This window comes from Hypanus sabinus, chromosome 3, assembly GCF_030144855.1.
Source record: "Hypanus sabinus isolate sHypSab1 chromosome 3, sHypSab1.hap1, whole genome shotgun sequence".
Taxonomy (NCBI): Eukaryota; Metazoa; Chordata; class Chondrichthyes; order Myliobatiformes; family Dasyatidae; genus Hypanus; species Hypanus sabinus.
This window is the reverse complement of record NC_082708.1, coordinates 164,526,269-164,598,357: the sequence shown is the minus strand read 5'-3', so window position 1 is coordinate 164,598,357 and position 72,089 is coordinate 164,526,269. Positions and strand designations below refer to the sequence as shown.

The following is a 72,089-nucleotide window of genomic DNA, read 5'->3' as shown; positions in this document are numbered from 1 at the left end:
TATGTGAGCCTCTACCAAGAGATATCTCCAGAATGATGCCTACTTGTTGCATTGAATGGACTTTCATATCACCAGCATCAGTGCCTCTCTGGTGACCTAGATCACAGTTACAACATTTAGGGGCTTGTCCAGGACGCATTCATGACTCACTGTGTGGCCAGCGATTTAAACAGTCTAGGGCAGTGAGTATTTTCAAGAGTAGCACCCATGCTTAGATCAGTCACAATATAAAGTTTGGATCATGGGATGTCAGGACCTGCATTGGCAATCCCACCAGTTACTGATCTAAATATCACTCTGTTATCATAGATTGGGACTTCATTAATTCCAGAAAGTTTGATCGATCATTAGGGAAAAAGAGATAGGTCACAAGCATTAATCTCTGGTGATGAGACTAGGCAGGAGAATAACACTGGAGAGATAGGACAAGGTAGTCACCTTCTCCTCCAGGCCTCCTCCATAGGACCTCCAATTCCCCATCTAAATGGTTGACCTAGCTTGGTCCTTGAGTCATCTTGCTCTGTGCGTCTGCACAACAGCTTCAATGGACACTGGTGCCAGAACCTACATCTACTATTCATTCCATATCTAATTAGTTTTGTTAGTAAATACCCGAGTGTATCTGAATTAACCAATCGAGAGAAGTACATCTTGCAAGATCAGCAACTGGTTCAAAAATTCAGGCCGGAATCAATTCTTTCAAATAGACTAAAAGTAAAATATTGCAGATACTGGACATTTGTAGCATAAAATCAGAGCATACTGCAAAGAGTGGGCTCCCTGACCTCCACCCCTCTGGCTCTCAACACAGGAGCCCCTCAGGGCTGTGTACTAAGTCCCTTCCTTTGTTCCCTGTACCCATGACTGTTTATCTAATCTGTTAATTAAGTTTGCTGACAACACTACATTGATTGGCCTAATCTCAAACAATAATGAAGTGGTCTACAGGGAAGAAGTCATCACACTGACACAGTGGTGTCAAGCAAACAACCTCTCCCTCAATGTCACAAAAACAAAGGAGCTGGTTGTGGATCACAGGAGAAATGGAGACGGGCTAGCCCCTATTGACATCAATGGATCTGGGATTGAGAGGGTGAACAGCTTTAAGTTCCTCAGCATCCACATCACTGCAGATCTCACATGGTCTGTACACACCAGCCGTGTGGTGAAAAAGGCACAACAGCACCTCTTTCACCTCAAAGGGTTAAGGAAGCTTGGTATAGACCCCCAAATCCTAAGAACTTTCTACAAGGGCACAATTGAGAGCATCCTGACTGGCTGCATCACTGCCTGGTATGGGAACTGTACTTCCCTTAATTGCAGGATATTGCAGAGAGTGGTGTGGACAGCCCAGTGCATCTGTAGTTGTGAACTTCCTGCTATTCAGGACATTTACAAAGTCCGCTGTAAGAAGAGGGCCTGAAGGATCATTGGGGACCTGAGTCAACCCAATCACAAACTGTTCCAGCTGCTACCATCTGGGAAATGGTACAGTACCGCAGCATAAAAGCCAGGACCACAGACTCTGGGACAGCTTCTTCCACCAGGCCATCAGACTGATTAACTCATGCTGATCTGAGTGTATTTCTATATTACATTGACTGTTCTATTTATTATAAATTATTATAAATGATCATGATTGCACTTTGCACATTTAGATGGAGACTAACTTAAAGATTTTTACTCCTCGCGTATGTGAAGGATGTAAGAAAGTCAATTCAATTCAAAGAATCAGACTTACATATCAGTCAACAGCTGCAGAGCATAAGAGATTTTAAACTTAAGTGTTTAAACAAGTAGAGTCTGGTAAAGGCAAGGCTAGAACTAAACTGAAGGGAGGGTCTGAGTTAATATAGTACTTAGGGGAAACTAAACCTGCTTCTTTCATTTCATTTTCTTCTATTTACTGCTCACAATGCATGAATGAAATGCATTTTCATAGAATCAAAGAGTCATCATGGGCTGTTCTAAATAGCACCGAATCAGTCCCTTTGGTCCAACTGGTCCTTGTTGACTGAGACACCCAGCTAAGGATCTGCACTAGACCACACTCCCTCTAAACCTCTCTTATCCATGTATCTGTCCAAATGTAGCAACATACCTTCCTCTGACAACTCATTCCATAAGAGGACAATCTGGGTGCTCCCAAATCGGAAACCACGGATGAACTAGGAGATCCACTCAATAATGAAGTATAGGACATCAGGATTCAGACCTTTCTGAACCCAGACCCTAAGCCTAATCTATTATTGGCAGAAGTCCTGCCCACTTGGAAACTGGACCAGCTCTTTCTGTTGCAATTTACCTAATGGTGCTGTCAATCCCTCACTGTATTGCACACAGTTTCTGAGTTTATCAAGTATGCTGGGCAATTCTCTGACTCACAGGGATAAATTGGATCAATAGGTCATGACCTATGACCTTCTGTTATTGCTCGCAATAAAGCCACATGTGGAAAGTTGAAAAGCACACATGGATAAATAGCTTCCAATGGAGCATTGGTTGGACTTCACTGACTGTCTACTCCATGGTCTACAAGTACTGTCTTTTTAGAGACAAGGCAGTGCTGATAAAGCTCGCAGAACAAGTGCACTATGCACTGCAGGTTGATCCAAAACCATTGTGACAGTGCTTGATCATACCGTAGACGCATAGAATAGAGCCTCTGATCCACTATGTCCATGCCAACCACTTACCACATTCCAATCCTATTTGCCTGTATTATGTACATAGCTTTCTATGCCATTGCTATTCAAGTACTTGTCTAGATACATCCTAAATGCTGTGAAGGTATCTGCCTATAGCACCTCTTCAGCAAGCACATTCCCAACTCCAATCTCTCTCTACAAGAAAAAAAATTCCCCCTCAGGTATCCTCTAAACTTTCTGTCTCCTACCTCATATTGATGTCATTTTAATTTGGACAACCTTACTGTGGAAAAATCATTCTTGCTATCGACCCCATCTATTCCCCTTATACTTTTGTATACCACTATATATTATGCCTCTGCCTCCTCCACTCCAGGGAAAACAAATCCAATCTATCCAGTCTCTCTGTATGACTGAAATTTTCCAACTGAGGCAGCATCCTGGTGAATTCCCTCTGCAACTTTTCCAATCACAATCTTTCTATAGTATGCTGTTTTATGGTGCAATGAGGTTGGACCATTCCTTGTTATCTAAACAGGATGCTTTATCCTGTTGTGATCCCCCCCCCCTCCATTTCCCCCACCCTATGATTTTCTCCAATTTTCTTCCTGCCCCTATTTGCCAATGGCTACTTTGAAGGCACCTGTCCATGGGCATGTTTACTGCGGTCACTTCTATGTGGGAGAATACTACAACAGCAGTTTCCTCACATGACAATATTTAAAATTGGAAGTTTATTTTAGTGATAATTAAGTCTGTGTTAGGGCAAAAGGTAGTACCCATTTATCACACTAAAATGAGAAAAATCTTGTTTTTTTATTTGTTCATTAACACCCATTCTGCCTTGCTGTGCCATCCTGTTATTCAATCTGTTCTGCTGGTCATGGACCTTCTCCTTTGTTCTCCTGATCTTTCCCAGTTCTGCCCTTGCTTGAAATCTGCTACATCTGCAACATTTTCCAGATCTGACAATTCTAATCTGGATTTTAATGCACAGATGTCACTATACTGCCCATTTTGCACAAGGATCAGAGAATGGTGCCCATTCTTAGTGATATGCAAGCACAAACGATCTGGCAAAGCTCTCAATCCAATTCCCAGTCCAGTTGTATCTGTATTCTTCTCTAACTAGTTGTCATTTATTTTTTCATATTCCACATTTTTCTCATGATGCTAAAAGGGGACTACTTGGTCCATCAAGTCTATGCTGGCTCTTTGAGCATTCCTCTTAATATCAAACCCCCACTATTTCTCTGATACTGGTCCTATATCTCCACATCTTGAAGCCACCCAACAATATCAGCAGGCAGGCATTAAAATGGACTTCCCAAGGAAAGAGGGAAAAGGGACGTTCGAAGAACACATGGAGGAGAGATGTCAAGGCTGAAATTAGATGATAGAGGCTCGCCCAGTCTACCCTCAAGAAACTGGCTCAGATCAGAGGATGAAGGAGATGGGTGGTCATTGATGACCTGTGCTCCACTAGGAGCAGGAGCTCAAGAAGAAAAAGATGAAGCTACTTAGCATGAGGCGAATTTACAGCACAAATTAAAAAGTAAACTGTATAACGCTACTGATGTTGCATATATGATGAGACCTGGGTGCCAGTAGGGAGTTCAGTAGTCTCACAGCCTGAGGGCAGAAGCTGTTTCCATCCTAACGGCGCTTGTATTAATGCTATGGTAGCTTCTGCCTGGTCGAGGTCAAAGAGACCTTGGGATAGGTGGGAGCGAATCTTGACAATGCTAAGGGCTCAGTGTGGCTGTTGATAAATAAGAGAGGCTCCTCCTCTCAGTAGTTCTCACAATCCTTTGTAGGGTCTTGTGCCATATTGTTACCAAGGATTTTACCTCTTTCCTGATATATATCAGTATATCATCTCCTAGACCAAACCCAATGAGTGGTATATAAAGCCCAGGCATGATCTGATTCCTTAATTTACAAACTTTCATAATCCACAACTTATAAATCCATGTCTTTCAACCACTTTTCAATTCATTTGGCCCTCTTCATGGAATTGTGAACATGGGCATTAAAATCACTCTGTGGAGCTGCACTGTGGAACAAAGAAAGAGGGATTACATACATAACACGATTTTTATTGCATACTCTCAGTCTATATTAGTTATTTCAATCTCTATCACTTAATATTTATCTACAAGGATCTCCACACTTTTTCCAATAACTTGCATTATTTTGAATCCCACACTGGTGTCATTACTATTTTCACAATATTTGCAAAACGTCTCATCTTCTGCAGGTAAACTCTTTCAGTGATTATGCAGAAAGTTTGAAGTTAATAACTCATCTCCTACCTTAGGCCACAAACTTATCAATCACCCCTGCTGTGACCCACTTCTGGAGGTCCAAGATCCGTATGCTCCATGACAGCTGGACTAAGTGTGTAAATGTAGGAGGGGACAATGTTGAAAAATAAATATGCTAGGTTTTCTAAAATTGACTCCTTCTACCCTGGGCCACGACTATATCAATCACCCCTTATAGAGTAAATGCAAACAGGCTTTTTCCACTGAGGTTGGGTGAGACTAGAGCTAGAGGTCATAGATTAAGGGTGGAAGGTGAAATGTTTAAGGGGAACATGAGAGGGATCTTTTTCGCTCGGAGGGTGGTGAGAGTGAGGAAAGAATTGCCAGCAGATGTATTGGATATGGGCTTGATTTTAACATTTAAGAGAAATTTGGATAGGTACATGGATTGGGGCTTTGGAGTACTATAATCCAGGTCCAAGCTGATAGAACTTGACAGATTAATAGATCAGCACAGACTAAATTCTGTGTGATAGACTCTATTTCCATGTTAAGCAACAATTACCCATCAATTTTAATCTATTTACCAGCACTTACACTCTGCAGTCTCATAAGTCTAAATGTACTCACTTAGATATTGTGAAACATTATGAGAAAACCTTAACCATTACCCACTCAGACAGTATTCCAGATTGCCACCAGTCTGGGTGTAAAGAAAATCTTTCAGAGATCCCCTTTAACTATTGGATATATTGGGAAAAGTATTCACTAACTTTTCTACCTATATTCCTAATAATTCAGTATAACTTAATCAGGTCCCCTTCTAGCCTTCAAGGACAATCAAACCAAATTTCTCTAGTCTCTCCTTTTAACTGAAATGCTCCATCCCAGGAAACATCCTTGTGAATATTTTCTGCACTCTTGCCAGTGCAATAATATCCTTCTGAAGTACAGTAACCAGAACTATACCTAGTACTTCAGCTGTCACTTAGACAATTTTTCATAAAGTTTCACTGAGGCATCCTTGATCTTATATGCTAGACCTCTTCTAAAGCAAGTAGGACCCCTTATTACCTTTATAGTCTTATTCATTTGCCATCTTCAAGGATCTTTGGACTTATGCACCAGGATCCCTCTGTTCCTAAATATTCTTTGCCATTCTTTGTATGTGCAAGTCCTACCCTTACTGGTCTTTTCAAAATGCACCTCTTCTCAAGCCAATGATGGATAGAACCTACTTCATGTCAATGATAATCTTCCTCTATTATCTTGTACAATAATTTAATCAAGATAGTCACTCATGATTTGTCTTTACTAAATCCATGTTGGCAATCTTTGATTAATCTATTTTTCTCCAAATGAAAGCTCATATTATCCCTGAAATTGATTCACGATGATGCCCGCTCTCCTTCTGTGAGTGGTGTGCCTCTCGAGTATAATCTCACTGGCTTTCTTTGATCAATCTGTGTATGTTGTGGAGTGGTGTGTGTATGGGATAATTGTTGGTGTGTACAGAACAATGCAGGCCCTTGTTATGCTGTGGCCTCTTGGATCTTGGTGATAAAATACTTCTTTCTTGTCAAACATGTGTGACCATCTGTCAGATACATTTCAACCCAAACTGATCTTATGTTCCTTGAAATATGAAGGAGAAACTTTGCCATATCTTGTTTGCTGGAAGTTCAGTGCACGCATTTAGCAAAACAGTTTTTAACAGCAATTTGCACACATTCCATGCTCCCTTTCCTCCTCTATAGCTCCTGCATAATCTCACTCAGATCTCTTATCGTTCTGGCATTATAAGGATACTTTCCCTCATCTAATTTTACTCTATAAGATTCCAAAATAGTGCTTCATGCAACAGAAATAAATTTGTTTTTACCAATGTCACTTTCTTCTCTTGTACCCTAAATAAGGCAAATGGTAGATTCAGTCTCTGGTATTCCTTCTTTTTGTGTGTAGAATTGGCTATTCTGTTTAGTGATCTATCTGGTACAGCCTTGATATGATCTCTAGTTGGGGTGTCTAGGACCAGTGATCACAAAGTATGTAGTATTCAGGTCTGAATTAAGAAGGGAGTTCCTCACCCAGATAAAAGTGGTCCATTGAAATTCTCTACCCAAGAATGGTGTGGAAGCTCTGTCACTGAGTATGTTCAAGGCAGAAATTGTAGATTTTTACGTGAATAGGGTTTTTTGAGTTATTTGTGAAAGTCAAGGTCAGTCATATAGCAAGGGGCTATGTGGCCGATTCCTGCTGTTATTTCTTTATAGAGTTCATTGGGTTATATAGTAGGGAAAGAGGCCCTTCAGCCCATTGGGTCCATACCAACCAAGATGCCCCATCCAATCCATTTGCCAGCATTTCATCCATAGCCTTCTGAACTTTCCAATCCACGTACCTGTCTAATAGTCTTTTAAAAATTGTTATTGTACCAGCCCCAACCACCTCCTCTGGAAGCTTATTCCACATACATACCAGATTCTGTGAAAAAAAGTCAAGTTCCCATTAAATCTTTCTCCTCTCACCTTAATTATACACTTCCTTTTTCTTCATTCCCCAAACCTGATTGAAGTCTGAGTGTATTTAATCTATCCAAGCCCCTCATATTTTTATACACCTCTGAAAATATGCTCGCTTTTTAGTCTCCTGCATTCCAAGGAATAAAGTTCTTGATTACTAAGGACATACATGCTGCATGCATACATACTTTGAGAATAAATGTACTTTAAATAAAAGGTTACAGGGAGAAGGGAACAGAATGGGGTTGGAAGGGATAATAAATCAGCTATGATGGAATGGCAGAGCAGACTCAATGGGCTGAATCATTTAATTCTGCTCCTATCTCTTAGGGTTTTATGGTCTAACTCTGTCCACTTTCTCTCTAAAGCTCAGTCTCTCAAGTCCTAGCAACAACTTTATGAATCTTTTATGCACCTTGATAGCATTCTTCCCATCGCAGTGTGACCAAAACTGAACACAATATTCCAATTGTGGCTTTACCAGTATCCTAGTATAACCTCAAAATAGAAACATAGAAAATATGCAGCACAATGCAGGCCCTTCGGCGCACAAACATGTCCTTACCTTACAACTACCTAGGCTTTACCCATAGCCCTCTATTTTTCTAAGCTCCATGTACCCATCCAGGAGTCTCTTAAAAGACCCTATAGTTTCCGCCTCCACCACCGCTGCCGGCAGCCCATTCCACGCACTCACCACTCTCTGAGTAAAAAAGCTTACCACAGACATCTCCTCTGTACCTACTTCCAAGCACCTTAAAACTATGCCCTCTCGTGCTAGCCACTTCAGCCCTGGGGAAAAGCCTCTGACTATCCACATGATCAATGCTTCTCATTATCTTGTACACCTCTGTCAGGTCACCTCTCATCCTCCGTCGCTCCAAGGAGAAAAAGCCGAGTTCACTCAATCTGCTCTCATAAGGCATGCTCCCCAATCCAGGCAACATCCTTGTAAATCTCCTCAGCACCCTTTCTATGGTTTCCACGTCCTTCCTATAGTGAGGTGACCAGAATCTTTATATAGTTTTATACTCAGTGCCCTGACTTGTGAAGGTCAGTCTTCCAAAAGCCTTCTTCAGTACACTTTACACCTGTGACTCCACTTTCAGGGGCCCTCCACGGTCACTCTGTTCTTTCACACTCCACAGGGCCCAGCCTTGTGTTAAATTTGCTGGCTGCCTCCTATCGGGCCACTCAGCTGAGAAGAAGGAAAAAAAACCATAAGGAAACAAATAAGGGGTGGCACGGTAGCATAGTGGTTAGCACAATGCATTACAGTACAAGGGACCAGAGTTCAATTCCCGCCACTGCCTGTTAGGAGCTTTTAGGTGTGCGTGCTCTGGTTTCCTCCCACAGTCCGAGACATATCAGTTAGATTGGACATAGTACATTGTCCCATGACTAGGCTAGCATTAAATTGGGGGATTGATGGTCAGTATTCTTCGAAGGCCCAGAAGGACCCGCTCCACGCTGTATCTTAATAAATAAATGATGTATACAAAACCTTTCTAATTCTCAAATCATCCAGTGATTGTACTTTAAAAATGTCATCCCAACAGTAATGAAGGTGACTTGACAATTTATACAACATTTTTAACACAATTTGCCAACTCTCCCTGTAAACATTAACCCAGTGAAAGCCCGTGAGTGCTCAAGGAAATATCTTTCTTCACAGATCCGCATTTAAAACTTGTCCTGTCCAAAACAGTCAGGAAGGTAAACACTGAAAACCAGAATGTCTATCCTTTAACTTAAACATATGTTCACAATTATAAACTCCCAGTGAGTGTATAAATGGATTCAATATCAAGTTATTTTGACATCAGGACTAAAGTAGAAACTATACCTTCAGACGTAGGACAACAGTCTTTTACCAACTTTTAAATCAAATGTTTTTCTTAAATGATACATATCAGTTTTTAAAATCATGTCAGTTGAGCAATAAATTTGGAATGTGTACGGCCTGTGTGGTTTGTAATGTTTCATTCAATCATGAGTTATATGTTTTATTCTGTGGGAGGCTTGGTCACATAATAGACTTTCTCAGCTTCTAATTTCCATTGTTGGTAATCACAACATAATATTTAATATAAATGTCATTAGGTCCGCCTGTCTGACAAGAGAAAGTAAAATTGGTGTCAGTTTTCCAGAATATGTTTTAAAAGAGACACATCAGATGAAAAGTGTTAGCTGTGGAAGCTAATGGATAGTGTCTCCCTTAAACATCTCTAAGTCAAACTATCTTTGTTGACTGCAAGTGACAAGGGCAACTCTAATGTACAGTCAGTGCATATTAGGGAGTAAAGTTCCTATGAAGTAGCCCAAAGTGAAACGCTTTTCCAAATAAGGCTGTAATTTTAACTCCAAACATGTTGGAGCTTTATTACTTACTGTTTAGAGTCAGAAACACCTCAACTAGAAAGGAAGATGCAAAGACAGAAAGTGAAATAAAGTAAAATATACGATTAAAGTTAAGTGCACCAGCATCAGATATAGTAAAAGTACATTGCTATTTTTGTGTGCTTTTTTTATCTGATCCATATATTTTAAAACAATATCTGAAACAGAACTATTAAGATTTGGCCTTAATGGTGCCAGTACTCTGAAACCATACTTGTTATTGGGCTTACAGCTTCTGAGAAATCAGATTATTCGGAATGGTTGTGTAGCACCAACTGTAAGATCAGAATTTGATTCCTGCCGCTGTTTGTAAAGAGTTTGTACACTTCCCCCATGATTGCATGCATTTCCTCCGACTGCTGCAATTCCATCCCACATTCCAAAGTCACACAGTTAGGTTTAGCTAGCTGTGGTCATGCTACGTCAGTGCCAGAGGTGTCCGCAACGTTGATGTCTAAGTGAAACTGGCTTTGGGCAGGTCTCTGTTTACATGCCTGATGCTAGAGTACTGAAACAGACACTCTATTCCAAGGTCTGTCACAGGAAAATATTACCAACGGAGCAGCAGAAACGTGCTCAAAGTTTGCTTGAAATTAATACAATACCTCCACTGACTCTTGGAAAACCCTGGCCCATGATGGTTCAAAATTAAGAAGGACTGTTCAGGATATAGAAAAATAGAAACATAGAAAATAGGTGCAGGAGTAGGCCATTTGGCCCTTCGAGCCTGCACCACCATTCAGTATGATCATGGCTGATCATCCAACTCAAACCTGCTTTCTCTCGATACCCCCTGATCCCTTTAGCCACAAGGGCCATATCTAACTTCCTCTTAAATATAGCCAATGAACTGGCCTCAATTGTTTCCTGTGGCAGAGAATTCCACAGATTCACCACTCCCTGTGTGAAGAAGTTTTTCCTCCTCTCGGTCCTAAAAGGCTTCCCCTTTATCCTTAATTTTAAAATTAAATATTATTGGGAACTGAGAATCCATGCATCAAAATGCACAGGAGCCCAGTGTAAGCAGCAGAATGCATTACCTCACAAGTCAATCGCCCTCTGACCATCTGTTGAAGAGCCTGCAGTTCCTACTCTGGCTTCACCACTTACCTCAAAAAAAACCCACAATACAAGCAATTTGATATTGTTCCTAAAGAAATTCTTGAGAAGAAGAGATAAGGCATTTATATGGTGTTGTTAGATAGAGAGTTCCATAGCCTGGAACTATATCACATTGTACAATGTGCTGTGGCTTTGAAGCTCAGCCTGAAAGCACTCACCACCAGGCCCAAGAACAGCTTCCATCCTGATGTTGTAAGACTATTAAATGGACTTCTTGCATGATAAGATAGACTCCTAACCTCACAAACTATATCCTCATGGCCTTGTATCCGACTGTCTGCTTGCATGTCACTTTCACTGTAGCAGTTAAGGTATATTCTGCATCATTTGATTACTTTTACCTTGTAATACTTTGTTATATAATCTGTGTGGATGGCAAGCAAAACAAAACTTTTCACTGTACCTCAGTACAACTAGCAATAATATACCAATCACACCTGAATGTAATTGTGTGGCATGGGCTTGCTAGGCCAGAATGGCCTGTTACTGTGCGGTAGCTCTAAATTAAATAAATGAAACGAGTGGAAGTTTCTAAGATATTCTCAGACTAGCAGGGATCTACAGGTAGTGGTGAACCATGTTCCCACTTGTCCTTCTAAGCGTGGAACAGTACAGATTTGGGAGGTGCTCCCAAGAAAACCAGGACAAGTTGCTGCAGGGTATCTGGCAGATGCTGTAAGTCCTATAAAATAGACTGGCTGCTGTTATGTAATTTTGTGGATTCTAAATTCTGGGGATTGTGAAAGTTGCTATCTGATAGCAAATTATCTTGGTTCTTTCTGCTGATCTCACTCATTTTGATCAGCTTTATACCTGCTTCATTCATTGGTGATTACAAATGCAGTCTGCAAACTGATTATTAAGACAAAACAACATGTCAACTTGTTCACCACAGGTGTGAACGTATGCTGTCATCACCTGTGATCTTGCCAGCCAGTTTAATGTTAGTGTTGTCAGATTGGCCCAAATGCTTGTGGTTCTGGCCTGACTCTGAAGTGACATTCCAAGGTGCAGGAGTACTGTACGTGATGAGAGAAATAAGATTTTGTCATCACTGGACATTGAGGGAATGGGCCATAGGCAAAGGCCCCTCATGTATTTCAGTGCTATGCTGTTTAAGTAGGAAAGTGTTTAGAATTTTTGTACGATGAATGTGAAGAAGGAGTGTACCAATTGTATTTATTGTATATATTATGAATAAAGCATATACTTGAAACTAAAAATAACGTGAAATGAGCCCGCCCATCAGACCCGTGATCTGTTTAGCATTGCTGCATTTAGCACAGGAGTGACACACTTCCTGCTCCCCCGCAGAAGACGAACTCCAGAGCCAGCTTCCAAATGGGACTTGTCCACAGCAACTCAATGCACAAACTTCCAGAGAAACACAAAATGGAGCTGATCCTGGTGGCTAGCTTAGGAAAAGAAAGAAGGGCATGGATCCTGCAGGATGGTTCTTTAGCAGAATAACTCATCGTTAAAACTCACAATCAAGTTCTAAACTTGTGTTGCTAATGTTGAGAAGGGCCATCCTGTTCAGATGCTTTATGCACAGCCATGGTCTCAGCACCACTGCACTCTGCCCTTGAAGCTGTTTCACCGGGGATGGGACTGTCCTCCATTTCCTGCTGGAAGGTGGGTTTGCCAAGAAGATCTGGAAAGGGATGCAATGCTTTTGTCAGAATTCATCCCAAACAGCTGCATTTCACACAACTCTGTGCTGTCCCCAGGGACACCTACTGAACCGGACATCACTTGCTGCCGGACGCCCGTCAACTGGGCGAAAGATGCCTCCAGTCTTGCTGCAGTTTGCTGGTCTTGCAGCACGAGGAGCTGTCCATCCCGGAATGTTGCAGACAGACACATTCCCAAAGTTCGGAACACACTGAAGCTCAGTGCAGCTGCAGCACTGACTCTCAGTTGCTGCTGACATTGTTCACTGGGCTGGAATGCATATGAAGTCACTCTATACAGTACTAAGCAAAAGTCTTAGACATATATATAGATAGATATATAGCGAGGAGGTCTAAGACTTTTGCACAGTACTATAGTAATTTTATGAACTGCACTGTACTGCTACTGCAAAAACAAATTGTGACATATGTGGGTGATGATAAACCTGAGTCTGATATGGGTGTTTATTGTGGACTGAGAGTGGGAAGGGGGCAGGAAAAGGGGAATTATGGTTTGGAAAAGGGGAATGGAGAGGAGAGAGAGTGGGAAACAACAGAGAGACATCCTGTGATGATTAATAAGCTAATTGTTTGGAATCAAATGACCTTGGCTGATGTCTCAGGGCTGGGTGTGCCTGCAACCGTGCCACTCTCTGTCCCTGGCACTCCTTCTCTGCCACCTGTAGCACACCCCTCCCATGATGTTCTACCCTTGCCATTCCCAACATCCGTTTCTCTCACCAGATTTACAAACTCACTCACTCTCTGCTTCACGTTGACAAATACAGTAACGTGCAATGTCCTAGGTCTCTATATGTGCCTAAGACTTTTGCAAAGTACTGTAACTTTATGATCATCCTTGGACTTTTTGTCATAAATTGCATGAAAAGAAAAATATACTAACTTAATGTAATTATCATAAAAAGGTTCCAAGTTCAAAGTAAATTTATTATCTAAGTACATATATGTCACCACATACAACCCTGAGATTCATTTTCTTGCTGGCATCCTCAATAAGTCCAACAACCTTAACTGAGTCAATGAAAGATGCAAAATGGCACTGTTGAACCACGGAGACATTCTGCAGGCTACGTAAATAAAACAACATGTAAATGGCGACATACACATTGGCAATTTTATGAATAATGCGTGATTTTGGAGAACTTTCCCTAAAATACAGAGCAATAATGAGCAAAAAGTATTGAAAAAGATCAAACCATGATCATGTTGCTTAAATCCCAAGCATTACAGGTTTGAGTGAGAAAGATCACTCTGCTAGTGTATAATAACTGTTCTCATCTACGCAATTTCCCAATGGGCACTCCTGGAATATGGTGCATAGTTTTTGTCAGCCTGTTGTAGGAAAGACATAATTGAACTGGAAAAAGTGCAGAGAAAATTTACAAAGATGATGAATAAGCACAGAGATAAGAGAGGTTTAGAAGGGCACAGGCTAAATACAGGCAAATAGGAGTCGGTTGTTGAGCACCATGACTGGCATGAACAAAATGGTCTGAGAGGCCTGTTTGCCCGCAGTGGCTCTCCCACTCTATGACAGGTAACCAGATGAACCTGTTATCGGAGAGCTGCGCAGAAGGCTGCTGGCCACTCTAAAGCCTCGAATGGAGTTGGGTGGTGAGGGAGAAGGTGGTTAAGAACTGGGATTGTTGATTGTAAATTCAATGCTAATATCTTGTCGGCCTGTTTTCTCACTAGCCCTCTCTTACTATTAAATTAGTGCCTTTAAGAAAATAAAAGTAGAGCATGAAATTCTTGTGGAAGTACTACATTATGTTTTTGTTAGGTGGTGCCATATTGTCCTTGCCTGGAAACCTTATAGCCACATTGCTGAAGCTTAAATTCCAGATACCAGTGTAGCCACAACATCTCGAGTGTTACACTGACCTGAGATCATATTAGTAATTCTTGTATAGAACCCAGACTATACAAATCACCGACTAAAGCTTTTTATCTGCGTCAGTCCTTTAAAAGTAACCTGGCTGGGGGAGGGTGTCATCATCTGGGTTGACTGGGTTGTATAAATTATTATCAAATAATGTCCTCCTGACATGCAGAAATTAGAGCTTTACAGGGGGCCTCAATTTCTCTGGACCAAAGAGCAAAAATTAGCAGTCTGTGCTGTTTATCATCATCAAAAGGGGCACAACTGTGAGCATCCTGACTGGCTACATCACTGTCTGGTATGGGAACTGTACCTCCCTCAATCACAGGACTCTGCAGAGAGTGGTGCGGACAGCCCAGCACATCTGTAGTTATAAACTTTCCATGCTTCAGGACATTTACATAGACAGGTGTATAAAAAGGGCCCGAAGGAACACTGGGGACCCAAGTCACCCCAACCACAAACTGTTCCAGCTATTACCTTCTGGGAAGCAGTACCACAGCATAAAAGCCAGGATCAACAGGCTCTGGGAGAACCTCTTCCACCAGGCCATCAGACTGATTAATTCAAACTGATACAATTGTATCTCTATGGTATATTGACTGTCCTGTTGTACATAATATTTATTATAAATTGCACATTGCACATTTAGACAGAAGAAGAAGATCAGCCTTTAACTCAGCAGTGGAGTTATCGGGGCACCGTCATGACGGTGCTTCCATAGCAAGCTAATCTTGTTTTTACGAGGCTGAGTTGCTAGCTCGACGCTCAGCCCGACTTGGATTCAAACTTGGGAACCTTCGCTCTGGAGTCTGGTGCTGATATTATTGCGCCACCAAGCGGGACACATTTAGACAGACATAACGTAAACATTTTTACTCCCCCTATATATGAAGGATGTAAGTAATAAAGTCAATTCAATTCAATTCAACAACTTGCAAAGTATCCAGTTCCCTGGTCCTAACCATCTTTTTTCACTGAAGTATGTAATCCTTGAACAACTCCACCCACACCAGAAGAAGCTGAGGATCCTAAATTTCTTCCTTAAATTGCTGCCCAAACACAGCCACAATACACAACACGAATGAATGAACTCTTCATGTTAAGAAGTGTCTTTTCTCAGTCTACTCAATTCTCCAGGTTGAAGAAGACTCTTTTAAATTAATTTTTCAGCAAAGAAGTCTTATCAATGGCATGTACTAAACATTCCAAAATGGCCCTGAGAAGATGGTGGAACCCTTGAATCCTGTGTTCTTGAATCCTGCAATCCTTTCAAAGAGCTACTGACTCTGAAAATCCTTGATTCAGACTCTGTCAGAAAGATGGCAGAACAGCAACAGCTGGAATTTCTGGGAGCAACTTGAAAGGGATAGGATAGATACAATTCCAAAAGTAAAGAAGTGTTCTAGAGGAATTCATGGCTGACAAAGAAGGTCAAAGACAGCATGAGAACAAAAGAGCAGGCTTATAATATGATAAAAATTAGTGGGAAGTTAGAGGATTGGGAAGCTTTCAAAACTAACAGCAGGAAACTAGAAAAGCCTTAAGGAGAGAAAAGATGAAATATCCAATAATATAAAACAGGATACCAAAAGATCTTTTCAAATATATAAAGAGTAAAAGAGGTGCAAGAGTGGATATTGGTGCGTTGGAAAATGAAGCTGGAGCAGCAGTCATGGGGGGGGGGGGGAGACAAAGAAATGGCAAATGTACTTAATAAGTATTTTGCATCAATCCCCACTGTGGAAGACACTAGCAGTATGCCAGAAATTAGAGCATCAGGAGGCAGAAGTGAGGGCACTTGCTATTATTAAAGAGATTGTGTTTGGGAGGATGAAATGTCTGAATGTAGATAAGTCATTTGGTTTCAGAAAGAGGTCACTGAAGGCATTGGGGAGCCATTAGCAGAAATCTTTCAAGAATCAATAGATTCTGGAATGGCTCCAGGAGACTGGAAAATTGCAAATGTCACTCCTATCTTTAAGAATAGAGGGAGGCAGAAGAAAGGAGATTATAGCCCAGTTAGCCCAACATCAGTGACTGGGAAGATATTGGAGTCTATTATTAAGGATGATGTTTTGGTGTACTTGGAGGCACATGATAAAATAAGCCAGAGTCAGCATATTTTCCTTAAGGGGAAATCTTGCTGGACAAACCTGTTGGAACTCTTTGAAGAAATAACAAGCAGGATAGACAAAGGAGAGGTAGTGGATGCTGTCTACTTGCGTTTTTAGAAGGCCTTTGACAAGGTGCTTCAGACAAGGCTGCTTAACAAGGCAAAAGCCCATGGTATTACTAGAAAGATACTAGCATGGATGGAAGATTGGCAAGAGGTAAAGGGTGTGATTAAAGAATGCTTTACCTGGTTGGTTGTCTGTGACTAGTGGTGATCCACTGGAGCTGATGTTTGGAACACTTCTTTTCAGATTTTATGTCAATGCTTTGTATGATAGAATTGATAGCCTTATTGCAAGGTTTGCAGATGATACAAGGAGGAGCAGGTAGTGTTGAGGAAGCAGGGAGGCTGCTGAAGGACTCAGACAGATTAGGAGAGTGGCAGATGGAATATGGTGTATGGTAGGAGTAAAGGGGTACTCCATTATAAGGCATACTCCATTTTCTAAACGGGTAGCAAATTCAAAAGCCAGAGGTGCAAAGGGACCTGGGAGTCCTTGTGTAGGATTCCCTAAAGGTTAACTTGCAGGTTGAGACGGTGTTTAGGAAGACAAATGCAATGTTTGCATTCATTACGAATGGCCTAAAATATAAAAGCAAAGATATAATACTGAGGCTTTATAAGGCATTAGTCAGACTCCATTTGGAGTATTGTGATCAGTTTTGGGCTGCTTATCCTAAAAAAAGTTGAGCTGGCATTGAGGAGGGTCCAGATGAGGTTCACGAGGATGATTCTTGGAATTAAAGTGTTAAATTATGAGGAATGTTTGATGGCTCTGAGCATGTATTCACTGGAGTTAGAAGAAATATCGGGCACCTTATTGAAACCTATCAAATATTAAAAGGCTTAGAGTGGATGTGGAGAGGATGTTTCCTATTGTGGGTGAGTCTAGAATCAGAGGCACAGCCTCAAAATAGAGGGACATCCATTTAGAACAGGGATAAAGAGAAATTACTTTGACCCGAGGGTAGTGAATCTGTGGAATTCGTTGCCACAGATGGCTATAGAAGCCAAGTTATAGAGTACATTTAAAGTGGAAGTTAATCATCACCATAATCATTATGTGTTGTGTATATGACTGTTCTTGGCTAATTTTTCTACAGAAGTGGTTTGCCACTGCTTTCTTCTGGACAGTGTCTTTACAAGACGGGTGACCGCAGCCAATATCAATACTCTTCAGAGATTGTCTATTTGGCATCAGTGGTTGCAAAACCAGGACTTGTGATATGCACCAGCTGCTCGTACGACCATCCACCAGCTGCTCCCATGGCTTCACGTGACCCCCGAAAAGGGGGGGCTAAGTAGGTTCTACACCTTGCCTAAGGGAGACCTGCAGGCTAGTGGAGGGAAGTGGTGCCTGATATCTCCTTTGATAAAGACATACCTCCACCCCACTTCCCGGGGAGGTTAATAGCTTCTTGATTAGTCAGGACATCAAGGGTTAGGTGCAGAAGAAAGAAGAATGAGGTTGAGAGGGATAATAAATCAGCCATGATGGAATGGCAGAGCAGACTTGATTGGTCAAATGGCCTAATTCTGCTTCTATGTGTTATGCCCTTATGGTCTTATGATCAAGATCGATAGACAGATAATACTTTTCCATATCCAGGGTAGGTGGTGATATATTTCCAAACACAAAAGATTTTTCAGGTGCTGGAAATGCAGAATAACACACAAAAAATTGATGAAGGAATTCAGCAGACCAGGCAGCATCAATGGAGAGGAACAAATAGTAGATGTTTTAGGCTGAGACCTTCCATCAGGACAGAAAAGGAAGGGAGAAGAAGCCAGAATAAGATGGGGGGGGGAGAGAGAAAGACTGCAAGTGACGGGTGAAGTTAGGTAAGGGAGAAGGTGGGAGGGTGGGGGAGAGGGAAATGAAGTAAGAACCTTGGCGGTGATGGGTGGAAGAGCTAAAGGATTGAAGAAGAAGAAATCTGATAAAAGAGGAGAGTGGGCTATAGGAGAAAAGGAAGGAGGAGGTGTACCAGAGGGAAGTGATGGGCCCATGAGGAGAAGAGAAGCAATGAGCGGAGAGCCATAATAAGAAAAGGCAGAAGAGAGAAGGAGGAGTGGGGCGAAACTGCTGGAAGTTGGAGAAATCGATGCTCATGATGTCATGTCAGAGGCCACCCAGAAGGAACGAGAAGTATTGCTCATCATGGCAGTGGAAGATGCCTTGAACTGACCTGTTGGAGTGGGACTGGGAAATTGAATTAAAATGGATATATTTCCAAGTCAGGATGCTGTTTTCCTAATGTGATGTACCCACCTTATCCTCCTTGTAGGTGGACACTATGGATTAGCTGAAATGTGTAATTACAGTGCCTTTTGTAAATGATACTTTGTGAATCCATGTTACAGCTGCGCTGGAGGGGATGATAGATTAAAGAGAGGGATTGGGTGCCGGTTAAGTAGACAGATTTTTCCTGAATGGCATAGAGCCTCTTCAGTGTTTTGGGATCTGAACTCTGGACCAGAGATGAACTAATGTTCCTGACTCTCCATTGTTGATGACACCTCTGTGGTGTGAAAGTCACTTGCCTTTTTCAGTATATGTTAGAGTGTTGTCTGGGTTTGCTGCAGACAGGCTTGTGCTGCCTTGTTTGTTTTGGTATGATCTTTAGCGTATTGAAGAATTCGGTCTATGCAGTTTTGTGAGATAGAGAACTCAAAGGCCCGGTTACCTTCAACAGGCAAAATATGCTCTCAGAACCTTCTCCCAAAAAAGAACTGCAGATAATGGGAATACTCATCAGGCCAGGCCACATCGGTGGGCGAAAAAACAGATATCATGCTTTAGGGCAAAGACTCTTTGTCAGAATGGGCCACCCATTCAGAAATTTATAAACACAGGAGGTTCTGCAGATGCTGGAAATCCAGAGCAACACGCACAAAAGGCTGGAGGAACTCAGCAGGCCAGGTAGCATCTACAGAGGGGAATGAAGGGCCTCTGCCCGAAATGTCAACTGTTTATTCCTTTCCATAGATGTCACCTGATAGACCTAAATCTTATGCATTCTAGTTCTTCAGAACTCACCAAGTATCGGCCCAGCATGCTCAACCACCCTTCAGAAAACAAACCCGGAACTGATGTGGTGAACCTTCTCAGCACTGCCTTCAGTTCCAGTATATTCCTCCTTCAAGATGAAAATATAAACGAGACGTAGTACTGCAGGGGCAGTCTCACTAGTGCTCTGTAAAGCTTCATCAAAACTTCTCAATTTTACCCCCCCCCCCCCCCCATAAAGGCATAAAGGCCAACATTCCAGTTTCTTCTCAAATAATTTGCTGCAACTGCACACCAACTTTTAATGTTACAGATTAAAAAAAAAACTTCAACAAAACATGTATGTACTGGAAAATAATTAGCATTATGCAAAATTCAAGAAAACGTTCCAAGGTTCATTTTACTATCAAAGTATTTGCAGAATAGATCTGTCTTCTCCAGATAGCCATAAAATACAGAAAACCAAAGAAGGAGTTGAATGAAAGACATCAATCACCCCCTCACCCTCCGGTTGTAGTCCCTCCCCCACATGTAAAGAAAAAGAAACAGAAGCTCGATAAGAAGCTGAACAAGATACACAATTTCACCGATCAATCACCTCAACCACATCTCCTTCCATTTAAAGACACTACTCCTTTCTCTGTTTCTTTATCTCTACTGCCTCTACCTTCAATGAGAAGTTTTCCATTCTTCCTTTCTCAAAAACAGTGGCTTACTTTCACTGTAGTTGATGAAACCCTTAATCATGTTTTCTCCAATTTCCGGATCTGCTCTCCTTCCCTCCTTTCCCACAAGATGGAACAGAGTTAGAATCCCCTTGGCCCTTGCTTTTCACCCTCCACATCCAGCTTATCATTCTTCCCCATTTCCACAAGCTGCGACAGGATCCCACCACTTGTCACAGCCTCCCTCTTCCCTAGTTCTGCTTTCAGTGGGGACCATCCTCTACATGACTCCCTCTATTCCCTTCGTCCCCTCAGAATCAGGTTTATTGTCACTTCGTGAAATCTGTTGTTTTGCTGTAGCGATACATAAAATATACTACAAATTACAGCAGGAAATACTGTGTGTATAAAATAAATAAGAAATACATATTTAAAAATCAATGCTCTCTCCTGAAAACTGCAGGTCAGGCAGTATCTATGGAGAGGAATGAACATTCAACATTTTGGGCTGAGGCTCTTCATCAGGATTGGAAAGGAAGGGGGAAGATGCCTGAATAAAAAGGAGGGGAGGGAAGGAGGATAGCTCGAAGATGATAGGTGAAGCCAGGTGGGTAGGAAAGGTAAAGGGCTGGAGAGTAAGGAATCTGATAGGAGAGGAGAAAGGGAAAGAGGCGCTCATATTCCACACAGCTCAATGGTATGAGCATTAACATATACATTTTCAATTAAACCACCCCCTATGTTCATTTCCTGCTACTCCTGATCTATTGAAGTTCATTCTCCCTTTGTTTATATTTTCTATTCCCTTCTCTGCCCCTTTATCTGTGTAGATTCATCACCCTCCCACAATTCCCATACCCACATGCACATCCATCTGGATTTCATCTTCTCTCTCTACCCTTTCCTATGTCCTTCTCCCATCTAGTTCCATTGGTCCATCATCCCTTCCTTATCTGTTCCAAGTCACTTCCATTCTCTATCACTACCATCCCCTTCCCTCTGCCCAACCGTCTCTATCTGCATACTTAGTTTTCCTTATCCATTTCCACTGATCACCTACTAGTCTCCGTCTCCGCCCTCCCTCTCACTTGTTATATGGGCTACCTATCCACACTTAACAGTTCTGAAGTAGGGGGGGTCTTGAGCCGAAATTTCAGCCATGCCTCTCCCTCCAGGTATGTTTCTTGAATGAGTTCCATCAGCAGATTCATTTTTTTTAACATAGTGTCCATGTTCAGCACGGTTCTTTTTGCTTTTACTTGATGAATTAAGTTTTATGCCTGACTGTAATGGGAGGTAGATTCTGATTTGCAGCTGATTAAGTTTTATGCCTTCAATAACTCTCGGAGACATGAGGCGAGATATAGGCTTTTATTGGCTGGAAGAAAGAACAAGCAGCAATTGACCACCACACTACGTCCTGGAGACTGAGGAAGGGGCTGTGCCTCCAATCGCCTTTATACAGGGGTCTGTGGGAGGAGCCACAGGAGCAGTCAGCAGGGGCCGTGTCCAGACAGGTGTCTGTAGTTCACCACAAAGCCTGACTGTAATGGGAGGTAGATTCTGATTTGTAGCTCACTTTCCTGTTAAGATCTACTGGCAACCATCTAGTTCAGATTGTAAGATTTGGGATTGGATTGAATTGGAGTCACCCAAATGGTGTCAATCCAAACCACTAATATACCACTATGTTGCAGTAATTGACCTGAGGAGGCAGTCCAATTCTTGCTAGTCTCTCAATAAAGAACAGCTAAATAAATCAGAAATGTTACTCTGGTACAGTATGAGCAAGGTGCACTTCTGAAAAACAGATCTGAACTTTGTGGAGGAAATTAAAAAAACATAGAAACATAGAAAACCTACAGCACAATACAGGCCTTTCGGCCCACAAAGCTATGCCGAACATGTCCTTACCTTAGAACTACCTAGGCTTTACCCATAGCCCTCCATTTTTCTAAGCTCCATGTAGCCATCCAGGAGTCTCTTAAAAGACCCTACTGTTTCCGCCTCCACCACCGCCGCCGGCAGCCCATTCCACGCACTTACCCCTGACATCTCCTCTGTACCTACTTCCAAGGACCTTAAACTATGCCCTCTCGTGCTAGCCATTTCAGCCCTGGGGAAAAGACTCTCACTATCCACATGATCATTATCTCTCATTATCTTGTACACCTCTATCAGTCACCTTTCATCCTCCGTCGCTCCAAGGAGAAAAGGCCGAGTTCAGTCAACCTATTCTCATAAGCCATGCTCCCCAATCCAGGCCACATCCTTGTAAATCGCCTCTGCACCCTTTCTATGGTTTCCACATCCGTCCTGTAGTGAGGTGACCAGAACTGAGCACAGTACTCCAGGTGGGGTCTGAGCAGTGTCCAACATAGCTGTAACATTACCTCTTGGCTCTTAAATTCAATCTCACGATTGATGAAGGCCAATACACCATATTCTTAACCACAGTGTCAACCTGGGCAGCAGCTTTGAATGTCCTATGGACTCGGACCCCAAGATCTCTCTGATCCTCCACACTGCCAAGAGTCTTGCCATTAATACTATATTCTGCCATCATATTTGACCTAGCAAAATGAACCACCTCACACTTAACTGGGTTGAACTCCATCTGCCACTTCTCAGCCCAGTTTTGCATCCTATCAATGTCCCGCTGTAACCTCTGACAGCCCTCAACACTATCCACAACACAAAGATTAGAAAAGGTGCGAAAGTAGGTGTCTATTCACTACCATGGCATCTCCATCCATTTATCGCAGCAGTAAATGCTTATTTAAAATTACTTTACTATTGTGATACACACTACACATGCAGGGAGCAGCACAGCAGCATACTGGTGGGCGCAACGCTTTACAGGCAACCTGGGTTCAATTCCCACCACCGCCTGTAAGCAGGTTGTACGTTTTCCCCATGACCGTGTGGGTTTCCTCCAGGTGCTCTGGTTTCTTCTCACAGTCCAAAGATCTGCTGGTTGCTAGGTTAATCGGTCATTGTAAAATTGTCCCATGATTAGGCCAGGATTAAATTGGGGTGGGGGTGGGGTGGGGTTGAAGGGCGGTCCAGCTCAGAGTGCCGGAAAGGGCTTGCTCCAAGTTGCATCTCAACAAATAAACATACATTTTTGAAAGGTGTTAGCAATTTTGAAAAATGCAAATGCTGCCCAGATGAAGGGTTTCAACCTGAAACAAGAACAGTTCATTTTCCTCTGTAGATGCTGCCTAAGGTGCTAAATTCCTCCAGCACGTTGTATGCTGCTCCAGATATCTGTAGTCCCTTGTGTCTGCAGATACTACAGAACCATTGACCAGAGGAAATCATTGCAGCTTATTTCCATAACAACTCTAGCTCCACACTATCAGAGTTATTCTCTTTGTCCATCACTCCCCATCCTGCCTGCAAATTGAAATTAATTTACTAACGTACTAACTTAGATTGAACACGTCACCCACTTCCCCTCATCCCAATTCTGATGAATGGGATGGGTCTTTGACCTAAAGGGTTAACTCTGACACCATTTCCACAGATAATGCCTGACCTGCTGAGTGTTTTCAGCATCTGTCTTAATTCCAGGTTAATTTCATGTTACACTTGGTCAGCAGTTACTCAGCTCCCCCCATTGAGTAAGGAGTTTGTACGTTCTCCCTGTGACCATATGGGATTTCCTCCCACAGTCCAAAAACATGCTGGTTGGTAGGTTAATTGGCCATAGTAAATTGCCCCATGATTGGGCCAGGGGTAAATCAGGGGTCACTGGGCGGCGCGGTTTGAAGGGCTAGAAGGGCCTATTCCTCGCTGTATCTCAATAAACAAATAAATAAATGGCATTTGCAATTCTGAATCTGTAAGTCATGGAATTAAGACTCACTGCAGACACTTGAGTGCCTAAACTTGAAAAGAATCCAATGAAGAAGACAAAAGTACAATTTTTTAAAATCCAGATTTAACCTCAATCTGAGGCTCTGTCTGTCCTCCAAGAAAGCTTCATTTCAAAGAAGGATAAAAATCTTTTCTTGCTAACCCACCTCAATCATTATATCTATTGTATAGTATTATCATAGTACTAAAATAGCAACATATTCTACACAATATTTGAATCACCAAGTGCCAGTAAATGGAACTAATAAAGATAGTAGGCCCTGTTCGTGCGCTGCATGACTCTCATATGGTATTAAATGTATAGGGAACATGAAAATCATGAACTAGTGAACTGCAATATAGGAATGAGTACCTATCTACTCATCTGGAGGGTTCAGAGAAGGCTCACGGGAATGATCCTGGGAATGAAAGGGTAAATGTATGAGGAGCGTTTGATGGCTCTGGGCCTGTACTTGCTGGAGTTTAGAAGAATGAGGGAGAGTCCCATTGAAACCTACTGCATATTGAAAGGCCCAGGTAGAGTGGATGTGGAGAGGATACTTCCTATAGTGGGGGAGTCAGAGTTGAAGGACGTCCCTATAGAGCGGAGATGAGGAGGAATTATTTTAGCCAGTGGGTGGTGAATCTGCAGAATTCATTGTAACAATGAATTCTTGGAGGCCAAATTGTTGGGTATATTTAAACTGTATGTTGTTAAGTTCTTGATTAGCAAGGGTGTCAAAGGTTATGGATAGAAGGCAGGAGAATAAGGTTGAGAAGGATAATAAATCAGTCATAATAGCATGGTGGATCAGACACGATGGGCTGAATGGCCTCATTCTGATCCTTTGTCTATAGGTTTATAACTGTGTTTCAGGGTCCAGGCACTCACAGACAATGATCATGAAAATCATTGGCTAAGGAAAAAATGAGATTACATGGACATACAGTACTGTGCAAAAGTTGTAGGCACACATATACAGCCAGGGTGTCTAAGATTTTTGCACAGTACTGTATTTGTCAATGTGCAGCGGAGCGTAAGTTTGCAAACTTAGCAGTGGCAAAGGTTGTTGGGAATGGTGAGAGTGGAGTGCTGTGGGATAGGTGGTAGTGAAGGAATGCCAGGGGTGGGAGGGGTGGTGTGGGTGCAGACACACCGAGCCCTGAGACACCAGACAGAGACATTTAACTCCAAACAACTGGTTTATTGATCATTACAGAATGTCTCTCTATTGCTTTGTGCTCCCTCCCCTCTCCTTTTCCCTTTCTCCAACCATGATTCCCTTCTCCCTCCCACCTTTCCACTCTCAGTCCGCAACAGAGACCCATATCAGAATCAGGTTTATCAACACTCACAAATGTCATGAAATTTGTTTTCTTTTTGTGACATCAGTCGAATACAATACATAAAATTACTACAGTACTTGTAAAAAGTCTAAGGCACAGTAGTATAGTTTCTTGGTTAACGGATGGGCATTTTTCAACAAATGTTACAATGAAATGACTGAGTCTAAGGGGGCCAGGTTAAAAAAACACAACAAAAATTGCTACAAATACTTCAGATCAAAGAGCATCAATTGAGTGAAAAATATAGTCAATGTTTAGTTACAATAACCCTGTGAAAAAGAAGTATAACACCGGATCTCCAATCTGAACTGTTAACTTTCTTTCTTTTTTCATCTTACATGATGAGTGCATTTTCTGTTTTATTTCAGATTTCCAGCATCTGCAGGGTTTTTTTTCAGCTATTCAGCCAAGGTCTTGTTACCAATAGTTGACAGGATGAGAATTTACAAGTGTCTGACACCAATAGCATTACCCCGCCTAAAGTAATTATACAAAAAAAAGCAGCTGCTTACTGTGCCAGTTGGTATGAGATCACCTGCAAGTCAGAACAGGATCCCTGCTACATTGAGCTTTTTCATCCCTGAGGGAAATTTATTTAACTATCTATAAAACATACATTGAATGAAAGATTATCAATCACACCACGCCCAGGTTTACATAGTCTAATTCTGAAGGACCCAGGCCTTTCAACTTCACAGAGCTGTAAGGGGCAGTGTAAAATCCAACAATCAAATGTCCAAGTGCAGAGCCCGGTACTGCAGTGCAGAAAATTCTGAGCAACTCAGGAGATCAGGCAGCATCCATAAACCGTCGACGTTTCAGACCGAGTCTCTTCATCAGGACTGGAAAGGAAGGGGGAAGAACCCGAATAAGGTGGTTGGAGAGGGGAAGGAGTAGAAGCCGGCAGGTGATTAGTGAAACCAGGTAAGGGGGGAGGTGAGTGGGTGAGGGGGGGGGGGGGTGCGGATGAAGTGAGAGGCTGGGAAGTGATAGGTGGAAAAGGTAAAGGACTGAAGAAGGAAGAATGTGATTGGAAGGGAGAGTAGACCATGGGAGAAAAGGAAAGAAGAGCGGCACCAAAAGGAGTTGATAAGCAGATGAGGAGAAGAGAAGGGGTAAGAGGGAAGCCAGGATGGGGAATGGAGAAAGAGAGAAGGGAGGAGGGTGAAACAATTGTCTGAAGTTAAAGAAATCAATGCTCATGCCGTCATGTTGCAGGCTACAAAGACAAAAAATGAGGTGTTACTCCTCCAACCTGAGAGTAGCCATATGGTGGCAATAGAGGAGGCAAAGTGTAATTCAAATCAGAGATTAAACTCCTGCTGTTTATTAAGAAGGAACTGCGAAGGCAGGTACAGCAGAATGTTGGCCCTGGGAGGGTACGGCACATGTAGGGAGCACTGAATTGCTGCCACCAGACTCTGATGCTGAGGAACTGGTTGCCAGCTCTGAACTTCCCACCCAGATCTCCATGAAAACACTCACTTGCTTGGAACATTCCAATCAAGTGATTCACCTGCTAACACCTCGAAAGCCCATCCATTGACAACAAGAGGAAAAGACAGGAGTGTGATGGGATGCTCTCCACATGGCTGGATAAATGCAACTCAGGACCAAAATCAGAATTAGGGGCATTATCACTGCCTTATGAAATGAAATTTGCTGCTTTGCTGCAGCAGTACAGTGCAAAGACTTAAAATAACTGTAAACTACAAAATAAATAAATGGTGTAAAACAAAGAGGAATAATGAGGTAGTATTTCAAGAATTCATTTGCCATTCAGGAGGGAAAGTTCTATCTGAATCATTGTGTTGTTGGTCCTCATCATCCAAGACAAAGCAACTCGCTTGAAAACCACCTCAACCGTAATCCCAAGCATTCATTCTCTGCCCTCACTAGTTGTTCACTTCCTGTACCACTGTGTTGGCCCGTGGCCTAGTGGGCAAGGCATCAGACTAGTAACCTGAAGGTCACTGGTTCGAGCCTCAGCTGAGGCAGTGTGTTTGTGTCCTTGAGGCACTTAACCACACATTGCTCTGCGACGTCACCGGTGCCAAGCTGCATGGGTCCTAGTGCCCTTCGCTTGGACAACATCGGTGGCGTGGAGAGGGGTAGGCCTGCAGCTTGGGCAACTGCCGGTCTCCCATACAACCCTGCCCAGGCCTGCGCCCTGGAAACTCCAGGCGCAGATCCATGGTCTCTCGAGACCGACGGATGCCACCACCACCACTGTAAAATATGCCATAGTTTGTCTGATCTAGTACCAACCTCTCTGAACAATGAAGATAAGGAATCAGAATCAGAATCAAGATTCAAAAACTTTATTGTCATTCCAACCATACATCAGCTCTGCAGGGCAGAATGAGACAGCATTTCCCAGGGGCAAGTGCAATCATAACATAACAAACGCAACAAATAGTAAACACAACAATAAATAGTAAAACACAACAGTCCCATTTCGGTTAAAATCAAGTTGTAAGTGTTCAGTGTAAGTGTAAGTTAAACGTGTCCAAAGCAGAGTCAGGTAGAGCAGTTATTCAGCAGTCTGACTGCCTGTGGGAGGAAGCTGTTTAGTAGTCTTGTGGTTTTAGTTTTGATGCTCCTGTAACGTTTACCTGATGGCAGAAGAACGAACAGTTCATGGAGAGAGTGTGAGGGGTCTTTAATGATGTACCGTGTCTTCTGGAGGCATCGACTCTGAAAGAGGTCTTGGACAGAAGATAGGGAGACCCCAATAACCTTCTCTGCTCCCCTAACCACCCTCTGCAAGGCTTTTTTGTCGGCAGCACTGCAGCTGGAGTACCAGGTTGTGATGTAAAGGTCAGCACGCTCTCAACCACGCCTTTTCACTGGCATATGTCATAAAATTTGTTGTTTTGTGGCACCTGTACATTGAAATATATAAGAATAAAATAACTATCAATTACAATAAGGAATATACTTTAAAATTAAATTTGTGTTAAAAAGAGAGCAAAAAATTAAGGTAGTACACCTGGGTTCATTGTCGTCTTGGTTTTAGAACCCTTCGTTTGGAAGCCCTTCATTGCTTTAGCACTGTCCATGCCCCTTGTGATTGATTTTTCAAGATTTGAATTTTTTTCAAAATGTTTTAATGGAGAAGATCCATTTATCAAGTGGAAAGCACTTCAGTAGATGAAGTTATACTGTAAGGTAGATGGTTTGTTGTCGTCAGAGGTCAATCATCGCAGAGCCAGGACATCACTGGAAAAGTTCCTCCGGACCATGTCCAAGGCCCAACCACCTTTAGTTGCTTCATCCATAATTGCCCTTGTAGTTCATGGCAGGGATTTGGAATGATTGCTAACGATTTTACAACTTTCAATTGCATATTCAATTCCTCAACAAATGAAGATCCGGACAAAATCTAGGAATGGGCTGATATCTCATCGGAAGTCATAACACAGAATGACCAACTCCAACAACAGAGAGTGCAACCAGCTACTCTTGAAACTCAATGACATTAATATTGCTGTATCACTACTGAATCTACTGAATCAATAAACCTGTGACTATAAACAAATATCCTATAGGCTGGCAACTCACCTCCTGACACCCCAAGCTCCCTCCATCATTTGCAGGTGCAAATCAGGAGCACGATTGTTTCCATTTGCCTGGATGAATGTGGCTCTGACAACTTGCGTAAAGTTTTATAGCATCTGGAACAAAGCAGCCTGCAAGCTTCTCCCCATCACCCAACCTAACTATTCAGAAGAATTTTAGAAGATTAGCTTTATTTGTCACACATACATGGAAATGTACAGTGACAGGTGCTGCTTGTGTCAGCTACCAGCACAATCCAGGGATGTGCTGTGGTCAGCTTGCTTGTGCCTCCGTGCTTTCAGCACCACCAGAGCCTGCCACAACTTACTAACTCTTGAATGTGGAGGAAACCCACAGAGTCACAGGGACAAAGTACAAACTCCTTACAGACAGTTCATTCCCTCTGCCACTGGTACACACTGGCTGCACTGCACACCATCTACAAAATCCTCTGCGGTTACTTATCCAGTCTTCTCTTGACTACACGTCCCAAATCCCTGACCTCACATACTAAAAGGACAAAGGACAGCATGTGTATGGAATCTCATTACCCACAGAGTCCCCTCCAACACGCACGCCATTTTAACTTGGAAATATATTGCTGATCCTTCATTGTTGCTGAGCCAAAGTCCAGGGGCTCCCTATTCAATAGCACTGTGAGAGTGCCTTCCCCCGAGAGACAGCAGTGTTCAAGAAACTGGCTTCTGTGAACGGCATTGCTGGTGTAGGTAGGATCCAATCAACCTCAGCCTTCAGAAATTATATCTTAAATAAATATCTGGGAGGCTATTGGGAGAGTTTAGTTTATATAGTATTTCAACATGTAATTTGTATTATGGCTTCCAACAAAATACAGATTCACTGCTGTCAGCACCAGCATGCCAAATCCTTGAGATTACAAGTCTGGGATTGTAGGCACTGTTGAGTTTACCTAATGATTAATTTTCAACACTTTAAATGCCTCGGGGATAAGAGAGGGGTTGATTTTGAATGGGTGACACCCTCCTGAAGAGCCAGCTAAGAACTTTCCTGGGTAGGTGTCCTTTGCCTGAGTCAGCTCCTGTTGACGGGGAGCCAGACCAATAGGTTGGGAGCGGGTGGGGAGATGAAAGCAACTGACTCCTCCGTGGAGCCAAGGTAGAAACTCAGCGTCAAAGAGTAGAGATGATCCCTTGAGAAAGGACAAGGACCTGGAATCCTGGCTTCTCCAAGACCACAGCTCAGTACATTACGGAAACCAGCATCCCCTCCATGGACTTTGTCCATCCGTCTCGCTTCCTCAGTAAAACAGCTGGAAGAATCAATGACCCACCCACCCTGGACGTTCCCTCTTCTTTCCTCAGGAATAAGATAGGAAAACACCTGAAAGCATGTACCACCAGGCTCAAGGAGAGCGTCTACCCCGCTGTTACACTATCAAGTAGTTCCCTATTACGATAAATTAGACCTCTGACTTCACAATTCACCTTGTAATGATCTTGCACCTTATTGTTCAAAGTTCAAAATAAATTTATTTTCAAAGTACATATACAGTGCCTATAAAAATATTCTCCCCCGCCACCCCCTTGGAAGTTTTCATGTCTTATTGGTTTTGATGATGTGTGGTGCTTAGCATATGCCAAACATTGTGCTTAGTCTGATGTCCAAAAAGCTCAATATAGATCACTTTGTAGAGAACTGTTTTCACTTTGACACAAAATAGTCTTTCTCTGTTGATCAGTATCAAAAAAGCCGAGCTAAATCCACTGTGATTCAATGTTATAAATCCAGGAGGGAGATTAGTGGGGAGGGATGACTGGACAGAGGAATCACAGAGGGAGTGATCCCAGAGGAAAATGGAGAGAGGGAGAAAGGTAAAGATATGTCTGGTGGTAGGACCCCTTTTGAGATGGTGGAGGTTGTGCAGAATGATGTGTTGGAAGCAGAGGCTCATGGGGTGGTTGGCAAGAGGAAGTGCCAAGAGCAGTGACTTGTCCTGAGGTAGCAAAAGCAGTCAATGTGAAAGCAAGTTGTTACTTTCTTCTTGCTATGCTTGTGCGCCTCTGTAAGAATGACATAACAGCATCCCTGCGAGCAAGTAAGGCACAGACGGGCATATTATTAAATTAAATAGTCAATGTAAAACTACCACATTGTTTAGTCAATCGTCTAAAGTTTGCGCCCACAATGAAAATGCAGCACTACTTTCAAAGCAACCAGCCGATTCTTTAATCTTCTCAATTTGTCTTCAAATAAGTGTCATTTTTGAGCAGGTATTTTGGAAGTGAAGATATAATGAACACTTGAAGTATTTACAAGTGTAAGATAAAGATTGGGCCATTATCAGATTAAAGTAGCATCTGATAAATTGAATACTGTAGATGATATTAATAAAATTAAATTTTATCATTTTAAATGCTGAGAAATCTGACAGAATACCAACATACATATATAAAATTATGCTCTTAAAACCAGGAAGTTGGTTATTCTGCAATTATAGCATTAAAACACACTTGGAAAATGCTTACGTTTTTCGAAGTTTTCACATTGAGAAAAGTTGCTGATTTATACCAACTGTATGAGAGAAGGTTGCTAAGAGTAAAACCTCTGAAAGAAAAGAAAATCAGTGTCTGTTTTTTAAATGTTCTTTTTTAACAATGCAAGTTCCTATCAGTTTGGAGTATCATGCTGACAGTTTCTTCATCAATACAACCATAAGCTCACTTTCAACGGGATCTCACGAGCCCCTTTATTCTTCTTCTGTTGGAGCTGTTGAAAACTTCACTGGAACATAGTCACCAGATGCTGGTGATACTCTAGAGTGTTTGAACGCAGTGTACACAGGAGTGAGTGTTAGGAAGGTAATGGAATTTCGGACCACTGCATCCATTTCCACTTTCAGCAGAAAAAGACCTGGATGACTTCCACGCCCCTGAAACTGGGATTTTAGAAACTAAATGCAGTCCATTTATCTCTGCCTGGAAATAACTTTGAAAAGGTGTCCAAAAATCTCTTGAAACTGAAGGAGAAAAAATAATCAGTCTTCCGTAAGCTTTCAGAAAATGTTAACTTATAGAGAACTCATTTTTTCCCCAAACATCTATAGCTTTGTGAATGAGGCAAAGGTTTATATGGGATTGAATTTAATGGCTTCGAAGTATTAATTGATTCACAAAAGCAACACTGTGTGTTTATGCTGTAGATTTGGTATTCTGTTACAGTGCTGCGGCTAGCCAAAACTATTTTGTGAATGCCATGCCTGTCAGCTTTGATTGTCAAGTCTTGTATACTAGTATTTCACACACTGTTTATATCAGGAGTCTGATCTACACAGCCTGAAGCTGTTTATAATACAGATATTGATTGCTCTGTGCTGTAAGACTGAAGCAAGAACTCTACATTCCTTAATGTTCCTTCCTATTCTATTGCAAGACGTTTGGACACTTTACAGAAAGAAATTTTGCTTTAAACATATTTCTGGAGCATTTGACAAAATCTCACCTACAAACGAGAGGAAGAAGCAAGAGATTGCAGATGCTGGAACAGCAAGCAATCTGCTAAAGGAGCGCAGCAAGTCAACCAAAATCATTCAGAGGTTGTGGGAGTGTTTGTGTTTTGGGTCAAAACCTTCTGTGAGGACCTTACCTCAAGACCTGATGCAACTTACAAAATAGCCTTAAGCAAGGTAGAAAGTTTTAAAATGTAAGTTTCGTTTCACCTCCGTGCGCATGGAAGGTGAAATAAATAAAATAGGCTCTGAGTTTCATTTCGCAATTCCAGCATCGAGTCGTTTCATATTGGTCTCCGTAGAGTTGAACTCCAGATCTATGATTGATACTCCAGAATGATCAACACTAAACAGGCCCACTTTGTTGCAATGACTTACCGCCAAGGCCCAGATTGGATGCTCCTCTGACAGATTCCGGAATGCTGTTTTTATAGAAAACCAGGGGACAATTCGGGTCAGTGTGCATCAATTAACAGGAAATGCTCGAAACACACTGTGGAAAGCGGAACAAAGTTTGAGATTCAGTACTGAGAGTCATTGTTTTAAATTGTTGTTGATGGGATACATTCCGCAGCCTTACCATTCACCGTGTGAGGAAGCCTGAAGACATCCGTGCATAAAACTCACACAGTAATGTACCATGCTTCATGGGCAGTGTCTCAAGCCCGTCTGTCACACAATATAGTTCACCTTCTGCTTCCCTGCCTGCCTAAAAGATCACACCTCACCCTAAGAAAGAAATATCATATGCAAACAAAAAGTAAAAAGATGCCCTAACAGTTGTTAGCAAATACACCTTTCATCAGAGCTTCTAGCTATCAGACTTCAGTTCACAGTTTCATTTCATGACATTTGTGTTCTTGTGTTTCAGGAGACGGGTGTGGTCTGTTCTGTAGTGGAGTCACTGCATCTGTCTGGAAGTAGCATTGTGTGACTAATTAACTGTGTAATTAACTGTATCTGGTAAATGGGTGGCATGAAGACAATGCTCTTGATGTAAAAGGTCATGCATTGTTAATAAGTGCGGTTACATTGACCAAGCAGAAACAATGTGTGTTGGAAGCTGAGCCACGTTAACTCCTAGAATGAGAATTAGATCGCCACGGTAGCATTGCGGTCAGCTCAACGCTATTGCAACTCAGGGAGTTGGAGTTTGGTGCTGTCCGGAAGGAGATCGTACCCTCTCCCCGCAACTGTGCCGGTTTCCTCTGGGTTCTCCACCACCTCCCACAGTTCAAAGGTGTATTGGTTAGTAGGTTAATTGTTCATTGTAAATTGCCCTGTGACTTGGCCAGTGTTAAATAGGTTTGTTGCTGGGTGCACGGCTTGTTGGGCCAGAAAGCCTTTCCGTGCCGTATCTCCAAAGAAATAAAAATAAGATAAATGAATAAAGAACAGGTTCCACAAAATACAGCACAGTTTCTTATCCAGTTGCCCTGAGAGCAACTCTGAAAGCAGTAGCCTCTGTCACCAAGATTGTGAGAAAATGCAAGAAAATGAATTTCAGGGTAGTGTTTGGTGACATACGCGTACTTTGGTAATACATTCACTTTGAACTTTCATCTCTTGAAGGTACTCTTCCATCATGGATGTTCCACTGCCTTTCTGTGCATTCCTAATGTAGCTTGTCACCCGAGTTCCTCTTGCCATTCTCTGCTGGCAATTGTAATTTCTCATTGGACACTCTGGAAGACTTGCTGGAGGTTTAAGTGACAGCGCTACCCCCAGGTATTCCTGGTGCCCTGACCCCTCCCGCACAGGTTCCAACAGAGGACGCGAATAGCTCAGAGAAGCACGGCAGCGAACGTCAATGATGAAGGGCATAACGGTAACAGTCTGACCCAAGAGGACAGGGATTCAAACAACACACACAAAGTGCTGGTGGAACACAGCAGGCCAGGCAGCATCTACAGGGAGAAGCGCTGTCGACATTTCGGGCCGAGACCCTTCGTCAGGACAGTCTCAACCTGACGAAGTGTCCTGACGAAGGGTCTCGGCCCGAAACATCGACAGCGCTTCTCCCTATAGATGCTGCCTGGCCTGCTGTGTTCCACCAGCATTTTTGTGTGTGTTGTTTGAATTTCCAGCACCTTGCAGATTTCCTCGTGAGGATAGGGATTAATATTGGTCCCTTGGGCCAGATGGGGTTGAGGAGGAGTGGATTGATATTGTACTAATGACAGCCAACAGCATCGGCTTGTGGGCTTGGGATATTCTGTTTAACCATTTCTCGGGTCAGTAAGAGGGCACAGCTTTGGCAGGACATCAAAGGGAACCGTGGCCCTACAGCAGCCTACTCGTGTTTATCCAGAACCCCTGCACCATGCCTGAGCGGACACTCATCCTGTTCTTACAGCTGCCTTTGCCTAACTGTGTAGCATGGGATCCAGTCAATGGCTGAAGTGCATGCACTCACACACACGCACACTTGCACATTCAAACTCACACTGGTGCACACACACACACACACACACACACACTTAAAATGCCGGAGGAACTCAGCACGTCAGAGAGCAGCATGTGTGGAAGTGACCAAATGGACATTTCGGGCTGAGACCCTTCTCCAGGAATGTAAAGGAAGCGGGAAGATGCCAGAGTGAAAAGGTGAGGGGAGGGGAAGGAGACTAGGCAGAAGGTGATGGGTGAAGCTAAGTGGGTGGAAAGGACAAAGGGCTGTAGAGGAAGGAATCTGATAGGAGAGGAGAGTGGACCATTGGAGAGGACAGGACCCAGGGGTGGTGATAGGCAGGTGAGTGGCTGAAGTGTGAAATAGTAGAAGAGGGAAGAGGGGAGAGGGAGGGAATTGTTTTTTACCAGAAGGAGAAATTGATATTCATGCCAAAAGGTTGGAGGCTATGCAGACGGATCATAAAGTGTTGCCCCTCCACCCCGAGGTGGCCTGATCTTGGCATAGGAGGAGGCCATGGACTGACATGTTGGAATGGGAATTGGAATGGAATCGAGATGGAGGGAAGTGTCAGAAATGGACCAAGTGAATTTAAGGGCATGGTGGAATTTGGAGGTAAATTTGATGAAATTGACGAGCTCAGCATGGGTGCATGAACAGCACCAATACATTTGTCAATGTAGTGGAGGAAGAGTTGGGGAGAATACGGGCTGTTCTACATAGCCAACGAAAAGTCTGGAATAGCTGGGCCCCATGAGGGTGCCCAGGGCTACCCCTGGAGTCTAGAGAAAGTGTGAGGAGCCGAAGGAAAATTAGTTAAGGGTGAAGACCAGTTGTGCCAGATGGAGGAAGGTGGTGGAGGAGGGAATGGGGTTGGTTCTTTTACTGAGAAAGCGAAGAGCTTTAAGGCCTTCTTGATGGGGGACTCAACATCAATGGTGAAAATGAGGTGGTCAGGGCCAGCGAATTGAATACTGGTGAGGAGACGGAGAACATGAGAAGTTTTGCAGATATAGGTAGGAAAGGACTAAACCAAAGTGGATTGAATGGATTTGAGGAATGAGTTCTCTGGGTCAGGAGCAGGCAGAGACAATGGGCCTACTCAGATAGAAGGGTTTTGTCAATAAATATAGACACACTATAAACTCACAAATATACATACACATACAACACACACACACACACACACACCTCCTCCCAACTTTATCCACTTCAGCTCCATCTCCCCTCTCTATCCTTCTGCTAGGTAGTTACTCTGGGAGCAATATACCACAGGAAATGAACCTACTGACCACTGAGGACTACCACTGAAGTCGTGTGTGTGCTGTTTGAGATATGCAGAGAGATTTATATACCTGAGAAATGCACATCTTTCTCTATCTGTGTGTGTGTGTGTGTGTGTGTGTGCGCATTTTATTCATTCAGAGATGCAACACGATAACAGGCCCTACCAGCGCAACAAGCCTGCGTCACCCAGTTACACCCATACGAAGAATCAATCCACATAGCAGGTATAGGCAGGTGAGAACAACTGAGGTGTTTATGGAGTGTAAGAAATGCAAAAGAACACTGAAGAAAGAAATCAGGAGGGCCAAAAGAAGGCATGAAGATTCTCTAGCAGACAAGGTGAATGAGAATCTTAAGGGATTCTACAGATATGTTAACAGCAAAAGGATAGCAAGGGACAAAATTGGTTCTCTGAAAGATCAGAATGGTAATCCACATGTGGAGCCAAAAGAGATGGGGGGGGGAGATCTCAAATATTTTTTTTGCATCTGTATTTATGCAGGTAACGGACACAGACTCTATAGAAGGGAGGCAAAATGGCAGATCCACAAAGGAGGAGGTGTTTGTTGTCCAGAGGCAAATCAGGGTGGAGAAATCCCTAGGGCCTGACAAGGTGTTCCCTTGGACCCAACGGGAAGCAAGTGCAGAAATTGCAGGGGCCCTAGCAGAGATATTTAAATCATCCTTAACGACCGAAGAGTACCAGAGGACTGGAGGATATCCAGTGTTGTTCTGCTGTTTAAGAAAGGCTCTAAACATAAACCAAGAAATTATAGTCCAGTGAGTCTAAAATCTGTTATGGGGGAGTTATTGGAAGGTATTCTATGGGACCAGATATATGAGTATTTGGATAGACAGGGACTGATTAAGGATAGTCAGCATGACTTTATGCTTGGTAGGTCATGTCTAACCAATCTTACAGAGTTTTTTGAGGAAGTTACCAAGAAAGTGGATGAAGGCAAGGCAGTGGATGTTGTCTACATGGACTTTAGCAGGGCATGTGACAAGGTCCTACATGGGAGGTTAGTCAAGAAGGTTCAGTCACCTTGCATTCAAGATGAGTTGGTGTTTTGGATTAGACATTGGCTTTGGGGGAGCAGCCAGAGAGTGGTGGTACTCTGGAAGCCTGTGTAGTGGATGGTGGGGAAGGCTATTATGGCTGGAGAGGGATATAGATCAGCTGGAAAAATGGGCTGTAAAATGGCAGATGGAATTTAACGCAGTCAAGTACAAGGTTTTGCACTTTGGTAGGACCAACCAGGGTAGGTCTTACATAGTGAAGGGTAGGACATTGAGGAGTGTGGTAGAACAAAGGGATCTGGGAATCATCATCGTCACGTGCCATACTCTTCCAGAACCTCGGCCACCACTTTCTTCCACTGCGATCTGTCGGCAGTCAAACCTCTTGCATCTCTGGCGGTGAGGCTGGTCCACTTCTCAATGTTGTCGATCCAGGTTGTCCTCTGTCTGCCTCAGGAGCTGCTTCTTTCTACACTGCCTTCAAGCACAGTGCGTACCAGTGTGTCATCAGTTCTTGAAATGTGTTCAAAATAGCGAAGTTTTCTTTGGATAACGGTTTCCAGAAGTATTGGTTTCGTGCCAATCTTTTCTAGGATGAAGTTGTTGGATCTCCTTTCAATGTATGATACCCTGAGGATCTGTCTGTATGTCCACATCTCAAATGCTGTCAACTTCTTTTCATCAGCTGCTTTTAGGGTCCATGTTTCTCAGCCATGTAGAGTTACTGGCCAGATCTGGGAATACACATCCATAATTCATTGAAAGTGGCATTATAGGTAGATCAAGATGTACAAAAAAGCTGGATGAACTCAGCAGGTTGGGCAGCATCCGTTGAAAGAAGCAGTCAACATTTTGGGTCAAGACCCTTCGTCAGGACTAAAGAAGGAGGGGGCAGTGGCCCCATAAGGAAGGTGGGGGAGGGTGGAAAACCAATCAGAGAAAAGATCAAGGGGTGGGGGAGGGGACGCAGGGAGGGGATAGGCACTTGAAACATTGACTGCTTCTTTCAACGGATGCTGCCCGCCCTGCTGAGTTCATCCAGCTTTTTTGTACGTCTTGATTTGACCACAGCATCTGCAGTGTACTTTGTGTTTATCATAGGTTGATGGTGTTGCAAAGGAAGTTTTTGGCACATTAGCTTTCATAAATCATAGTACTGAGCACAGGAGATGGATGTTGTGTCGAAGTTGTGTAAGATGTTGGTGAGGTCTAATTTGGAGTATTGTGTGCAGTTTTGGTCACCTACCTACAGGAAAGATGTAAACAGGGTTGAAAGAGTATAGCGAAAATTTACAAGAATGTTGCCAGGTCTGGAGGACCTGAGTTATAAGGAAGATTGAATAGGTTAGGACTGTATTCCTTAGAATGTAGAAGATTGAGAGGAGATTTGATAGAGGTATACAAAATTATGAGGGGTGTAGATAGGTAAATGCAAGCAGGCTTTTTCCACTGAGGTTGGGTGGGACTACAACCATAGGTTAAGGGTAAAAGGTGAAAAGTTGAAACGGAACATGAGGGGAAACTTCTTCACTCAGAGTGTTGTGAGAGTGTGAAATGAGCTGCCAACACAAGTGGTGAATGCAAGCTTGATTTCAACGTTTAAGTAAAGTTTGGATTGGTGCATGGGTGGTAGGGGTATGGCAAGCTTGATCCTGGTGCTGTTCAATGGGAAAAGGCAGTTTAAGTGGTTTCTGCATGGACTAGATGGGCCAAAAGGCCTGTTTCTGTACTGTACTTTTCTATGACTCCAACCTGTCCAAGTTTGGAATGTGGGAGGACACCGGAGCACACGGAGCAAACACATGCAGTCACAGGGGTTACCTACAAACTTCCTACAACCCAGACATCCCACCTCTCCCGGAAGTTCTGGGAGTCTCCAGCATATTGATAGCAGCTCCCTGATGCCCGTAAATTAGATACAATATCCTGGAAATTGATTTTTTTGAGAGGGAGAGGGAGCATCCTGATTGGTCTCTCTTCGTGCTAAGTAGACCTATCAGTTTTCTCTGTGGGCGGGCTTTACAGTCAACCTCAAAAATAATGACAGGGCTGCTCGCTGCACTGTTTCAACAGTGACTTTTCTATTGCCCGTGGAGGGTTAAAATGTAAAAGACATGTTGAGGTGAGTTTAACAGGTGTCATTCGTTCATTAGCATAGCTAACATTATTTAAACTAGCTGGCTAGCTGCTAAAGAGCTACTCTATTGATGTCCTATGTGATGAGGCCAAACTCCCTGTAGACCTGCTTAAAGTTGTAATAGAATAAAAACACGACTCCATGATAATATAATGTAAGTACATGTTTTAATGTCACATTTTCTGCACATACCCAACTTGGTTTACAGATTAGACAGAATCACTAAACAAAGTATTACATTCACCCTTGGAGGTCGACTGGGGGTGGGGTAGGGGGTTGTGGGGGTAGCAGGGGTGCCACCCTCCCTGAAATGAGTTTTTGCAGGGTGGGATGTCTGACAGCCAAGGTCGGAATTGAAACCGGGTCATTGACACTATAATAGCATTATGTTGAGCGAGAGATGTAGATCTCTGAGAAATGCATCTTTCTGTGTGTGTGAGAGAGAGAATGTATATTTGGGCCAATGCCTTTTCTGTGTGTGTGTGTGTCTGCGCATGCATGTGAGTAAGTAGATGCATAGATGAGTGTGTGTGTATGTGTGGGAGGGAGTGAACAGAGGAGCTCCACAAAAAATTCTGCCAGTGGGAAGGTGTATGTGTTTCAATCAAAATGCAAGATTTTTGGTTGCTGCTCCATTTTCCAAAGATATGAATTGTTGTGTGTTCACCATGCCTCGAGGCCAACAGGCATTAACTGAATATATCTGAACTTCCCTGAATTAATTCTTCCTAAACATATCAAAAGTTTATCACTCAGAACTTTGAAAATGGGAAGAATCATAAAGTTTTCAGTATTAATGAATTAACATAGAAGTGAGAGTGACTATGTTTCATTCATTACATTAACTCTGTGACAAAGCTAACTCTCGCTTATTGGGTAATTCTGAAAATCATATCTAGACCCCTCTGAGAAATTCAGTGGGTTTTCCCCTTCAAATTAAGATTATTGCAAGTCATGAAAATTTTGCTTCAGTGGGGCTGATGGGTTTGAAGTTTCACTCTTTCCATCACCCAAAGACAGCCATGGGAAATGAGCAGAGACGGAGCTGATAAATGTATTTTTTTCCATTTTTAGTTGCAGGGTACTCAGTGGTAAGCATCATGCAAGTATTTTTTTTAACCAGATTCCTTACCTTTTTAAAAGAACTCATTTAAAAAATAAAAACATCCAAAAAATAACATTAATCTTTCTTTGCCTGGTCATGAAAGTATGTTCCATATTTTTGGTTTGAGTAATTTAGTGTTAATGCTTGTAATGTTATACTCATAGGAATACCAGCAGGTGAAAATTCTCAGGAACTATTGCTGCCACATGTGGCTTTAACCCTTGATGTACTTGTAGAGTTATAGAGAATGGAAACAGGCCCTTCTGTCCAACTCATCCATGTGATCCAAGTTGCCCATCTAAGCTAGCCCCATACACAAAGGCTGGAAGAACTCAGCAGCATCCATGGAAATCTACTAACAGTCAACTTCTCGTCTGAGACTTTTCCTCAGGACACATTTTGTGCGTGTTGCTTTGGATTTCCAGCATCCGCAGAATTTCTTTTGTTTATGATCTGTAGCCCCATTTGCTCGCGTTTGAACCTCTCTTACCCATGTATCTGACCGACCGTTTTATTGGCAAATTTAAGTGACACCTCTTAAACACAAGGAAGTCTGCAGATGTTGGAAATCCAAAACAACACACACAAAATGCTGGAAAAGCTCAACAAGTCAGGCAGCATCTATGGAAATTAATAAACAGTCGGCGTTTTGGGCTGAGACCCTTCTTCAGGCCGGGAAAGGAGGAGGGAAGATGCCAGAAAAGAAAGGTGACTTTATCTGTGAGTCGGGAAGTCATTGTTTCAACTCCCAATGGAGAAGAGGTAAAAAAATGAGAAGAGGAGCACTGAGGAAGTTTGCATCGATGGAGGTACTGTTTTGTGGACTAGGTGATAAATTGAACCCTGGGTTCTGTATTTGGAAAAGAGCAGGAAAGTATAAATCGAGAAAAAGCTGTTCTGTCCATCAGTCACACAAACCCATAAAGTAATGCAACAAAATCATTAGTAAACTCTGTTGCTGCTGAGGAAAGCATTGCCTAAGTAATCCCCAGTCCAAAATCTGAATCAAGCAGAGTTGCAGGTTATTCACCCATCTTCCACCTCCAGTGTCAACACTTGGCTTCCCACTCCTTCACACAGAGAAGTTGTTTCCTACTCTTTACTTCACTTGATGCCAGATGCAGGGGGCTCGGGAAAGAGGACAGATTTCCTTCATTTTGAAACAGATTTAAATCTCATTGCGCCAAGTTAAGTTTATTGTCATTTAACTATATACATGTATGCCATGAAACGAGACAACGTTTCTCCAGAGCAGGGCATAAAGCTTAGTAGTACACATAACTCACATAAAGCACACAATAACTTAGGAAAGTAGGAATTGAATCTACATATGAATCATGCATTGGTAAACAAAATTAAATATTGTAGGGTACTGTGCAAATTATCCAGTGAGCATAAAGAGCTCCAGTCTATGGGATAAAATAAAAACGTTTTAATTTCACTGGGAAATCATACAATGAAATATAAATACTTTGCTGGGAGATGGCAGAACTTTTCAAATCTTTTTTGGCTACAGACAAGTCAAGGGCAGTGCATGGGGTACTTTTATTCAATAAGAACAGCAGAGATAATCCAGGCAATTTAGGGGCTGGTGTGCTTAATATCTGTAGTAGTAAAGTTATCAGAATTAATCCTGAGAGGTAGGATTAATCAGCTTTGGGAGAGGTAACATTAATCATGGACAGTCTGTACAGTTTTGTTAGGGGGAGTCCTGAAAGATGAAGCTAGCTTAATTTTTTGAGAGTTGACGAGGTATATCAATGAAGACAATGAATTTGATGTCATTAACGCTGACTTCACTGAAGCCTTTGACAGGTCCTACACAGGAGATTTGTAGAAATGTTAAGAACACGGGGGCAGTTTGGCAAATTGGATCTAAAACTGACTTGGTGATTGATGTCAGAGGATGAAAATGTAGGCTTCTGATTGTGATTTGAAGAATGTGACCAGTGATATACCACAAGGATCAGGACTGGGATCCTCATATTTGTTATAAACATTAAAGATCTGGATGTGAAGGTAAGAGGTATAATTATAAGCTGAACGTGCGATGAACATGTGACATGAAGATTGGTGGTGTAGTTGATTGTGAAGGGGAAGGACATCAGGATGATCTGGTGGGAAGGTTAAGAGAGGAACTGGCAAGATTGGTTGTGTCAGACCCATGATGAGGTTTCCTGCATGAGGCTGAGGTGGGAGGTGGACCTGAGCACTGTAACCAAGGTGGAAGTAGAAGATTTCTGTGAAGGAAGCTGGATTTGATTAAGATGCTGAAATTCCAAGGAAGATGGACACCACAGTTAATGTAATGGTTTGTGCAATGTTATTGGGGCACTGGAGTCCAGAGTTCAATTCCAGTGCCATTTATATGTTCTCCCCATGACCGTCTGTTCCTCTTCTGACTATTCCAGTTTTCTCCCACAGTCCAAAGATATACTGGTTAGTAGTTTAATTGGTCATTGTAAATTGCCTTGCAATTAGACTAGGGTTAAATAGGTAGGCTGCTGGCTGTCATGGCTCACTGGGCCGGAACGGCCTGTTCCACACTCGATCCCTATGTCAATCATAAAGGTGAAGGGGAAGAAGGCGGAGCAGGTATGAGAAAAAATACAGTATTATTGGAAATTATAAGATAAAATTCCTGAGCATTAACATATTGGATGACCTCTACAGTTAAAAGGAAGGTGTGCCAGTCTTCAGGTTTGGCGTTACCAAGCCCTCCCATAAACTTCTACAGATATACTGATGAAAATATCCTCACTGGTTGCATCAAGACCAGGTACAGAAATTTGACCGTGTAGGAATACAAGAAGCTGCAGGGAATAGTGAACTCATCCTGATACATACTTCACAGTATCTGTGTGAGACAATGACTTGATGCAACATTGATCACCAAAGAACACATCATCCAGATGTCATCTTCTCAAAGCTACCATCAGAAGCATGAAGTCCCACACCACCAAATTCAAAACCAGCTAATTCCCTTCAACCGTTCTTTTCTTGAACCAACCTGCACAACCCTAATCACTAACTCAGTATCGGTACAGCAACTTATGACCATTTTGATCACTTCGTACACCAACGTGCAATGCTTCTTTTTGTTCTAATTGTCTTCTTTCTTATAATCTATATTTAATTTATACTTTTCTTGTTAATACTGCTTATTTGATGATGTGTGCTGGCAATGCTGTCACAAGTAAATTTCTCATTTCACCTGTGAGGTTCCTCAAGTGACATCATGTCAGATTAGGGCAGGGACAGTTATAAAGACTGATGGATTTTCAACAGATATTCAGACAAGATTATTTTCCAGATGGGAGCCTGCGAATTTAACTGCAATTACTATTGAGGGAAGTGAAATTCACTTCTTGTCCTAACCACACAGGAGAGTGTTGGCTTCAAGCTGCACACGCCTCTGTACCTGTGATTCCATGGAATTTCAGGGCTAGGGAATAATCTCTCCCTGTGAATTTTAGCAACAATAACCACTGGCCTCCTGTAAACCAAAAACATCAGCTTGCTCTCCCCCAATTTAGAAAGCAGCAGTGAGTAAAATAATAAGTAGCACAAAAATTGTTTAACAATTAGCTAAAATTTGCCATTAACTCAGTGTGGTTACTTGATAATGTAATACTTCTTTCCCTTTGACTAAATGTTATGATTACAGTAACTGGTGGCCTCTGTAACTTACCTAAGACTTCCAAGCATTTGGGGGACGTCAAGTGATGACGTAGGATCAAGAAGCAGAAATCCAGCTCTCCTGTAAAAAAAAACAGTAAAATAATGTTTAAGTGAAGAAAAGTTAGTAAATACTTTTTAAAAATTACTTATAAACTACTCAGGATTGTCTTAAGATATGTCTCCTAAACAGAAGCAGGAGAAAACTACTACTTTGAAGACAACACAAGTTGGAAAAGAATCAAGGCCGGCCGCCATGAAAGAGCCTCGGGCTCAAGTGCATCTTACCTCCGGCGATACAGAACAGGAAACTGCGGAAACATCAACCGTTTCCAAAAAAAAAGAGCAACAGGAATAGCGCATGCGTGAAGGAAGGGGCATGCGCAAACACGAGCAACCCAAACTACAAATCCCAGCTATGATCGGAACTGAAAATGAAAGTGAATATGAGGTGGAATCAGATTCTCTGGATAAATCAGACGAAGATGAAGAGACAAACAAAGAAGAGCAACAAGAAGAGGTTGGAGGTGATATTGGAGGCATAAAAAAGTCTTTGGTGCAAATAATGCATGAATTAAAAGCATTAAGTAATAAAAAAGATATTAAAATATGAAGATTATGTTTGATAAAATGATGAAAAGACAGGACAAAATGGACAAGAAAATTAAAAACTTGGAAGAAACAACGGGAGACACCATTGATAGAGTGAATAAAATGGAAGATAATATTTCTGCCTGGACATCAGAAAGAAAATGGTTGTTGGAAAAATTGGATGTACTTGAAAATTTTGGCAGACGAAATAATATTAAGATTGTTGGATTTAAAGAAGGTATAGAGGGAGAGGATCCAATAATTTTTTTTCAGAAATGGATTCCGGAAATTTTGGAAATGGAAGAAGGAACCCAGTTAATTGAAATTGAAAGGGCTCACAGAGCCTTAAGATCAAGACCTCAAGTTGATCAAAACCCACGATCAATCTTGATAAAATGCTTAAGATATCAAGATAAAGAAAAGATCCTGAAGGCGGCTGCCCAATGTGGCAGAAAGAGAAACGGGCCATTGATGATAGAAGGGAAAACAGTTCTTTTCTATCCTGATATAAGACCTTTTGAAGAGAAAGAAGGAATTTAACCCAGCGAAAAAGGTTTTATGGGAAAAGGGTTATCAATTTATATTGCGCCACCCGGCAACCTGATAATTTTTTTGGATGACGGAAAAAGATCTTTTACTGATTATCGGGATGTGGAAGAATTTGCACAAGAACTCCCAAATATTCGCTAACCACAGCCAAAGATTTAAAAGTGAAATGGATTAAAGATGAAGACAGGGACAGTGAATGGAGCTGATGGATGTTTAAGGACAGAAGAATATTTAAATATTATCTTAATTATATGATACGGGGGAGAAAGGTAAAAATTTGAGAAATATTAATCGAGAGTAGTAATATTATTTTTTCTTCTCTTACATATACTTTTTTATGTTACGGGGGAGCTGGGGGAACTTTGGATCGATTGCTACGGGATTTACCTGTGTAATCATGGCGATTGCCATGACCCGTACAACGGAGGGGGGTAATGCTGTGTTTTTTTTTTATTCACAACATTAGTAGGGGGATATTTTGTTAGTTTTTTCTTTATAATCTATTTTTCTTTAATCTTTCTTTCTTTGCCTGGACAATCGGGGTGGGGGGGGGGGGGTGGGGAGGGAAGAGACACATAGCAACACGGAGAATTTTAAAAAGATTCCCCAAAGTACTACAAAAGTTGAAAAGTTAGGTATTACTATAGACTGGAGTAACCCTGTTAAAAATAATGACTAATTTACTGAATTTTTAAAGTTTTAATGTTAATGGGCTTAATGGACTGGTGAAAAGAAAAAGAATTTTAACATACGTTAAGAAAATGAAAATAGGTATAGCTTTTAGCTGCATTCCATTTGAAAAAATTACTTATAATTTAAGAGATAAATGTGAAATATTTCTGAAAATTTGGCGCCCTTATTTACAAAAGATAGGATTAAATATATAGGTGCTCTGAAGATAAAATTATTGGTTATTTGGGGGAAATAAATAAATATATTTACTAAAGCTATTACGAACTCCATAGAGCATGCGGGGGATCTTCCGATATCCAGGCATTCTTTCTTTCTTTCTTTCTTTCTTTCTTTTTTCCTCTCTTTCCACAGGGATATGTTAGGGGGCAGGGGTTAAGGGGAGGGGGAAGGGTTGATTTTTTTTTTCCCTTCTGTAACCATTTGAAAATTCAATAAAAAAAATTTAAAAAAAGACTTCCAAACATTCCTTATACAAGTAGGATGTAAAAAGTGCTCAGGTATCATCTTCATGTTTCCATCAACACTCAATTAGTCGAGTCCGCACTTGCACTGAACAAGCTGCCTGAAGAAAAGGGCTGCAACAACAAAAGACGCTTTGTCTCCACATACAGCTTGTGCACTTAATCTCTACTCACAGTTGGACTTTGCTTTTATTCGGCACTACAACTGTTTCTGATTCTTGACTCCTCTGAACAGTAATAGACAGCTTTGTGATTGCATTAAATGTTCTGGACACGTAACTAAATCTAATTTAATTTTTACCTCCTTCTGCCAAGTCAGAGACTACTACAATGCAGGCTGTTCATTACTGACTGAGCTTTAAATATCAATAGGGATTGCACTACAGAAGCAGAGGAGTAGAGCAGTATGACCTTCAAAGATGCATAGTCATTCGGTCAGAACCTCCTTCCTCTTGTCTCTTCATACCTGAAATTTAGCAATTTCAACAGCAAAGTCTCCCATTTTTGTACATTCATTCAGGGGATGAGGAGTTTGCAGGCAAGATTAACATTATTGTCCATCCTTTGGCCCTTTAACTGTGCACAGTGTAGTTAAGAGTCAATGAAATGTACGATCAGTGGCCACTCTGTTAGGTACACCTGCACACCTGCTTGTTAATGCAAATATCTAATCAGCCAATCCTGTGGCAGCACCTCAATGCATAAAAGGATGCAGACAGATGGTTGAGCGGTTCAGTTGTTATTCAGCCCAAACATCAGAACGGGGAAGAAATGTAATCTAAGTGAGTTTGCTTGTGGATTGATTGTTGGCGCCAGATGGGGTGGCTTGAGTATCCCAGAAACACTAATTTCCTGGGATTTTTACACACAATCATCTCTAGAGTTTATGGAAAATGGTGCAAAAATAAACATCCACTGAGTGGCAGTTCTGTGGGCAAAAACACCTTGTTAAAAAGTAAATGCTGAAACTGGTTCAATCTGACAGGAAAGAGATCAATGAACAGAGTTTTCAGCAACATTCTGATGCTCTTCCATGGTCACCATACCAGCTTTTCATTTAAAATTTACTTAATCCACTTAGCTTTAATTCCTCAGCAATCATGCAGAGATACGATCTCATATCACAGGATCAATAGTCTTGTAATTTAACCACAAAGTATTTGCCTAGCAGCCCCTGATATTTGGGCAGAGGGTTCTGAATTCTGGCACTTTTATATTTGAACTAACTTGTCCTGATGCTCTCCTTATCTCCACCTGAGCAAGTGGTTCAGGTGTATTTACACTATTAAATCCTTTCAAAATATTGAACCCCTCGATCAGATCACTTCTCAGTCTTCTACCCTGAAGGAAAAAGTTGACTAATCTTTACATTCGGTGTCCCAAAGCAATGCGGAAAGGTTTTGTTACTCTCTAGTTCCAACTCCTGTACCATGCCTTGCAGATACAGCAGATTGTCATTAAGTCTTCTGGAACTGCAGAGTACTGCAAAATCAATGCAGATTGAAAAACATTGAAAATTAACCAGCCTTAAGTACTGTTAACTTGCAAGTTGACAAAATCAGAATCAGGTTTAATGTCACTAATTATTTTGTGAAATTTGTTAACTTTGCCGCAGCAGGTCAATACAAAACATAAAAAGACTCCAAATTACAGTAAATTTGTATATATATTTCTAATAGTTACATTAAGTAAGTAGTGCAAAGAAAACAGAAATAAACAAGTAGAGAGGTCATGTTCATGGGTTCAACGTCCATTAGGAAATCAGATGGCAGAGGGGAAGGAGCTGTCCCTGACTTTAGGCTTCTGTACCTCCTTCCTGATGGTAACAATGAGAAGAGGGCATGTTCTGGGTGATGGGGTCCTTAGTAATGGACACTGCCTTTTTGAGGTCCTGCTCCTTGAAGATATCCTAGATACTATGGAAGCTAGTGCCCATGAAGGAGCTGACTAATTTTATAACTCTCTGCAGCTTTCTTTCATCCTGTGCAGTCGTCCCACCCCCAAACCCATGCCAAAACCCAATACATATCCTAGCATTAGCTTACACCAAATTGTAGTTTGAGATCAGACACACTCAGTATTCAAATGCTTCTGTTGTGTAAGCTTGACCATAGACTCCAGCCAAGTAAAAATGCCCACACTTCAAACGTGCATGCTTAGCTGATAATATTCTTCTCACACCCCATCTCGCTTACTGTATGGTCCCAGGCAAGCGAGTCATCCGTTAACTAAGTTGTTAAACATCACAATAGATCAAAGTCCCCGGTCAAAAAAACACTCTGCAGTTTTCCATTGCTGGAATTCTGTTGCTTACACATGCAGCAATATTTATTTATTCTACATTTGTATGAAAAGCTTGGGAAAACACTCTCCTGCATAGTTAATCAGTAGCTTTCCCTGGTTAGCACGATTTCAAAACTCTGATGAGATTAATTTTTAGATAAAACTTTGATTATAAATGCAAGTCAGAATCTCATGGGAACAAAATTACTATAAGGCAATTTAAATCAGATTCACAAAAGAGCATGTGAGGGTTTATGGCATTAATAAAATGCTGTAACAGTTTTTTATTTGTATTTCTGTCCCTTTTCTTTTAATTTTCCCTTTTTATTCAGATATCAGTGCTTAAACCACAGATTATTCCTTTATCAGCGGACAGCATATTGCTTTCTCTCTGATGTACTAGTAAATGTGTGCGCTGTGTTGGGGTGGCTCATGAAAGATTTGTCTTTTTTTTTGTAATATGCAGCCTCCAAAATTCCCAGTTGATGTCTTTGTGTGAGTGTATGAGTCATCCGACCACGACTTGTCCAGTTTCAGTGAGTGTGGGTGTGTGAATTTATATTTTACCTGATTGTAGTTTATGCATGGGTGTATGAAGCTGCATCATTCTCTGGCTTACAATTCCCACAATTGTGATCTTTATACTCTGTTTGAGATCGCGCAGAATATATGGGTACATGTAACTGGATGCTGAATATTGTGAAGGCGCTGGGGCTTCTTCAAAGTTCGAAGTAAATGTATTATCAAAGTACATATATGTCAAAATATATGACTGTGAGATTAAATTTCTTGCAAGCATATTTAACGAAGGTTCATTTTACTGGTACTCATCTTCTCCAGACAGCCATGAAACACAGTCAAACCATGAGTGTTGTTGAAAGAAAAGGCATCAAACCCCCTGCACGCATGAAAAGGGCAAAAGAAATCATCCACCCCCCCCCCAACACACACAAAAAAACTAACAGATTACCCACACGGAAAACGGCAGCTGGAGCACCAACCCCTCCCTCACACAAAAGGACAGTGACAACAGCATCAAACCCCCAACACCAACCCCCCGCAAAAATACAGCACCAAACCCTCAATTCCCTCTCCCACACACAAAAACCAACACATCACCCACACAGAAAAACTAATAACATCAGACCAACAAGTTCATAATAGTATAATAACTATAGTGGGATCAGTGTAAGACCCCACCAACTTGGGTGTTTGGCCAGTGTGCAAAAGATAACAAGCTTTGCAAATCCAAAAAGAATGAAATAATAACAAATAAGCAATAAATATCGAGAACATGAGATGACAGGTCTTTGAAAGTGAGTCCATAGGTTGTGGGAACATTTCAATGATGGGGCAAGTGAAGTTTGATTCGAGAGCCTGATGGTTGAAGGATCTGAGTAATTGGTTTGCTGAGTAAAATCAGTTAGAGGAATAGGTTTATTTTGTTTAGTGGCACTGGATTTATACGCACAGCTCCTTACATAAAATCGCTCTGCAGCTCACTATATTACCCAGGTTCCTAAATAATATGCAAACGGTGACTGATTTGATTAAGACGTGCCAAATGCAAGGATAACTGATGAACAGTCAATTAGCAGACGCTGTCAGCAGTGAAACCTCCTAGAAGTCCTGCCTTTCCTTTAGTGACAAGTACTCAAAAGCAGCCTATAAAAGTCTGATGGCTTTATAACAGATTTACTCTGTATCTCTGGTCTAGACTTGCAGCTCACCTATTGGCCTCTACTGAGGAGTATTTTAATCCATTGCTCCCAAGTCATTAATGTGTTATTGCAAAGAGCAGCAAAGGTTACAGTTTTACAGAAGTGCATGGTCGAGTGTGAGAGCTGCTCCTGAATACTCCCCAAGGCTGAAGATGAAGCGACTGAGAAAGAATCATTAACAGAATGGCTGGGGCCTGGAGCAAGCCATCAAAACTGTTTGATTAATCCCACAGATAAGAGAGTGGCTCAATAAAACCACCTCGTCACTTTGCTGGTGGAACGCAGCAGGCCAGGCAGCATCTGTAGGAAGAAGCACTGTCGACGTTTTGGGCTGAGACCCTGCGTCAGGTTGAGTGCTTCTTCCTACAGATGCTGCCTGGCCCGCTGCGTTCCCCCAACATTTTGTGTGTGTTGCTTGAATTTCCAGCATCTGCAGGTTTCCACTTGTTTGCTCTTCACTTTGTGTAGCTTTGAGAGTTTGGCAAAAAAAAAACCCCAAAACATTCATGCACAACCAAATGTAAATATCTCCTCTGGACAGGCTAAGAGTGATGAATTCTGGCCATTCGATTCTTTCATTCCATACTGTGAGAAGCACACAAAATCTTCGACAATCTGCTGCAGAACTTGCACGGCTGCGATGCATTACAAGACCACTAGGTGCCACTGTTTAGTTGCAGGGAGAAACTTCAGGACAAATTGCAAATTTTAGTTAAACAATATTGCCTCTGTGATTTTCTTAATCAGTTCCTGTCTATATTATGACTTTAGGACGGTCCTGTTGTAGATTAGGAACCCATACTAGTGGTTGTTGAGTCTGGCTGGAACTTCACTGAATGTGTGGTACTGTTTTTCCATGGGGCGTTTATGTGAGGAATTATCTGCTCTCTCTTAACACTGTTGGTTTGATTTCTCTTCTGCCACTATGTGTACCTCACCCAGCTCACTAAAGCAGATGTTTAAGTCACTAATTGTAATGCCGGTGGAGTGAACCTGCACTGCGTAACTTAGTGACTTCATTTCTTGCATTGTATCAGCGACCAACCACACTTCTGAGATATCTTAAGTTGTTATAATGTGCACGGTCACACCTGTGGAATTCATTACATCTGAAAGTTTCAGATTCAGATTCAGATTAATTCATTAAATGTAGTGAAATACGTTAACAACCAACACAAATATCATCAGGGACCCCCAGCACCCACGTCACGCTCTCTTCTCACTGCTGCCATCAGGAAGAAGGTACAGGAGCCTCAGAACTCACACCATCAGGCCCTTGAACCAAAGGGAATAACTTCACTTGCCCCATTACTGAAATGTTCCCACAATCTATAGGCTCACAAGGATTCTTCAACTCATGTTTGGGGTATTTATTTCTCATTTATTTATTATTATTTTTTTTGTATTTGCAGCCTTTTGCACAGTGGTTGGATGGACAAGTTAGTGAGGTCTTCCATTGTTTCTGTTATGGTTGTTATTCTATTATGGATTTATTGAATATGCCAACAAGAAAATGAATCTCAGGGTTGTATATGACGACATACATGTACTTGATAATAAACTTACTTTGAACTTTTTGAACTTTGAACCTAAGGATATGCTGGGGCAGCCCACTAATGTTGCCACTCATTATGGCATCAATGCGGCAGGCCCAGCAACAACAATAACAACAACCAACAACAACAATATATACTGCTGGTAATGACGATAGTTTACATTACTGAAACATATCAGGCCTAGACTCATTCAACATGACTAGACCCATTCTAGGACCAGGGGGTACAGCCTCAGAATAGACAGATGTCCCTTTAGAACAGAGGTGAGGAGGATTTTCTTTATCCAGAGGGAGGTGACTCTGTGGAATTCATTGGCACAGAGGGCTGTGGAGACCAAGTCACTGGGTATGCTAAAACAGAGATTGATAGGTCCTTGTTTAGTAAGGGTGTCAAAGATTATAGGGAGTTCAGAGGAGAATGGGGTTGAGAGGGATAATAAACCAGCCATCATGGAATGGTGGAGCAGACTCAGAAAATGCCTAATTCTGCTCCTATTTCTTATGGTTTTATGGATGATAAGATGAACTGTGGGATCTCAAAACTCCACAGTCAGAGAAGACAATTATTTGGGCATCAGCACTTTCCTGGGTGTATGGTGAGTCAATGAACCTGCACTGGGAGTGGTAAGTAAAAATATACCATAGAATCATCAAGTCATACAGCCGTAATGCAAAGAACCAGACCTTTATCCTGCCATGTCTATATTGGCCTTTGTACTCAAGTCCCATTTAACCACATTTGATCCATAACCCTCAATGTCTTAGCCATTCAATTGGTTGTCTGGGAACTTCTTAAGTGTTGTGAGTGTACCAAAAAAGAGAAATCAGTTGGAAAAAAGGAAATTAGATTTCCTTAGTAAATAAGGAGAACCCTAGAACTTTGTAAAAGAGTAAGTGTTGAGAGATTAAGGATCAGTGTGTGTGGAGGTCGGCGAGGGCTTAAACAGAGACTTGTCTTATGTGTTTACAGTAGAGGAGGTTATGGAAACTACCGAATTCAGGCAAGAGAACTGGAACAATTTGATATTACAAAAGAGGAGGTGCTGGCAGTCATTAATACCTAGTGCCTGACTAAGTGTACTAGCCAATTGGATATAAAACTGACTTGGTGTAAGAATCAGGGGGCAGTAGTAGAGGGCTGTTTTTTCTTATTGGAGGCCCGTGACCCGTGGTGTGCTGTTGGGATTGATGATGGGTCCTCTGCTGCTCGGAAACGGTGTTTTGATTCTCAGGTTTGTGGATGGCATTAAAATTGGTGGGTAGTTTTCAACAGTTATGACAGAATCAAGACCACATGTTGAAAGTGGGCCAAGGAATGGCAGATGGAGTTTAACACAGACAAGTGCAAAATAATGCATGTTGGGAAGTTATACCAGGACAGGACTGAGGTGAAAGGTGAATAGCAGGTCCCTGGAGAATGTTATAAAACAGAGACCAAAGGGTACAGTGCATAGTAATCCCAACAAATTCTATCGATCCAAAGCAACACACACAAAATGCTGGAGGTCAGGCAGCATCTATGGAAATTAATAAACAGTTGATGTTTCAGACTGAGGCCCTTCTTCAGGACTGGAAAGGGGGAAGACACCAGAATAAAAAGGTTGGGGAGAGAAGAGAGGATAACTAGAAGATGATAGGTGAAGGGTAAGAAATGTAAAGGGCTGTGAGGAAGGAATCTGATAGGAGAGGAGAGTGGACCACAGGAGAAAGGGACGGAGGAGGGGATTTGGGGGAGGTGACAGGTAGGTGAGAAGAGGTAAGGGGCCAGAATGGGGAATAGAAGAAGAGGGGAAGGGAATTTTTTTTTAAAAGAAGGAAAAATTGATATTCATGCCATCACGTTAGAGACTACCCAGATGGAATACGAGATGTCGCTCCTCTGCAGGAGCAGCACTAGAGGAGACCATGGACTGTTATGTCAGAACTGGAATGGGGATTGGAATTAAAATGTTTGGCTACCGGGAAGTTTTGCTTTTGGCAGATGAACCAGAAGTGCTTGATGAAGCAATCCCCCAACTTACAACGGGTCTCACCAATGTAGAGTGGGCCACTGCAGGAGCACCAGACACAATAGAAGACCCCAGAAGATTCACAGGTAACGTGTTACCTCATCCAGAAGGGCGGCTTCGGACCCTGAATGGAGGTGAGGGAGGAGGTGAACGGGTAGGTGTAACATCTTGGCCATTTGCAGGGATGTGCCGGGAGGGAGATTAGTGGGGAGGGACAAACGGGAATCACAGAAGGAGCGATCCCTTTGGAAAGTGGAGGTTGGGGGGAGTAGAGAATGCCCTTAATGGTAGGATCCCTTTGGAGATGGCAGAAGCAGCGGAGAATGATTTTTCCGGTGATAGGTAAGTTATCTATATAGTTCCCTAAAGTGGTGATATATTTGTGAAGAAGGCAGATGGCTTCATTGTTTGGGGCACTGAGTACAAGAGACAGGATATCACATTAGTTATACAAGATGTTGGTGAGAGTGCACTTGGAGTGCTATGTGCATATCTGTACTATAGAAAGCATGTGATGTAGTTAGAGAGGGTGCAGGAAAGATCCACAAGGATCTTGTCAGGACTGGTGGGCATGAGTTATGTTGAGACACTAGATAGGATGGGACTATTCTCCCTGGAGCGAGGAACACTGAGGGGTGATCTTCTGGAGCTTTATGAAATTATGAGCGCCATAAATGAAGGGGATAGTCTCAAGTCTCAGGCTTTTCCCCAGGGTGAGGACTTCTAAAACTAGAGGGCACTGATTTAAGGTGCAGGAAGCAGAAAGGTTTGAAGGGACCTCGAGAGGCAAGATCCCTCAAAATCCCTCTGCTTATCAGCCTTCCTCATTTACTGTGAATGTCTTACTTTCAGATAATGACGGCACGGTGGAATAGCAGTTCATGTGATGCTATTACAGTGCCAATAGCTTGGCTTCAATTCTACCAACGTCTGTAAGGGATTTGTACATTTGCCCCGTGACTATGTAGGTTTCCTCTGAGTGCTCCGGTTTCCAGCCACGTTCCAAAAATGGACAGGTTAGTGGGTTGATTGATCAAATCAGAAGGCATGGACCAGTTTGGGCTGGACAGGCTACCGTGCTGTTTCTCTCAATAAAAAATAAATAAGAAGTAAAAAAGTCAATTAGTTCATATTCATTCCAACTTTCCAAATGGTCAATGTTATGCTGTGGCCTCAAATGCTCCTGTTTGTTATGTACAACACCATTAAGGCAGGGTGCTGCTGATAACTGGGGCAATGAACACACAGGGATTACTGAGCTCGGTGCCAAGGGGCAGGACACTATTCATAAGGAAAATGAGACGAAATGATCCAATTTCAGGCAGATTATATAGGTAGCATCAGAGTGTACCGCCAAGCAAGTGAGTCCTTCTTAGTGTAAATGGATGGACTTATTCGTGATAGTGTTCTTAAAGTAGGGCAACATGCTAAAGTGTGCAGACACCCTAGAATGCTATTCAAGAGTGTGAATAGGCAGTTCTATGAAAGGATCTCCTGAGAACTATTTATAATTCATGGACAGAGTAAGGACCCATTTCACAAGCTTTGGAGGATTACTTCAGCCCAAAGCCATGTGAAACAGTTCAAACTCACAAGTGAGGCATAAAGAATCAGATCGTGGGAGATCAGTCAGTGAGCACATTGCTTCACTGGAGGATGACTGCAGAGAATGGAACTTCAGAGAATACTTCAGCCATGCACTGCAGTATAGATGTGGCTTCAACGATGAATCAATCTGGTCCAAAGTTTTACAACAGGTGGTGTCTTAGCTTTGTCATTGCTTGCAAAATTACAGCCCTGATGGATAAATGCCAAAGAAATTTATCCATCATGAGTCAAGAACTTGATTGGAGCTAATTATCAGAAGGCAGCAGCAACGACTCCATTCCTGAATAACATCTGTCACGGCATGAGTGGGAGTGGGATGAGATCTTGCTACAGCTGCAACGGCAGGTCCTTTAAGAAGGCCAAGTGTTAGATGTGTGAAAAGAAAGGGCAGCTGGCTGGAGCTTGTAATCCACGATCTAAAGAGTTCTACCTGTGCAGCATCTACGCAGAGAGGAACTGCACTCCACCAGCAAACTACAGAGAGGTTGCATAACTCTGAAGTCACTTCAGCTACAGTAGAGCCAGACAGGTGTAACTCCTGCATGGTTCATGAAAATAGTGGGAAGAGGCCATATTTCAAGATATAACTTGATAAGTGACCAATCAGTCGGAATGGACATGGATACAAAACAGATTGCTTTACCACTCCCAGAGGCACACACAGCAGGGAAGTCAGTTGTCTGCTTTTGACAGAAAGTACAATAATTATCAAAGGATACCTTGATGAACTACTGAAATCTTTCTCTCACCTCCGACTCATTATTATTTGAGATACGGCCCACTGCAATGGTATCACAGAAACATAGGAAACCTACAGCACAATACCAGCCCTCAGGCCTACAAAGTTGTGCCGATCTGCAAACTTATAGATGGAATTAGAGCAGAGTCTGGCCTCAGAGTCATGAGTTTATTGAGAGTAGGGTAGGGGGCTGAGGGCACAACCTTGTGGAGAACCAGTGTTGATAATAATGGTGGAGGAGGTGTTGCTATCTATCTGTACTGATTGTGGTCTCTTGGTCTGAAAGTCAAGGATCCGGTTGCAGAGGGTGGCATTGACTCCCAAGGTCCCATGTTTGGTGATGAGTTTGGAGGCTGAATTGTAATCAATAAACAGTAATCTGACTTAAGTGTCTCGACAGTCCAGATGCTCTGGGAATGAGTGTAGTGCGAGGGAGATGGTGCCTGTCGTAGATCTGTTTGGGTGGTAGGCAAATTGGAGTGGGTTGAAGGTGTCTGGAGAGCTTCAGCTGATGTGTGCCATGACCAGCCACTCAAAGTACTTCATGATGTTAACTGTTAAAGCCACTGAGGCATATTACCTCATTTTATTTGTGCTGTGGCTTATGATGGTCGATGATTAGAAATGGTGATGGCCATAAATGTCAATCTCGAGCAACAGACATTGTAAGCTAAGAGATAGAATATCAATTGGTAAGACATGTTTGTGTGTATGCAGGTGCTGTGAAATCATGGCTGGGAAGGCTATTAAGTAAATATGAAGAAGTGTTTAAAAATATTTATGCCGGCCTTACCAAATCGAAGGCACACATCACAGTTTAATTTATTTTGTGATTTGTAAACTCTGTTCACAGCACATTTGCTATAAGGTTAGGTGGAAGAAAAGCTGAAGAAGTCTGAGAAGAATGGATTCTTGTTGAAAAATAAATGAGTGACCCCAATTTTGATGTTGATAAGATACTGATGTTATACTGCAACTCTCAGCAGATGGTCCATACAAGATATGTTGCTGATATCTCAAAATCCTAACACTGAATAGGAAAAAACTCTACTTCTTTCCAAGGTTAATCTAATTCAAAGCATTGAAGAGAATCAACATACCCTCCATCTATGTAAATGTGTCTGTAGTTTTATACACAAGTTGCCATAATAAATAGACAATAGACAGTAGGTGCAGGAGTAGGCCATTCAGCCCTTCTAGCCTGCACTGCCATTCACTGTGATCATGGCTGATCATGCACAATCAGTACCCCGTTCCTGCCCTCTCCCCATATCCCTTGACCCCGCTATCTATAAGAGCTCTATCTAACTCTCTCTTGAATGCATCCAGAGACTTGGCCTCCACTGCCTTCTGGGGCAGAGCATTCCACATATCCACCACTCTCTGGGTGAAAAAGTTTTTCCGCATCTCTGTTCTAAATGGCCTACCCCTTATTCTTAAACTGTGGCCTCTAGTTCTGGACTCACCCATCAACGAGAACTTGCTTCCTGCCTCCAGTGTGTCCAATCCCTTAATAATCTTATATGTTTCAATCAGATCCCCTCTCATCCTTCTAAATTCCAGTGTATACAAGCCCAGTCGCTCCAATCTTTCAACATATGACAGTCCCGCCATTCCAGGAATTAACCTTCAGAACCTACACTGCAGTCCCTCAATAGCAAGAATGTCCTTCCTCAAATTTCGAGACCAAAACTGCACACAATACTCCAGGTGGGGTCTCACCAGGGCCCTGTACACCTGCAGAAGGAACTCTTTACTCCTGTACTCAATTCCTCTTGTAATAAAGGCCAGCATGCCATTAGCTTTCTTCACTGCCTGCTGTACCTGCATGCTTGCTTTCATTGACTGATGTACAATGAAGCCATCACCTGAAAAATTTCCAGTCAACACATGACAAGATATTGCATGGCCTAGACCATTGCTTGTGCAATGGGATATATGAACTGGAAGAGCTTCTGAAGTGACTATATCCCTCTAACATGAACCTTGAATGAAGGAAGTGTATGTTTATCCAACCAGAAACTATCTGCGTGAGACTATACAGGACATGAAGAAGTTACAACCCTATTGAGATAAAAATAAAGAATTGTAAATGTAAGGAGAAGACAAAGTGTTTCCATAATTCACCCCTGGTCAAGATGGCGCCAGTGTACAACATTCCCTCGGTCAACATCTTCCAGAGAGCTCACAAAAATGTCTTTTTTACTTCTTTTACATCTATTTTTCACTTTAAGTGTGTTCGTGGGACTGTGGAGCCTGCGATTTACAGTTTGGAGATAATTTGAGTAATCCAGCACTTTGCAGTCTCCAAGAAATTCTGGGAAGTGAGCGCGTACTCATGCAGCTTCAATGTACAAATCTTTGAGATGGGGCACAAGCTGATATTTGCCTTCATTTTGCCAGTTAAAGCATCCATTAATCACTGATTAAGGTGTCGAGGAATGTTGAGATATCAATGCAAATGCAGAAGGTGAACAAGAGTGTCAGTGCCATTGTCCCTCATTTTGGTCACTGCTGGAGAGGGAGTCTGTGAATAGCCTACTGCTGTGTGGCTTGCTGTGGCAGATGGGTAGGCCTCTCTGCCTCACGTAGTGTCCCTTTCTTTCGATGAATATTGGTGATATCGGAGGATGGCATCGTGGTTCTGTGGTTATGGGTTGCACTATTGTGTTTATGGACTCTTTCAGGCAGATGGTTTATATTCTCAGTTTTTTATCATCTGTTCCTTTTCCGTTTTGTTGTGCGAGGGGAGGGTATTTGGGGGTTGATGTTCTGTTAGTTTCTTTGTGTGGGGTGGGGTTGTTTTTTGGGTGTCAATGGTTCTGTGTTTTTGTGGGGGAGTGGGGCTGATGATCAAGATGCCATTCTTTTTGGTATGGGGGAATGGGTTTGATGCTTCTCTCTGAGTGACTTTCACATTCTTTCTTGTTTTGTGGCTATCTGGAGAAGACAGATTTCAGAGTTGTACATGGATACATGATTTGATAATAAATGAATCTTTGAACCTAATTACTTTCCTCTTGTTGCATCTCAATGGTCTCTAATCTAACAAATAGATAAGTTTTTATTTTAACTTTCCCTAATAATTTTTCATATTACTTCATTATACTCTATTTGTCAGATCATTTCCCTCCAGCTAAACACATTAATGTCCCTTTGTGGTCTCCTCACATCCTCTTTACAAATTATTTTCCTACTTAGCAATATGTTGTCAATAAATTTAGTGACTGTACCTCTGTGCCTTCATCCAAGTTGCTAAAACTTTGCTATATTTGGCCAACCAGAAGATTCATTTATGTCTACTCTCTGTATCCTGTTAACCAGCCAATTTTTTTTCAATTACATGACTGAGTTTCTGCTTTCCAAATAAAACACAGATACTTTCTCCAGGCTGATGACTTTCTAGTTACTAAATCAGAGACAGCACAGAAAGTTATGTTTCTGAAATAAATCTATCAGTACGTTGCTAAAGATTGGACCAATTCAGATCAGGGTCTCAATGCAAACTTGCGACTGTTTTACAACAGAAAATTTGAATTGTCTGCCGATTAAGGATCTCCGAATTAACGACAAAGGTTAATCATCCCCTGAGAAGATGACTCTAGCATTATTATCTCAGCACTGTAAATATTAAGACTGTTGCCAGGGGCTTGATGTATCAGCCAAGCATTAACAAAGATCAAAAAGATTTAGTGTCAACAGGTACAGACTGTCAGGCATGCAGAACACAGACACCAGTACAGATATGGAAGTGGCTGACATGATCATTGCCAAGTGATTTTTGACAGCAGCACACACAAAATGCTGGAGAAAGTCAGCAGGTCAGGCAGCATCTACGCAGGGGAATAAATCGTTGACTTTTCTGTTGTTAGGGGTTTTGACAGAAAGGCAATCACAATTTTGTTGCCTTCATCAACATTCCTTCTAGAATGAATTGAAGTGCAACATGTGGGATAATGAACCTGAGGATCTGAAACTGAGTTTTGTGACCGTGCTATACTTGAAGCGTTGCAGTCAATCTCAGTTCCAGTAATATTTCTATGTGTAGCTCATGATGTGCAATGGTGTATTCATTAATTCCCCATCCATCCAGACTCCAGTGGTGTGTTTGATTATCTGTATGTGTCCTAGAAGAGATACGTTTTCTAAAATACACACACAAAATGCTGGAGGAACTCAGCAGGCCAGGCAGCATCTATGGAAAAGCGTAAACAGTCAACATTTCATCAGGACCGGAGAGAAAAAAAGATGAGGAGTCAGAGTAAAAAGGTGGAGTAAGGGGAGGAAGAAGCACAAGGTGACGGGTGAAACCGGGAGGTGGGGGGGAGGAGGTGAAGCAAAGAGCTAGGAAGTTGATCGGTGAAAGAGATACAGGGCTGGAAAAGAGGGAGTCTGATAGGAGAGGACAGAAGGTCTTGGAAGAAAGAAAAGGGGGAGGTGCACCAGAAGGTGGTGATGAGAAGGTAAGGAGATAAGGTGAGAATGTGAAATGGGAATGGGGAATGGTGGGGGGGGAGGGGGGTCACCAGAAGTTCAAGAAATCAATGTTCATGCAATCAGGTTGGAGGCTACCGAAATGTAATATAAGGTGTTGCTCGTCCAACCTGAGTGTGGCCTCATGGCTTATTGTAACAGTCGAGGAGGCCATGGACTGACATATCAGAATGGGAATGGGAAATGGGTGGCCACTGGGAGATCCCGCTTGTTCTGGCAGATGGAGAGTAAGTACTTGGCGAAGTGGTCTCTCAATCTACGTCGGGTCTCACCGATATACAAGAGGCCACACCAAGAGCTCCGGACACAGTAGATGACCTCAACAGACTCATAAGGTGAAGCTTCACCTCACCTGGAGGGACTGTTTGGGGCTCTGAATTGTAGTGAGGGAGGTGGTGTAGGGGCACCTGTTCCGCTTGCAAGGATAAGTGCCAGGAGGGAGGGCAGTGGGAAGGGATGAATGGACAAAACAGTTGTATTGGGAGAGATCTGTCCGGAAAGCGGAAAGTTGGGGGGCGGGGGTGGGGGGGGGGAGAGACGTGTTTGGTGGTGGGATAATTCACAAGATAATTTCTAAGATAGTTGGATTTGTGTATGAATTCAGATTTCAGATTCACATTCAGATTCCGATGTATTTATCACATGAACATTGAAACATACAGTGAAATGCATCATCTGTGTTAGCAACAAACCCAGTGGCTGAGTGGTGCCGCACACTCCAGTGCCAACATAGCAGAACAGCCCAGAACACAACAAACCAGAACACACCTAGCAACCAAACAACAGCAGTAAAAACAACAAAAAGGATTATCCTTTAGCAAATCATAAACAGGAGAAATTCTGCAGACGCTGGAAGCTTGTTTTCATTTGGCAAACTTGCTCTAGTATGGTACAATGCTAAATTCACCCAGCAAAAGTAAAAACATAGAGTAACAGAGTCAGGCAGCACAGGAAAATGCCCTTTGGCCCATCCAGTCCATGCTGACCATAGCGTACTTAATATTTCAGCAAGATTTGAGTAATCTTGTAAATATATTGTTTGAATAAGCATTCTTTGTGGGTTATTAATGCATTTTGGTTATATGTAAAAATACATGAATTGCTTATGTCATCTTTTACCTTGTGACACGTCAGTGCCTCACTTTAAGTAAAACACGAAGTTAGACTAACATTTTAGAATTTATTTAATGTTTTGAAGTTACAAAGCATAGCAATGACCATCAAGTACCCATAAAAATTCAAATCCCATTTACCACCAGTTGGTCTGTCCCATTCTATATACGGTAACCCAAACGCATGCCTAGTTATTTATTCAATGTAGTGGGAATTCCCATCTCCCTCCATCTGCTCAATAACGCTGTCTCATCAACAAGCAACCCGTGGGAGGAACGCAACAGGTAAAATAGCATCACAAGAGTGGGAAGGTAATTGCCAACATCTCCCCAACAGAGGCTGTCCAACCTGCTGAGTTCATCCGACAGATTGTTTGTTGTTCCAGGTTCCAGAATCTGCAGTCTCTTGCAGACACATCTTAGTTTTTGCACTTACCTGACTTTATGGCTGTTTGGATTGAAGGCGAGAGGAGGGTTAACAGAGAACCAAAATCAAGTTCATGATATCATTAATTCATAATGACATTCTTGCACTTATTTCTCCATAACCATTCATACACATACCCATTATCACCTCCCTTACTTTAGTATCAACCACCCACAAGAGGGACAATTTACAGCCATCATTTAACTTAACAGTCTTAAGGAGTAGAGGCAGGTACATTAGGGACATCTAAGAGACTCTTAGACAGAAAATTAGAGGAATATGTGAGAGGGATGGGTTAAATTGATCTTAGAGGAGGTTAAAATGACAGCACAACATTGTGGGCCGAAGGAGCTGTAATGTGCTCTACTGTTCTATGTGGTCTAAGCTTAGGGGCCAGTAGTTAATAGCCGGCAATAAACAGTTAGCACATCTTCTGAAGTCTGTGGAGTTTATTCTGGCTGCAAGTATCGACTTGATAGTCACACAGAGCACTGCTCTCTGACAAAGTCACAAGTGAGAGGTACAGAACGTTACGGAACAGTACCGGCCCTTTGGCCCATGACATTGTGCCGACCTTTAACCTACTCTAAGATCAAGCTAAGAGTCAACAGAGGTACTGTCACTGGGACTCCTTGTTTCTAATTGAAAATGGGGAAGATGCTAGTTGGTTCAGCATTGAATTGGACTGACTTTACGTCATACATCCTTCACACACGTGAGGAGTAAAAATCTTTACGTATGAATGTGCAATGTGCAAACTATAGTAATTTGTAGTAATTAGTATGTACAGGAAGTCAATACAGAACAGTCAATGTAGCTTAGAAATACAATTGTGTCAATGAGCCTGTTGGTCCTGGCTTTTATGCTGCAGTACAGTTTCCTAGATGGTAGTGCTGAAACAGGTTGTGATTGGGGTCACTTGGGTCCCCAATGATCCTTCTGGCCCTTTTTACGCACCTGTCACTGTAAATATCCTGAATGGTGGGTTCACATCTACAGATGCACTGGGCTGTCCGCACCACTCTCTGCAGATCCCCGTGATTGAGGGAAGTACAGTTCCCATACCAGGCAGTGATGGAACCAGTCAGGATGCTCTCAATTGTGCCCCTGTAGAAAATCCTTAGGATTCGGGGACTCGTGCTGAATTTATGTGGGATGAAGGGGTTAAAATTATTCTTACAGATCAAATTTGGGACTTCTTTGTCCTCATATCATCTGAAGCAATAGCCAAGCTGTTGTTGTTAGTCGGTGTGAAAAGGTGGGTGATGCCTGACCTGCGGAGGGGTAGGTGACACCGAAGGCATGGAGAACAGGCGTTCAGACCTGCTGCCCAAGAGTCAGCAGTAACAACTCGTCCATCAGAGGTACTGGGTGAAAGGTGTACAAGGTCTTCCACTCCGGACCCAAATATTTATTTACCTTTGAAGAATTTGGTTACCTTGCACAATTTCAGAATAATTCAGCACACATCATGTGTTTCCTATGCCATACTTAGGTGATTATTTTTCTGCCCTGTGTTCCCAAAGCTTTCCACGACTCAAGGTTTCCCCTGTGATATTTCTAAGTCGGCTAACAGACTGTCTCTGAATGTGAACAAAACAAAAGAGATGGTTGTTGACTTCAGGAGGGCACGGAGCGACCACTCCCCGCTGGACATCGACGGCTCCTCAGTAGAGATCGTTAAGAGCATCAAATTTCTTGGTGCTCACCTGGTCCCTCAACACCAGCTCCATAGCAAAGAAATCCCAGCAGCGTCTCTACTTTCTGCAAAGGCTGAAGAAAGTCCATCTCCCAACTCCCATCCTCACCACATTCTACAGGGGTTGTATTGAGAGCATCCTGAGCAGCTGCATCACTGCCTGGTTCGGAAATTGCACCATCTCGGATCGCAAGACCCTGCAGCGGATGATGAGGTCAACTGCGAAGATCATCGGGGTCTCTCTTCCCGCTATTACGGACATTTACACTACATGCTGCATCCGCAAAGGAAACAGCATTATGAAGGACCACATGCACCCCTCATACAAACTCTTCTCCCTCCTGCCATCTGGGAAAAAGCATTTGGGCTCCCATGACCAGACTATATAACAGTTTCTTCCCCCAAGCTATCAGACTCCTCAATACCCAGAGACTGGACTGACACCAACTTACTGCCCTCTACTGTGCCTATTGTCTTGTTTATTATTTACTGTAATGCCTGCACTGTTTTGTGCACTTTGTGCAGTCCTGGGTAGGTCTGTAGTCTAGAGTAGTTTTTTGTTCTGTGTTGTTATCACGTAGTTCAGTGTAATTTTTGTACTGTTTCATGTAGCACCATGGTCCTGAAAAACATTGTCTCTTTTTTACTGTGTTCTGTACCAGCAGTTATGGTCGAAATAACAATAAAAAGTGACTTGACTTGAACTGTACATTAATGGATAAAGCTTGTTTGTTGTGGTGGGACAACATCTCTCTATTGTGCACGTTCTGGGACACTGAGCTTCACTATCTTTGTCTAGGAATTTTTCTTCTCTAGTTTTTGCGTTTTTGATTTTGTCCATTATTTTTATTGCAGATTGGGAGGAGGCAGAGAAGAAGCTGGCAGTAAACTTGGTTGGCTTTGTCCTGTTTTGTTGAGGAGTAGCCATGAGCAATTTGATACACCCTGTTTAATTTCAGTGCGAATTCTTTCTCTTTAATCTGTCTGTGGGGTTGCTGCAATGAGTTCAAAAGTCCATGTGCTGTGAAGTGCTTTGGGACATTCTGTGTTCATTAACAGGTGCTATATAAATGGGAGTTTGTTTGCTCGTACATTCTTTATCATTTGTTGAATGCATTTTGAGGAGTACTTTATATCTATGATTTCAAGTATGATATCTGAACCGATGCCTGGAATGTGTCAGCATTACTCGATGTGAAAGAAATATAAGATTATGCTATGAGTAATGACTATTGAATAAATTTGATGGAACACAAATGTGTGAAACTTTAAATTAATCTTATTTGCTATCATCGTTACATTATGATTGACACAATTGGCAATGACCTAGAATACTGTATTACAGTGTTCAGTATAGTACTGAATAAATTATTATTATAAAGTATTATTACAGAATACTGATTAATTCTGTAATTAAATTCCAAATAAATTAAATCTCATTTTACTTTGTGTGGGATTCTGAGATTTTCACTAGCGTGTTGGAGACTTGTTCTATGAATTTGTTCAGCTATCAATTAAAAGTGCAAACCTGCGGATTCTGAGTTATCCTTTCTGTTTATTCATTCACAGAATATTGACACTGACGGCCTATCCCTAGTCAGCCTAGACTAGGTGTTAAAAAATCCCCTTCTTGAAGCGTTCTGGTGAAGGTACTCCGGTAGTATTGTTGGATGGGAAGTGCCAGAATTTTGGCCCTCTGACAATTAAAGAATTCAGATCGATCTCGAAGTTAAGATAGATGGGCAATTGCAATGGCTGCTGCTCTCAGGTGTGTGTTGCCCTCGTTCTTCTCAATGATGATGATTGGGAGGTGCTCTTCAGTAAGTCATGAGTCATAGTGCAGTACAGCACAGAAACAGGTCTGTCACCCTTCCATTACCACACTGAACTTTGCACTTACCTATACTAGTGCTAGTTACCTTCATTAAGTCTATAGCCTTCTATTCCTTGGTGTTTCAAGTGCTGATCTCGGAGCTCCTTAAATGAGATGAGAGTATCTACCTCCACCACATTTAGAGGCAGCAAATCCCAGATTCCTACCACGTCTTAGGAAAGAAATCCCCCTCTTAAACTTCTCACTCTTATTGTAGTCATCCTAATAATGGGAAAAAGTTCAAGTGTAATTGTTATTCAGCCTTACAGATGAAACAGTGTTACTGTAGGGCCAAGGTACAAAACGCAGTACCAACAGTCATACACAGCACAAGGCCCCTCATAATTTCTTGTACTTCTACTGAGTCACCCCTCAGCCTCCTCTGCTCCGGGAAAACAAACCCAACATACCTGATCTTTCCATCGACTGAAATGCAACACCCTGGCGAATCCCCTCTGCAGCCTCTGCAGCACAGTCATATTCTTCCTGTGGTGTGGCAGCCGGAAGCGCACAGAGTACTCCAAATGCAGCCTAACCAGAATTTTATAAAATAACTTACGTATATTCTCAGTCCTAGTGGAGAGTTTTTGAGGTAGCCTCCAACCTGATGGCATGAACATTGATTTCTCCCTCTGGTATTTTTTTTCTGTCTCCCTTTCCTCCTCTTCTATTCCCACTCTGGCCTTATACCCCTCCTCACTTTCCTATCACCCCCCCCCCCCCCCGGTGCCACCCCGCTTCCTTCCTTTCTCCCATGGTACACTCCTCTCCTATCAGTTCTTCTCAAGCCCTTTGCCTTTCCTACCCTCCTGGTTTCACCTATCACCTTCCACTTTCCTCTCTTTCCTTCCCCCCTACCTTTTTATTCTGACGTCTTCCCTCTTTCTTCCCTGTCCTGCAGAAGTGTCTCAGCCCGAAACGTTCAACGGCTCATTTATTATCAAACTATACAACCCTGAAGTTCTTCTTCTTCAGATAGCCACGGCCCAAGAAAGAAAAGAACAGCAGCACAATCATTAACCCTAATAAAGTGGCCCCCGGGAGCATGTTATATAATGTGTTGTTTTGTGGCAGCTATGCATGAAAAAATAAATACAATAAGCAATATATATATTAAAACATGAAATTAAATTATCCTTGGTGTCAGTGGTGCTGCTTTCAGGAATTTATGGACTTACAGAGAAGATCCTTCTGTTCATCAACACACCCTAGGGCCACACCATTTACTGTGTTTGGCTTCAAAAATTGAATTAAATTGATTTTATTACTTACATCCTTCATATAAAAATCTTTACGGTACATCTCCATTCAAATGGGCAATCTGCAATTATAGTAATTTATAATAAATAGCATGTACAACAGGACAGTCAATATAACATAGAACTACAGTTGCGTCAACATGATTTAAGCAGTCTGATGGCCTGGTGGAAGAAGCTGTCCCGGAGCTGTCTTTTATGCTGCAGTACAGTTTCCTGCAAGGTTGCAGCTGGAGCAGTTTGTGGTTGGGGTGACTCAGGTCTCCAATGATCCTTCTGGCCCTTCTTACACACCGGTCTTTGTAAATATCCTAAACAGTGGGAAGTTCACATCTATAGATGCGCTGGGCTGTCCACACCACTCACTGCAGAGTCCTGCGATTGAGGGAGGTACAGTTCCCATACCAGGCAGTGATGCAGCCAGTCAGGATGCTCTCAATTGTGCCCTTGTAGAAAGTTCTTAGAATTTGGGGGGCCCATACCAAACTTTTTCAACTGTCTGAGGTGAATGAGGTGCTGTTGTGCCTTTTTCACTGCACAGCCGGTGTGTACAGACCACGTGAGATCCTCAGTGATGTTTATGCCAAGGAACTTAAAGCTGTTCACCCTCTCACTCCCAGATCCATTGATGTCAATAGGGATTAGCCTGTCTCCATTCCTCCTGTAATCCACAAACAGCTCCTTTGTTTTTGCAACGTTGAGGGTGAGGTTGTTTTCTTGACACCACTATGTCAGGGTGATGACTTCCTCTTTGTAGGCCACCTCGTTATTGTATGAGATTTGGCCAATCAATGAGGTGTTGTCAGCAAATTTAATTAACAGATTGGAGCTGCGGGTGGTGACACAGTCATGGGTGTACAGAGAGTAAAGGAGGAGTCTTAGGACACAGCCCTGAGGGGCTCCTGTGTTGAGGGTCAGAGGGGTCAGAGCCCACTCTTACCACCTCCCAGCAATCTGACAGGAAGTCCGGGACCAGCTGCACAAGGCAGGGCGAAGGCTGAGGTCTCTGAGCTTCTTGTCGAGCCTGGAGGGAATTAAGTGTTGAATGCTGAACTGTAGTGCATTAGCATGTACTTGTCGGGGGGGGGGGTTAATTTCCATATTTCTTGGTTAGTTGCTGCAGTGAATCATGTAGGTGGCACTTCTTGCGAAAGTAGTGAAGGGAATGTCAGTGGAGCTGATCAAGCAATTGTCTTGTTCTAGATGGCGCCGGCCTTCTTGACTGGTTTTGGATATGCATTCATGCAGAAAAATAGAAAGCATTCCAAAAGATTCTTGACGTGTCTAGTAGATGACAAGAGGTGAGTCACTCACAGCAGAAAAGTCTTTCGGGGGAATATCCAGTCAAATCTCTGCCTGTGGTGATTTCCAGTAATTTCATGGTAAGGCACACAGTAATGATAATGACAGATTATTAACAGGAGATTTTAAAAAAAAATTAAAGCAACACACACAAAATGCTGGAGGACTTGCAGATTTTCAGCATCTGCAGATTTTCTCTTGTTCGTAAAAAAATTATATGTTAGAACTCAGCGGGATCTGACCATCTGAGGCAAGGGGGACTGTTATTGTTTTGGGCCAAGACCCTGCATGAGGACTATAATGGAGGGTCTTGATCTGAACCGTCAATTGTCCCTCTGCCTCCACAGATGCTGTTTGATCTGCCGAGTGCCTCTCGAATTTAGGGTTTTTTTTGCTCTGCATTACAGCATTTGCAGTTTCTTGTGCTGCCTATTTGTAGGAGATGATCATTGCCTGGCTCCTATGTTATACTTTAATGCTTCTTGCTAACAATTAGCCCAGGCTGAAGCTTGCTGCTTATGGATACAGATCACTCCTATATCTGGAGAGTTGTTAAACTGACTAATACACTACAATCATTAGTCAATTTAAGACATAATGATGGAAAGAGCCAATAGAGGCAACTGATGTTGGCTGGGCTTTTGACACCATCCTGCAATGACATAGTGGTTTTGGAGCAGTTGGTTCCCAATAATCACATCCGTCCTCTTGTTGTGCTTTGGTACGATTCTAGCATTTCGTCCTGATTCCCAGTGATTCTACTTTAGTGGGGATCTTGACGTTGCACGTAGTGCCATGGTGTCATCGGCAGTCACACTCTGACTGCAGTCTTTCAGTTTGGGGAGGCTTAACTATGGCAAGAAAATGACGGCACTCAGAGGCAAAAAAGTTCCGCTTCAGCAGCTTTAGACAAGTTCAGATCATGATCTTGCCAGCACAGCACCAGCTGGGAGGCCCTTTGACCTTTCCATCGATATATTCTTCAGTGTAATTTAGAGCAGTTCAAAGATTAAAACAATTACAACACAGAAGGCCATTCAGTCCACTGAGACTATGCTCGCTCCAAGATGAGAACTGTAGTCTTGTAAAACGCATTCTCACACTCACTCTCATAGCTTTACAAAGAACTCCCTCTGAAGTGCCAATCCAACTCCCATTTGAAGATGCTGATGAATTTTCTTTCCATCACACCTATAAGCAGGGAATTAGAATAAAGACTCCTGTACCTGGGCAAAGTCCCTCATGCAAGAATTTTTGTTGCCTCAGTGACAATTCTAAATTTATACATTTTTATCTATTATTCATGGGTGACAAAGTGCTTTTGTTGAGAGCATTGTGCTTGACGGCTTGGTTGTAATTACATTTGACAACAATAGCTGTCACTTTGATTTTTACACTTTGCGTCAACAAAATTCTACAGAATTGCTAATTATTCTCTCTCAGGCTGTGAGAAAAAGGAACTGTGCTTAAACATTTTCTGTCTAAGATTCTTGTCACTCAGCCAAGCCAAATCTCTGTAAGCCCTTGTGAAAACAAGCAGTCCAATTCACTTTTATTAGTCCCTTCATTGTTTTTATTGGACATTTTGCGTCGCGAGGGGGAGTGGGTTGTCAAATGAAGACGTATAGGGGAGATGGACCTAAGTAAGATAAGACATTTTAGTCTAAAGACAACACTTTGGACTGGCTCCAACATTTCCACGTGCTTGCAGCAGGCTTGGGGAGCAAGCAAATGGAAGCCTGGTATTTGCGTCTTGCAGCAGCTTTTCACCATGACCAGATAAAGAAAAAAAGCAGCTATTGTGCATGACCAGACTCACCAGAATTGAGAGATGCTAGAACTGGTGAACAGACTGAACCACATTCATGCCCAAATCTCAGGTTCAGCTGAAGGCTCTCCTAGAATATCAGGCACAGGCTGATAACTGTTTCAAACTAGGAGTCAGAAGTACATCTAACCGAAGAGGTGGTATTTCTTAGTATGCTGAGAACATTGCATTGCTCTGTAAAACAGTAAAATAGTTTGCGTTGCCACCTCTCACTTAATTCTGCCATATGCTGGTGGACACCAATCTTCCTAATAACTGTAGTATGAGGAAAAAAAGAAGAATTCTATTCTAGCCTCAGTAAATTATGAAACATAGAGATGCCGTCAAAAAATCGCTCTTGATATTTAGGCATAGAAAGGTACAGCACAGGTGTATGCCTTTCAGCTCAGCTTAGCTGTACTGAACACGATGCCAAATTAAACTGATCCCATCTGCCTGCAGATGATCTATATCCCTCTATTCCCTCTCGTTCCTATGTCTGTCCAAATGCCTATTGAACACTGATATTGCATCTGTTTCTACCACCTGCCCTGGCAGAGCATTCCAGCCACCCAGCACTCCCCGCACTGGAAAACAATCTGGTTGTAAAATCCTTCCAACATGCCCCCTCTCACCTTGAAGCCATGCCCTGTAGCATTTAACGTTTCCACCCTGGGAAATCGTGACATGGCACCTGCTGCAGAAGAACGGAGAAGCTTCCAGAAAAACACAGAATGATTCATGCTGCAATTTTGAGAAAACTTACTGAGTAATTACACATATATAGGTGGTTATTTAAAAATTATAAGCAAGTTAAACAACAAAAAAAATAATAACTCTGCACCCTAACCCAACATTATCCACATGGTCTATGTTCCTTGTCATTTTATACACTTGTATGAGGTTGTCCCTCAGCCTCTCTTGTTCTAGAAAAAACAGTCCAAATATGACTAACTCTCCTTGTCTGTTTTCAATCTTGTTCCCATTATTTTTCATCTCCCGAAGATGATAAAAATAAGGGTAACAAGAAAAAAGATTTCCAGCTTCTCGTCGGCTTAATTCCAGTGTGAAGAAAAGGCTAATAGATTTTGTGAAGCCAAAAGGGAAAAAGCAATAACAGCTTGTATTATTTTGCAACACTAGCATGCCAGGTCAGATAAACGTTTGGGAACCATCAGTAAATATGTCTTAGGTATTATAAGGTGTATAAAAGATGATAGGGGAGTAGAAAGGTAGAGAATTTTAGGGAGAGAAGCCCATATCCTAAGACCAACTGAAGGCAAGTCTACCACCGGTAGGACAATTAGAATAAAGTAAATATAAGAGCCTACAGTAGTAAGAGGAGCAGTGAGATCTGAAAGGCCTGCAGGACGGGAGGATGCGACTGAAGTGCTAGATAGTGGTGTAGGTGAGGTGAGTGGGTGGCAGGTGAGATTGGAAAGGGAGGTGTGCAGTTGGGAGGCAAGTGCTGGGAGTGTAGTGATTTGAAAAGAAAGGACGCAGATTTTAGTTTTGAGGCTTTGAATGATGCAATGGGTGAAGGAAGTATAAAGTGGGCAGAAACTTGGAAGACCACCATCTATTTAAGTTGAGGACCAGTTTTCAGCTGGAAGGACACTGGCATGGTCATCTAA

At 42.2% G+C, this 72,089-nt stretch overlaps 1 long non-coding RNA gene across 2 annotated transcripts; it reads right to left on the bottom strand.

Annotated features, from left to right (window-relative positions):
* Positions 1 to 27,714: 27,714 nt before the first annotated feature.
* Positions 27,715 to 44,333, bottom strand: LOC132391867 (uncharacterized). 2 transcript variants are annotated; one of them, XR_009511364.1, is made up of 4 exons: positions 44,290 to 44,333; positions 33,021 to 33,135; positions 31,663 to 31,741; positions 27,715 to 28,479 (listed from the first exon to the last, which is right to left on the bottom strand). It is a non-coding gene; the product is annotated as an uncharacterized LOC132391867 (long non-coding RNA). The 2 variants fall into 2 exon arrangements; XR_009511363.1 differs by lacking the exon at positions 44,290 to 44,333 and having other exon boundaries at positions 33,021 to 33,381.
* Positions 44,334 to 72,089: the final 27,756 nt, after the last annotated feature.